Below are 60,234 nucleotides of genomic sequence, written 5' to 3'. Positions count from 1 at the left end.
TCAGATTTGTGTTTAATGTGCAAATACATTGTAGGGATCCTGGGTTTGTGCTGTTCAGGGCACTGAGGACTAGGTCTGCTTTATACAACCTTGTGGCTGCTTCAGAATGAGAAGCAGCAGTCCTGGAAAACTGCTTAGAATCACAGAATCCCAGAATGGCTTGGGTTGGAAGGGACCTTAAAGATCATCTTGTTCCAACCCCTGCTGTGGGCAGGGATCCCTTCCACTAGACCAGGCTGCTCCAAGCCCTGTTCAGCCTTGCCTTGGACACTTCCAAGGATAGGGCAGCCACAGCTTCTCTGGGCAATCTGTGCCAGGGCCTCACCATTCTCATGGGGAGAGTTTTTTTCCCAATAGCCAGTCTAACCATGCACTGTGTCAGGCAGATGGACACTCAGATTACCCCCTGCATGTAAAGGCTTGTTTATGCTGGGTGATTTGGCCCAAGGGGATGTATGAACTGGGACCAGTTCTGCTCTGGAGCAACAGAATTAATGGTATAATTAATTTCCCTAGAAGACAGGAGAGTAACTGGATCTCACACAGTATTCTCCAGATTGTAGATGTAATAATTGCATTATTATTAGTTTACTAGACTGCTTTATAGGAATGAGGATGCCATCATTTCTGCTGGTGAAGTATTAAAATCATTTAACTTCCCTGGTTGCACACTGATTTGACATGTTGTGTCATTCTCGGAAGAAGTTTGGGCTGTATCCCTGGAACACAGCAGTTGCATACTGGAACACAGAGCAAGCGTCTGCTGGAATCAGAAATCCAGTGTATTTTCCACAGCATTGTAAACAGGCAGGAAAGAAAGGTAATGCTGTAACATAAGTGTTCACTCTTACATTATTGTTGTTGGTTCTGTAGTAGTATTCTGCAATGGAACAGGTTCCCAGTGAAGTTATGCCCCATCTGTAGAAGTGTCCAAGGCCAGGCTGGACAGGGCTTGGAGCAACCTGGTCTAGTGAAAGTGTCCCTCTACATTATTTGGATGGAGCAAGATGATCTTTAAGGTCCCTTCTAACCTATTGCATCCCATGATTCTACGTTTCTGTTTAGTACCAGAACAGATATGTATTGCCATAAATCCATCAGTGAGTGTAAAAATGGTTGTTGAGGATTCTCATTACCCTTTTAAGGGGCTGTGAGAGTTGCTTGAAAGCAGTCAGGTCACAGCCAGTAAAACAGGTTCTTGTGGTACTTCACATGGAGCTTGGCTTCATTCCATGTTATTTTGTCAGAAATTAGAGTACCTGAGCTGAAATTCTACGTGGTGTATGTCTGCCTTTCTGGGCTGCAGGGCAAAGTAGGGAGGAGAAGGAAAACTAGAGTGTAATGAACCAAGGGAGAATGGGGAGCAGATGTGGAGTAGACCTGGGAAGAACATGCTCAGCTGAGAGGTGGTGTTGAGTGAATATGGCCACTCTAGCTCAGACACTAGAGTGGGGACACATCAGGGGTCAGATCGTGTGGAATGGCAGCATGCAGGGATGGGGGTAGCAGGCACAGGGCTAGTCCTTGGGCAGGGAGCAGCCTCAGGGGAGCCGGAGCAGAGCAGGGAGCTGAGGGAGGCTGGACCACAGGGAGGGATGGGAGGGTGAGCTGCCTGTCCCTGCACATCCACTGTGGAGCCATGTGCCTGTTCCTCCATAGCAAACCATTGGGATCTGAGGCATGGCAACCCTCCAGTGCTGCTACAGGACTGGTAAAGGTCTGGTGTCTCCCAGTCATTTTTCAGGCTGGGAAATTATATGTAATTCCTGGCACAGGTTAAACATGCACTGACCAGAGAGCTGTTCATTGACCCCGGAGCTGCTTGCTGAGGTGCACAAAGGTTGGGTTTCCTTTCATGTGCAGTAGCTCCTCGTCGCAGCAGCTTCTTAGCCTCAGGAGCTCTGAATTACTCCAGGATGGTTTTCCAAGGCTGTTGTATACTGTCTCCCAGTGCCCAGAAGATGGCACTCCTCTCTTGCTTCGGCAAGAACCCCTTGTGTGAGGACACGAGGCTTGACTCCATTTTCATCAGAAGGCTGATTTATTATGTTATATATTATACTAAAATACTACATTACAACTATACTAAAAAGAACAGAGAGAAGAGATCAGAAGGCTACAAAGACAAGAATAGAACAGGAATCAATAACAAAAATCCTGTGACTGCTCACAGCCTTGGCACAGGTGGCTGTGATTGGTCACTGATTGAAAACAATCCACATGGACCAATGGAAGATTCACCTGTGGCACTCCACAGCAGCAGACAGTTATTGTTTACATTTCTTTCCTGGGGCTCTCAGCTCCTCAGGACAGGAAAAATCCCAGCAGAGGATTTTTCACTAAAATATCATGGCAACACGCCTCCATTTGGACAGTGTGTGCAGCTGTTCTCCAGACACACCAGAGGTTACCTGAAGAGGAAAATCCCATCATGGGATGCCTGTTTGGCTCTGTTGAGGAGGGAAGTGGCCACATTTGCATGGTCTGGTGATCTGTCCTGTTCTGGGAGATACCAAAGCTGGGGGGGATGAGCTGTGAGAACAGTCTCTGCTGAGCAGGCAAGCATTCCTGGGTGTGTATTGATGGCACAAACCCCAGCAGTGGGTTGGTGTCACTGTCAAGTAGTTATCACCATAGAGGACCTGGACACGTAAGGTCCATGCAGCTGCAGCACTTCCAGGTGTGAAGGCTTTAATTCACAGCCAGATGAAAGCATCCTTGTGAGGATAGAGCCCACTGTCATGAAGCCTTAATACTGGCTGCCTCTTCTCAGCCAAGGCTGGTGCCTTTAGCATTCTGGCATGGAGCACATGATGGAAATCACCACTGGACTCCCTGCTCCTCATAGGCCTTAACTGCTCTTGCCCTTCCCCTCAGTCCCTATCTTCCCTTGCCTTCACCAGCAGTGGATGTAGAGGAAATAAAAGCATTTGGACTCACTTGAAATAACCTTCCACTCCTGTTAAATGCTGATGGAACCAAGTGGATGAGTTGAATACAGGTAGGAGGTGAAGCTGTGTCCCTCAGGATGTTCTCAGATTTTCTCTCTTCAGAAACAAAAGCAGATTTTCAAGTCTGGTACGTGTGTGTTCAGAGAGCGAGACTGAGCTGGTGACCCAGAGGAGTGAGGAGCTGGTGAGTGGTGGGAGAGGTGACACAGGGGTCAAGCAAGTCCTGGTAAGGGAAGGAGCCATGAGAAAGAGGAGCAGGACTCATCCATCACTGCTGTGCTGCTGACCGGTCCTGCTGCACCCAGGTCCATGCTGGGCCCTGTCCCTTCACTGCTAAGTCTGTCCCTGTATGCACCTCCTCTGTGTGAGCACATTATATCACAGCATGAATCATTGTGTGCCCATCACCAGTCTTGTCTTTGCTCAAGATGACGCAAAGAGGCCTCAAGATTTTATTCTTTAGGAAAATAAAGTAATCCAAATCTCCCAGCTGCAGAGCATTTATCACCTGTAATTCATTGGACCTGCCCAGGAATTAAAATCTTGGAGATGTACCAACTGCTGTAGGTCAGTAAAGCAGCTGAAGGAGGGGGGATAGGCAAACAAGGGCCAGAGCATGAACTGAAAGGAAGATTAGTGTCATCTGGAGATCAAAGAGAATAACATGTATGGAAGTGATTTGTCAAAAGTCCCCAACTCTCAGCATGACATGACACCTCTGTGACAGCTGGATCTGTCTCAGCCCCTTCCCTGCAGAGCTTCCCAGACCGGCTCCAGAGCTGGGCTGCAGACACAAGTGCCTTGTGCTGTCCATCAGCAAAGGCTGGGGCTGAGCTCGGCCATCTTTCCCAGGAGCTATCCCTGATGCCTAGGTGCTCTGTGGCAACTCTGAGCTTTCTGGCAGGATGTGTTATACAGTGCCCCTTCCACAACACTCATCCTGTATGTCCTGAGGATGAGTCCTCATTTTCATCCAGTGCTTGGGTGGCACTAGCAGGTTCTCCCCCCTGACCTGCCGTCTGACCTCCAGCTCCTGCTGTGGTCCTGGTGGAACAGTTTGTACCCCTGTGTGTCACCAGCACTGGGTGTCCATCTGGCTCCAGTACGCTCTTTGTGCTGGGAGGTGATGATTCCCTGGGCAGCAGGTCCTACAGTGAGGGCAGGGGAGGAGCAGGGGACAAGTGCAAGTCTCTGTCTGGGGGAGGCTCAGTCCCTTCTTCTCCCTCCTTCCGTAATTCAGCTTCCCTTGTGACCTCCAGATACCCTGGATGGGCTCACACTCCAAGGCCATCACTTCTACTAGGCCCTGACACTTCAAGAGTCCACAGTGCTGGAGGGGCTCACTATGGGGTCCCAGCTGCAGGGACCTCCCTTATAGCTGTAGGATGAGGATGTCACTGACAGCTAACAGCAGCCAGGGCTACTCCAGTGCCCACAGGTTGGGATGTCAGGCACAGCTTGTCTTTGGGGCTGCACTTGGTGCCCAGGTGGGTGCAGAGAGCCAGCCCTGCTCCTGTGTGGCATGGGCAGTGCTGCTGGAAGGGCTGGGGAGACTCTTCTCATCTGTTTTGACACTGGGCTGCCAGAAATGTGTCTAAGAAATGCTACAGTCCCTGGTTACATATGGCACTGGAAGCAAGGGTCAGGGCTGCAGATGAGGCCCTTTTGCTGCTCAGTGTGTGTGGAATCCCATGTGAAATGTTGGAGCACAGTATCCCCTCAAGTGATGCACCAGGTTAAGGTGAACAGACCTGGTGAATGTCTGTCTAACAAAGATTTCTGGCATGACCAGGTGACAGACTTTCTCTACAGGGCTTGGCTTCAAACCCCATAAGTATTAACAACCCTGGGGAAAATCCTTATCAGTAGCTTTTGTCGATTTTGTGGAATTCAGTGTGAACACCAGCAGCTGAGAACTCTTATCACTGAAGCACAGTAGCTGGCACATGAGAAGAGGTGTCTGTGGAAGGAGACAAGCAAACCATAAAGTTCCAGGAACGGGTGAGTTCTGCTGTTTGGATTGACTACTTCACCTTGCTGACAAACAGAGCTGGGCTGCAGGCAGAGATGCCTTGTTCCTGCCGTCAGCAAAGGCTGGGGACAAGGTCAACAATCTTTCCCAGGGGTGGTCCCTGACTCCTGGATGCTTTGTGGCAGCTCTGAGCAAAAACCTTATAGTCACACAGTGCTGCTTTCCCTACACTCCCCACCCTTATCCCATATGTCTTGAGGGGGAGAAACAAGCTCAGGAGGGCTCTGCTGACCTGCTCTCCCCCATTGTGTGTGGGTAGGCATCACCCCAGCCGGAGTGCTTTCTCAGAGAGCATCTCCATTCTCTCGTGGCCAGTGCATCAGGCAGCAGCTGCAACTGTTGGGTCTCAGCTGTGCAGGGTATTTTGGTAAATCCTCAGCACCAGGCTGGAATCTTTTCTTTCTTCCCTGCTGCTTTCTGTCCCCATTTTCGTCCAGTGCTTGGGCAGCACCAGCAGGTCCTCTGCACTGACCTGCTGGCTGGCCCTAGGAGCCATGGTGTGGTAGGCGTTATCAGAAGCTTTTCTTGGTTTTGTGGAATCCTGTTCCAGCAGCTGGGAGCCCTTACCACAGACACAACAGATGGTGTAGGAGCACAGGTACCTGCAGAGGACAAACAGACCATTAATTTCCAGGAATGGATGAGTACTGCTATTTGATCAGCCGCTTCACCTCACCAGTGAGCCCTATATAAAATCAGGGTTGGCCATGCTGCCACAAGACCAGACCTACTCAGCTTCCCACTCCACAGGGTCCTAACAGAGACAGCATGGGTGAGTGTGGGATGGGATGGGATGGGATGAGATGGGGTGGGGTGGGATGGGATTAATTCTGTGTGCAGCTGGGCATCCCAGCCTTCTTTTTCAAGGTCCTAGGTGCCTGTGCTTTGTTTATCCTTCCTGCAGTAGCTTCTGAGTATCTTTAGGTACCAGCAATGCCCGCAACCCAACACATCATTTCTCCTCCAGAGGATTCACATTCCCGGATTCACTGTGTATCTTCTTTCTCCAGCTGCTCATCACTGCAGTCCTCTGTTCTTCACCTTCTTGGTGGCCCTGCTCATCCAAATATCAGGATCCCTCTTCTCTGTACAGAAAGGGAGGTATGGAAAATAGTCTTGTAGAAATAAAATGATCCCGATCAAATCTTATTCTAATTTAATATCTTAACCAAACTTCACCAGATTTGGTAATTCAGCATTCTTTGTTACTGACCATGTTGTATGTGGCAGCTTTTTCTAGACAGATTGTTTCTCTTCCTTTATGTATTCTCTTTCCATATATATTTGTATAGTTCATTCACAGCCCTGAAACTTCAGAGAGACTTTGTATAAGTGACTAACCAAAATGCTTTCTGAAGCTTGCACGTGGCTAAACAGTCCCAAAACTTCATCACACCACTGATGGAGGTCACAATTCCAGAGGCTGTCAGGGAAACAGTCTTACTGAGATGGGTGCTGGGATTTCTCTGACGCAGAGCATCGTTCTCTCATAGTTGTAAGCTCCCTCACACTCTGAAGGTTTCTGGATCTCTTTATGGATTGAACAAACACACGAATCCTTCGTCACTGGAAAAGCAGGTTCACAGCAACACCTTCCATCTGTTTGATCTTAGTCTGAGAGCACCCATGGTCTGATTTCCTTCTCGATCCTTCTCTCTCTGTACATCCTTCTATTCATTACTACTACCCTAAGCAACTTGTTCAAGTGGAAAGTGTCCCTGCTTATAGCAGGGGGGTTGGGCTAGGTAGTCTTTTAAAGGTCCCTTCCAACTGAAACCATTCATTAGTCTGTGGTTCTACTTGAATATGCTGTCTGTGCCTTGCTGAGAGGAGCAAATAAGCAGCTGCTTAATGGCTGCAGCATTCCCATTCCTAATCTCTGATGTCTTTGAAGTCTTTACAACTAAAGCTACCGCACAGGAAGAAAATTGAGCCAAGTGGCATCATTGAAATGCCCTACAAAAACTCAGTGCTGGAAATAATATCCTGTGGGGGGTGGACTTACCTCTGTGCTGTGGCACAGGGTTGCTCCTCTCACTCCTTGTTTTCCTGATGCAGACGAAGCTGGAGGGATCATCTGGTGGAACCAGGCAGCTGACCTTCGGCAGGCACAGGACCACAGCAGTAAGGACCCACATCCCCCAGGGAACAGGAAGGGGTGTAGGGAATGAAGGCACAGTGGTGGTGGGTTGGCAATCAGCATGGGGATCAGCCAGCCCAGCACTTCCTCAGAACTCCAAGTACTCCTCCAAACTTGAAGGCCACTGAATGAGGGTTGGGTGAGGTTGGAAATGGGGAAGAAATGTCAGACAATGAGGGTGGTGAGGACCTGGCACAGGTTGCCCAAAGAAGCTGTGACTACCCCATCCCTGGAAGTGTCCAAGTCCAGGTTGGATGGGACTTGGAGCAACCTGGTTTAGTGGAAGGTGTCCCTGGCCATGGCAAGGGGGATGGAACAAGATGGGCTTTAAGGTCACTTCCAAGCCAACCTATTCTGGGATTCTATGATCTCAGAAGACTCTACTGCCATTATTTTGCTACCATTACTCTGCTGCCACAAGTCCACAGATGTCCCTTCTCAGTCACAGGATGTCCCTGGGCTTTCACAGCCATCCACAGGGTCTAATGCTAAGGGAATGAGGTTTCCTTCTTAACCCCAGGGATGCAGTGGAAGCCAGTGTTGCAGGGACAGCAGACTGGGATGTTTTGCATTGGTCCTCCAATGTTCTCTCATGCCCCAGGTTGGCCAAGGACTGCAGTGAGCTCCCTGCTAGCAGCCCCAGTGGCATCTACATCATCCAGCCCACAGGACAACAAACCACCATGGTCTACTGTGAGATGAACAGGGAGGATGGAGGCTGAACTGTCATCCAGAGGAACCACAGAGATACACTAGTCAGCTGGGACGAGTCCTGGAGCACCTACAAACATGGCTTTGGGAATGTGCACACCAAGTACTGGCTGGGCACTGAGCACATCCACCAGATCACCAGGCAGAAGATCTACCAGGTCAGGTTTGTCATCTGGGATGCTTCAAATAACATGAAGTTTGCAGACTACAACCTGTTCAGCCTGGATGATGAGTTCCAGGGCTACCAGCTGAGGCTGGGAGCACACTCGGGGACAGCGGAAGATGCCATGGCCTCCAAGGGCATGACCACCATGCACAACAACATGAAGTTCTCTGCTAAAGATCGGTATCAGGACACTTCTAGTGGGAACTGTGCCACCAGCTCTGGGGGTGGGTGGTGGTACTCGGCATGTTACTCTGTGCATCTGAACTTCAAAGGGGCCATGATATGGGGCAACTGGTGCCTGGGGAACTGCAGAGCCTCGGCCATCCTCATCAAACCCACCACTTACTGCTAGTTGTATTTTCCTTTCTGTCCAACCTGTGGCTAATTCTGACTCTCCAAAGAATTGGAACAAAGCAAAACCAAACTGGGTGTGCCATGGGGTCTTTGCAGAGGTTGGTCATATGTAGCTACTGAATAAAATAAGGCATTTTCAATTTTTTCTTCCTCCTGTAGATTTTCTCTACTTCTCATCTGTGCCTGTGTCCTCTAGTTCAGAGTCAGATAATTTTAATTACATTAATAACAAACAGTCTCTTGGAAACTAGAAGTTTCCAGATCGGTAGTGCGCTTTATACAGCATGTGAAATTGTCAACCTAGTAGACTTCTGTGGCTTTGTCAGTTAATTTACATCCTTAGTTTCAGGAAAACTACCTAATTTTTACTGAAGACCTTGCTCAAGATACTAAAGTGCACAGGCAACTTCCCACTCTGAACCTTCTGCATGTAAGGCTTAATATATGTTAATTAGTCAAATAAATTGGTATTCAAAGAACTGCCTGAATTGTGGAAGTCTATTTCAAACCTTTGAAGTTCTCAAAGAGGTAATGCATTAGAGGGTTTCTACTGCTGCAGCTCAACTTTTCCCTGAGCCAGGGCCATGACTTCCCAGAGTCCGTGCTGGTAGAACAGTGGACTTGATGTAGAGGGCTTTTCCAACCCTCATGATTCTATGATACATCCTCATCTTTGGGGGCAGAGCCCTTCAGCAGATGCCACCCTTTCCAGCTTCCAGCCTCCATGGTATTTATGTACTAAAATTGCCTCCAGTGGTGAGTCCTGGAGTGCCTTTGGCTCAGGGAGATGAGAACTTTTTCTAATCAATATAGACACATGAGCTAGAAAATAAAAATCACCAATAACAAATCTTCTATTATTTTGTCATGCTTGTGTGTGATTTTTTACTCTGTCGTTTTACTGCAAGTGTGCCTTGAAACATGGGATTTCTCTCCCTGCCTCCTGCTGCCTCCTGCTCCTCTGCAGTGAGTCATGAGGTGTGTGACAGGTGGGAGTAGGCATCTGCCAGCTCAGAATGGAGACTAAACCCAGTGTAGGAGACAATAACTTACATAAAATGTTCTTGGCTGTCAAACTTGGGAATTTCTTGTTGCATTTAGAAATTTTTTTTAATTTTTTTTTTACTAACTCTCTTTCCTTGAGATACACATGGAGATGTATGATTAAAGGAACCCTCTGCTATTGCCTCCTCCCGCTCCAGGCTGGACACCCACTATGCATCCAGGTAGGGTGAGTGTCACCCTGATTTTTTAAGACTTTCTAAAGCCTTCTGATGTTTGCATTCTTGTATGAAACTTTCTCACACACTTTTCTGTAAACAACTTATTGTTTGCATTCTTTTATGGAGGAGGAGAAATTTGATGGACTGTTGGTTTGTCCAGTGTCCCTGGAGAGGTGGCACTTTCACCTTCCAATCCTCTGTCACCTTTGGAAATCTATAAATGTAGGAGTCAGAAAATAAACTCTCTCTTTTCCCTGTCTGAGAGCAGCAGCGTGTCTGCGTCGTGTTGTCTTGTGTCCGGTAGCGACAGGTGAGAGGCAGCTCAGGGGCAGCGCCACCCACCTGTGTTGGTCTCCCAGCACCACATTCCCTTCCATGACAGGAAAGACAATTCCATTGGATATTCCATCCTCATGGTGAGTCTCCTCAGCAAGATGCAGAAAAGTCTCTTTTGCACCATGTCCTCTCGTTATCTTTAACCAGTGTGACATTTGTCAGGTGGAAGAGATTGTCCCCGTCTGCTCTTGTGCGACCCCACCTGCAGAGCTGCCTCCAGCTCTGGGGTCCTTAGCACAGTAAAGATGTGAAGCTGTTGAAGCAAGTCCAGAGGTGGCCACTGAGATGCTCCAAGGGCTGAAGCCCCTCTACTCTGGAGACAGACTGGGAGAGCTGGGGGTGTCCAGCCTGGGAAAGAGACCTTACAGCCCCTTCCAGTGCCTAAAGGGGCTCCAGGAGAGATGGAGAGGAATTTCGGACAAGACCCTGGAGTAACAGGACAAGGGAGAACGGCTTCCCACTGCCAGAGGGCAGGGTTAGATGGGATATTGAGAAGAAATTCTTTCCTGTGAACATGGTGAGGCCCTGGCACAGGGTGCCCAGAGAAGCTGCCTCATCCCTGGAAGTGTTCCAGGCCAGGCTGGACTGGGCTTGGAGCAACCTGGTCTAGTGGAAAGTTGTTCCTGGCTGTGGCAGTAAAGTTGGAATGGAATATGTTTAAGGTCCCTTCCAACCCAAACCATTCCATGATTTTTTTAAGTGATTCCTCACTTTTCCTAGAAGCTCCAAGATTGCTGTGTGTCCTCAGGCCTCTCTTGCTCTCTACAGGGAGGTTCAGCTTGTCCCACAGTAACAGAGATGGGGTGTAGTGAGCTAGTCCTCTCTAGCAGGCTCTGCTTTCTGGGCAAAAAACCTGGCATGCATCACTGCCCTGCTTTAGGGCAAATTTGGGAGAAAACCTCCAAAGGGGGCCCCTCCAGAAAGCCCACCCACATGGCCCCTCCCCCCAAGCGGTTTGGGAAGGATTCCTCAGAGAAAAGTAGAAAGAACCTGTTTATTTAAAAGGCAAAGCACTCCCCAGCACACAGAATGGACAATACTGAATGACAAAACTAATTCGCTGCTCTGAAGAGTTGACAATTTCAGAAAGTCTCTCTGGTGGGTGGTCGCTCTGTTATCATTCCCTCTGGCTCTGGGAAAGGCTGCAGATTGGGTCCCGGCAGGCTGCAAAGTGTTCTCAGTGTTTCCCCAGGTCGCAGTCTGGAGCAGGTTCAAATGGTTCCAAGAAGACGGAAAGAAAAACAGTCCAGGCAAAGCTCGGACTGCCTCAGCTAGCTAAACTAACTAACTAACTAAAAACCAAAAGGAGCGAGGTGTTCTGCCCCGTCCGTGCCCAGACAATGGAGACAGCAGACTGTGGAGGAGGACTCCAGTCCCTGATAACAAAACTCTGCACTTCTTCTCCCCATCTTTGCTCTCAGTCAGTCTTGAGGGCACAAAATATAATATCCAGCATAAACAGAACACACGATTTGGGATACAAGCATCATAACATCACCCTAGGACAATCACCATCATGAACTCACTTAAAATGCAACATCAATGTGAAAAGAAGGGATTTGAGAAGTATAATATCACCATAACATTTCTGCTGGTCCCCAGAGGGTGCTCTTGCCCAGGGTTTTCCAGGAAGCTTCCTGTGTGAAGGAGGTCTGGCAGATAAGGAGAGCCCAGAAATATTCTACAAGGAGTCTAGCTGCAAGCTGCAATTTTCTTTTCTATGTTCCTTATTCTGTCCTGCTGCTGCATGGAGTGTTAAGATCCTGTAAGCACCAGCTGTTCACACAGGGAAGGTGAGAGAGGGCATCTAAGGAAAAAAGAGCAAAGAACCTCATTGCATAGATATCGAATCATGGACTCAGAGAATGGTTTGTGATCTTACAGCTCATCTGGTTCTATCCCTCTGCCATGGGCAGGGACACCTCCCACTAGACCAGGTTGCTACTGAGTTCCTGTCAGTCAGCTTTGCTTTGGATCCACAAATAATTTTAATGGTTCCAGTCTTCCATCAGTTTATCCAATTCCTGATTGAACTTTTGGTTTCACAACATCCTGAGATGAACATGCCGCCCTTCCTTTGTCTGGTGCCCCCAGAAACACAGAATCACAGAATAGTCAGCATTGAGAGGGACCTCTGGAGATCATCCACTTCAACTCCCATCTCTGAAAAGTGCTGAATAACCACGTCTAACCATTCCCTGTTCCTACTGCATCCATGTCTACACTGTCAGTGCCTGTCACCTCATTCAGCTCTTCCCTAAGAGTCCTGATCCCTTTTCTTGCAAGGATGCCATTCCCGCTTCTGACCACCCATTTTCTTCATCTCTGTGACCTTTTCCAGTGTTTCTACATCTTTTCTGAGCCAGGCACCAAAGCCACACACACTTGTGAGCTTGCTTTATATGGGGGCAAGCAATATTTTTCTTTCAATATCTGGAGTCTTTTTTATTTTTTAATTACTCATGAACCTTCAGCTGATGTTTTCAGGGAACTGCTTAGAGTTACCTTTAGCTCTTGACTAGCATTAATCTAGAGTCCCCCCAGTGTACAGTGAGAGATGTGCTTCACTTTACCCTTATCAACACTGACTCTCATCTCCAATGGCATCACATGTTTTAGGATCCAAACAGCCTTTTACAAAGGCTCTGCAGCCTACCTGCCCCTGTGTAGGACTCCTGCTCTGCTCCCTGGTTGACTAAGGATCTGTCACCCCCTCTCCCAGGCTGCATGCCCTTTGCCCGTGGGATTTCCCTTCTCTGCTGCATGAGAGCTGCTGGACCAGGAATGAGGGAGTTGTGATGTTCATAAAAGCCTCACGGATGTACTTCTCTGTTTCCCTCAAATAGATGTTATCCCAGAGGACTGAAGTCTGCCTGGGACTGGTGAACAGATGGCAAATGGTTTTGGTTAAAATTCTGGGAAGTCTCTTTTGCACAGCATGAGTGGAGTGTGCCCAGAAAGCCTCTGTATCTCTGACATGTTTGTTTCTTTGTGCCTTGCCTAATTCTTAGTTTCCCAGGACACTCACATGCCCATTACTGCTTTAAAATATATACAGACAATACTTTTAAAATTTCTTCTCTCTTCAACATCTTGACAGGCAGCTTGGGACAGGCTGAGGTTATAATGGATCACAGAGGGAAAAATAGCTGCAGACCCACAGAAATCTGGCTAGAAAATGAAGACATGTTTCTTAAGTGAAGAAATGGTCTGAAAAGGAGGTTTACACCAACCAGTGTAGAAGCTGTCCAAACCAGCTTTCTGTGCATATTCTTCTTCCAGCTCTGGAAAATACCCTGGATAGCTGCTGACCCTTCTTGGATTCACCTGGGTGGTATGGAAAGTATTCAGCTCCAACTACAAACTGGATTAGGGTTCCAATGCCTGCAGCTGTCTATTCTGAGTTTATCCCACCCATTTATATTGTATCTCCATCTGAGGTACCTAAGATCTTTGCTTGGGTGCTTTCCAGGCATGTGTGCTCCTTCCAGGATGTGGGGCTGGGAAAGAAGTTGCCAGAAACTAGAGAGAAAAGAAGTGTTTTAAGTCTGAAATTATATGTGCTGTGTCCTTCTGTGGCTCAGGTCAGTGAGCAGATGCTTGCGACACAGGTCTGGCTGGAATGGCACATTCCACATACTGTATTTATCCAAGATCCACTGTCAGGGAGCAGGGGTTGGTGCATCAAGCCCTGCCTGCCCACCTCTCTCAGGAAACCTCAGACGTGCAGGCAATCCAGGGTGGATTTAGAGTGGATATTAGGAAAAAAATATTTCCTGTGAGGGTGGTGAAGTCTGAGCACAAATTGCCCAGAAAAGCTGTGGCTGCCTCATCCCTGAAATACTCCGGGCCAGGCTGGACAGAGCTTTGAGCAACTTGCTCTTGTGGAAGGTGTCTGTGGTATAGTGGAAGGGGAGTGGAATGAAGTGAGTTTTAAGGTCTCTACCAACACAGATCATTCTAGGATTTGATGATTCTTTGATTTTTAAGGACTACATGACAAGAAGGTGTGTAAATCCCACCATACCCAAACTCATATCTGTTCTCTCTCATATTTGTTGTTTGTATGTCCTCTCCTGCTGGATCACAGCTTGGAGCAGGCTTTCCTGGGGCTGTTTCTCAGCTCGGCACTTGGCTCAGTGCCTTGGCTTGCATTGTGCTGAGCTGAGTGCCTGTTGCTATAATTTTACCTGTTTGTGTCCCTTAATCTGTGTTTGTTCCCTTGAAAGTGCAGGGAGATCCATTAAAGCAGAGGCACTGGGTAAATACTGCCTGCTCCTCACTCCACCAGCACCTGGGATCAGTGATTAACTCCAGGTAAACAGAGCCGACTGCCAGCCAACCCTTGGCCACAGCAAGGGGGGACAGGGGACCCACAGTGCTCCTCCCCAGGTGTGTGGGGGATGTAAAAGCTGGGGTTGTCAGGACACTGCTAGAGCAGGATGGTGGCATAGAGCTGAAGCTCTGGTGCCTGGTGGCCATTGGCCGTGTCTTGCTGATGGTCTGCCATGGGCGGGATCAGTCACCAGCACTATAAATAGGGCTGGCAGTGAATCCGCCCTGGGGAATCAACCACTGAACCCTGGAGCAAGAAACAGACGGTGGCGTAGGCTGGGTGGAGGAGGTGCCTAGGAGGAGGCGTGGTGCCAGTGTTCTGTACTCGGGAGCCCAGCATGTGCTCGATGCCAATGCAGTGTCTGTAGGGCTTCAGCTCAACCGGGACACAGATCACAGTGTGGGGTCAGATCCATAAGGATTCCCCAGTAGGTAGCAGGAATGGCAGGAACTCAGGTGGGACTACCGGGACCTTTCCTGGAGCCTCCGGTTGGGCCCTGCCCCGTCTCCGACTCTGACTCTGACTCAGAGGACGCAGCTGTGGGTGGCACAGGACCCAATGCTGCAGCACAGAACTACTCCCAGGTCATCCACAGTGGCCACTTCATGGTGTCGTGCCCGCACAGCGACTCACTGCCCCGGCGACGGCACCACCGTGCTGAGCCCGAGCTGGCTGATCCCCGGAGTATTGACCCGACCCTCACCCGGCTCTTTGAGTGCATGAGCCTGGAGTACAGGTGAGTCCCAGAGCCTTTGTGTGTCTTACGGACCCCCAGCTAGCTGGAAGCAGGAGGCTAGCTGAGCCCCGTTCCCCAGCCAGCAATGTGTTTCCATCTGACCTTCTCCTCCTCTTCTCCATGGGCTGTGAGGTGTCATATGCTCAGAAATTGCCATCCTGGAAAGTTTCAGGGAGAAAGAGCTGGTACCAGGCTGTTGGCTGTGGAGCCAAGTGAGAAGCTTCTCTGTTCCACGTGTAGCTTGACTCTCCTCCATTTTCCCATGAGATCTGGTGTCACTGTGCCCAGCTGTATTTCCTCCGTGGCCAGACCTAGCACACTCTGTGGAGCAGCAGTGACCCTGTGGACAGCTAAGACTCAGTTCTTTGGCAATCCAGCTCAGAGCAGGAGTCCTGCCTTCTGTCCTTGACTCTGTCCCCATGTCCTGAGGTTACTCCATGACATGCAGTAGCACTTGGGACTGGATGGCTGCATGGGTTTTGTCCAAGGTCTCCTGAAAGCTTTCCTCCTTCTCTCCTGAAAAATCAGATGGGTGCTTGCATTGTTCCCCTGCCACACAAATTGCCAAAGCCCAGTGACAGCTCTTTGGTGACAACAGGACAGACTGCAATGTGTCTGTTATGGCCACAGTCCACATTCTTGGAGGCAGCTCCCCTCCTTTGCCAAGCCCCAAGGTTTTGAGTTCTCTCCAGCATGGCATCAGCGTGACTTGCTCTGCTGGAGTCAATGCCAAACTGCTTGTATAGCTCTCCCAAAATGTCCAAATGTGAAAACCTAGATGATGATATTCTACCACGTGAAAGCAAAACCTCAGCAAAGCAGCCTTGAAGAGGTGTCCATTACCTCATCCAGTGGCTGAGCTCTCAGGTTTGCCTTGGAGTCCTTGAATGCTCAATGCAATAGGGAATGTGATCACTGCCAGGACATCCTTGGGGATGCTGGGCACAGAGACAGCACTTCAAGGGCAGCAGTTCCCACATAGCTGTGTACATCTGACCCATCACCATATCCCAGGATCATCCCAGTGTGCCAGCAGCCAGCACAGCACAGCTCTGCTCCAAGGGGCTGGGGAAGGCAGTGCTCTCTGGGAGCACAGGGAGCCTCAGCATGGGGTGACCCAGGTGAAGGATCATGCTTCCTGGTTGGGCAGGCCACCCCTGAGTGGCACAAACAGGGGTCATACAGACACTGGTGACCTTGCTGTCTTTTCCCTCCCAGCCCCATTCTTTCCCTACCTGAGCCCTGCAGCTTTGAGGCTGGAGAAACCGATACTGTCACATCAGGGTGCTCAAACCATAGACTCATGAGGTGCAAGGCAGATTCAGTGTGCCTCTGGGCTCTGGAGCACCCATGCAGAGTGGAAATGAACAGGGTACAAGAGCTTTGACAGTTGGAGTACTGTGTGTGACTGGGGGCTGGCCATTCCATTGCAGTCAAGGTTCCATTGTTCCAGTTCTCCTTACTCTCTGGGCTCTCAGTGCTTCATTTCCTCCCTGCACTGAGCATGGCAGTGCAAATACTGGCTCCTATGTAATGGGACACTCACCTAAGCCTTGTCCAGCCTGGCTTTGGACACTTCCAGGGATGGGGCAGCCACAGCTTCTCTGGGCAACTTGTGCTGGGATCTTACCACCCTCACACGAAATATTTTTTTCCTAATATCCCATCTAGTCCTGTCCTCTGACATTGTGAAATCATTCCCCCTTTTCCTGTCAGTCTAGGCCCTTGACCAAAATCCCTCTCCAGATCTCTTGGATCCTCTTTAAGCACTGGGGGGGCTCTAAGGTCTCCCCGGAACCTCCTCTTCAGGCTGGACAACCCTAGCTCTCTTTGCCTTTCTTTTGCTAATACATTTTTGACACTTGTAGGCAGCACCTGGAGAAGGGTATCGGGGTGGGAAAATGGAGTTAAGTGTTTTTGGTGAGTTTCTACATTTAGTGTTGTCTCATTTGATACTTCTCTGCATCACTTGTCATTTCACACCTCCCCTCCCAGCCAGGTTCCCAGGTGCAGCACAGCCTCAGTTGGGGTCACCAGCCCAATATCTTCCAGCCCTCAGGAGAGTACCCACAGTTAAGCTCAGACTAACTTCCAAGTTATTCTAGTTAGTTAACTAACCAAGGAGAAACCATTGTAAGCTGGCACCTGGGAGGCACCTGTGGAGTTCCTCATACAACCCTCATGCAGGGCAGGGCTAGATCCAAAGCCAGGTCAGGTTGCTCAGGGCCATCACTTTGACAGATGGATCCCTAGGATGTGACCCCACCAATTGTCTAGCCTGCTCAGGGCTGCCCTTCTCCCACAGGGAATTGCTGTCTGTGGCTCTAGTTTGGAGTTTACCTGTTCCAATTCTTATGTCTGTTTCCCCCTGGCCTTTCTTAGTGCATGTTTGAGAACTGTCTGGCTCTGTCTCCTCCTTAGGACAGCTGATGGCAGTAATTCTCTCTTCACCTTCTTGAGGCTGAACAAACCCATCCCTCACAGTCCTCTTCTATCACATATATTAGTCCCCAGCCACCTTGATATCCTTCTCCAGGATCACTCCAGTTTGTAAACCTCCTTCTCTGTCCATTGGACACAATGTCCAGACTAGGCCATAGCAGTGTGGAGCAGAGGGGAAAACTATGCTGTCCCCTAGTGAGCTGCGACTGCTGCAGCCACCCATCCTTTGCTGTCTGGGCTCACACCATTTCAAAGGTAACTCACTAAACTTTCCCTAAATATTTTTAAATGGCTACAGCTGGAATTCTTCCCCTCTCCAGCATTCCTCCTCTGCATTTCACAGACATTATAGCAGTCCTGTCTCAGCCTAAGCAATCATTCTGGGGATATGACTTATCTTCCTTCCATGGGCAGGGCTGTGCATCACCCCTCACTGGTAAAGAAGTGCTCTCTCCACATCAAGGTTTGCTTTCTGCAGTAATTTGTTTCCTCAGATCCCCCAAAGAGAGGCAACTCCCCTCTATGAGGTCTTCCTCCTAAGGCTAGGATGAAGCAGTTCCTTCTTACCTATATTCCAGGAGCAGTTTCCTGCTTAATGATCCTTTCTCACTCCTTCTCCTGCAACATCCTGCATTCCTTGAATCCTTCCCTAGAATGTTGTTTCTCCCTACAGCCCACCTGGCTGCATATCATTACCCAAAAAGCTGAGGGTAGAGCTTAGCTCCTACAGGAGCTGCTGACATTTTGGCCTTAGCACAAGAAAGCTCATCCTCTCCATCACCACAGTGCGGCCTGCACAGTGTTGTGGCTGGGCTCACACCCCCTGCTGTGACTTACTGTTGGGAATCCCTGACCTGGGGAACATCCTCCTGAAGGAAGGAAAACTGGGACTGGGAGACATGAACTGCAGTCACTCGTGGTCTTACCTGGCAACATTTGTCTTGTGCTCCAGAGAGGAGATTTGACAGGCAGGGACATCAGACTGGGAAGTAACTTGGAGTATACACTCAGCCTCTTTTGTGATTTAAAACAAGGTATCTTGTGTGCCAATTCCCTACTAATTCATCCTCTTTTCAGCCTGTGTCTCCCCTGGGAGAAGTGGAACTGCTGCTATTGATTCTGTAATTCACAGTGCCTTAAATGTTCACACAGGGGTAGTGAACACCAGGCAGAGACTCCAGGGATGTGCTCACTAGGGTTCATAATTCAACCCTATTTTTTTCTTGCAGAAGATCTCCATTCTTAGGGGGGTCTGATGAGCGGGAAAGGCTTGTGCTTGGGCTAAACACACCCATGCTGCACTGTGGCTCTCCTATAATTTGTGTCAGGGATTTGCACTTCTTTCTTCTGTCATTTCCTAAGGTTTTGAGGTTGATCCTGTTCAAGGGTTGTGCAGAGGGGCTGGACTGGTGTGCAGGTGCAGCCCTGCATCTCTCCAGATCACTCCTCTCTTCATACAGCAGCTCCTCTTGCTGCTGATAAAGAGGAAAGTACCCATGTTGCCATGAAATCAGGGACTGCAACACCTGAAACTGCTGGATAGGTAAATGAGTCACAGACCAAACAGGGTACTGCTGGACCCATGCCAGTGTTGGACCCAGGCTGAGCCCTGTTGCCACCTCACCCTATCCCACAAACACCCTGTAGCCAGTGGCAGAATCTGTGTCCCCCTCCTTCTGATAGCATAGGGCAGTAGGACCCCCAACCTGTTTGGGGCACCCTATAACCTTCCCACGGTTCAATGTGAAGTTTGCATCCATCTCCCCAAGGGAGATAATTGCAGGGAAGGGCGGGGCCCTTTCCGAGGCATAGCAGGGAGCAAAGATCAGCCTGTTAAGCCCCAAAACTGAAAGGATCATGAAGGGGGAAAAAAGCATTTGGTAGTAAAACTCAAAGGTATCTTCTACCTCCAGGCCCACAGCAACTCCTAGCCATGGCCCACTGGCCTCACACGAGGCCAAGGTGTGTCCGACAGGCTCAGGCTGCTCTTTTCAGCTGGCTCTGATTGAGGAACATGGCCTTGACCAGCATGATCTGGCCATGTGCCCAGGAATCCTGTCTCTTCCATTGGCTCCTCCACTTGGCACCATCTTGCTGTTTGCCATGTGCTCCTGGGGAAAGTTCAAAATCCTAGTGATAGCAGAGTGGTCAGTGTCAGCCTTAACTCTCTGCAGGCTGGAGTCACAGGTCCTTCTCCAGCCCCTGGGGCCATATGTCAGTCTGGGTCTCTCTTGGGGAGACCATCCTCATCCACTCCTGCACCTGCTCCTAGACACATCCCTACATTAGGTTCTGGAATTGTGGGGGTCCCCAGTCTTCTCCCTCTGCCAGAGGCAGATTTCAAGGCAGGTCAAAACAGAACTCACCAAAATCATTATTTGAGAACACTTAGAGGTTTCACCAGCTTTAATGAACAAGTCATGCACCATTCATTCCTAGCACCTGCCTGGGGACATGGCCGGGCAGCACCTGGAGGGGCTGGGAACAGGGGATACAGCACCCTGACACCAGCACAGCTTCCACCTTTCCTGCTGCACGCATGTACCAAGGAAAAGTGGGAGTCAAAGCAGCACTAAGATATTTAGGGTACAAACTATCTGCTGGAGAGGGACATGGCTTCCTAGGCAGGAATGCCATGCAGCCTGCAGCCAGCTCTCAAAGGACCCCTCGAGAACATGGGATTGCTCCAAGGCCACGCCATGTTGTTGGGAGAGCTGGAGATGTGAAATGGACCCCAAAGTAAGACGGAGGGACCCTGGCCTCCCCCGCAGAGCTCCTTGGGCAGCCGGACCCTCAGGACCTCCTCGGGGGTTACACATGAGGGGCTGTGTTCCTTGGCTGGATGGAAACAAGACAAGGAGTGAAAGGAGGCTTCCTGCAATGCAGGTTCCATCAGGGACATCACCACCATCACCATCACTACGATGAGCTGCAGAACAAACACAGCTGCCTCTGGGAACCAGGAAATGGCAAGCAGGGAGCCCAGCTTGGGCCTGTTTGCAGGGATTGGTGTGGAGAAAAGGCCAGGGCAGCTCTGACTGAGGGCAGGGCTGGTGTCACTATGTGTCTGTCTTGGAGCACAGGCAAGTGTCCCTTAACATCCTGAACATCCTTCAGTGTTGTCCTGCCTTCCCAGACCCTCCACAAGGGCTGCCCTTGACTGCCCCAGCTGAAGGCAGCATTTCCAAGCCTTGCCTGGTGTTAAAGGAAGGGTCAGAATTACCTGCCCAAACAATGTGATGAGGCAAGAGGCACTACAGTACATGTCACCACACATCTCACCTGGGCAGGAAACTGACCTTCCTGTTCCCCAGGGCCAGGACACAGTCAGCTTGGTCAGGAGCAGCAGGATCCCACCTTGAAGCTGGGGTTCAAATATTAAGGAATCAATGCCTCCATGCATTGTACTTTAATCCAAGGGTTTGAGAAGCCTTCTGTGGGAGTGTGAAGCTCAGGGTTTAGGTCTGTGCTGCTCCCAGGGTGTGCAGGAGCTTGGAATGCTCCAGTGGGTGCTCCCACAGGTGCCTAGCAAGCACTTGCAGCAGAGTCACATGGCTATACCTGCTCCTGACCTGCCACCAGGTAGGTGGCCCCTGGACATCTTTCAAGGTGGTACCCCTCAGCCTCCCCTTTGCTTGGTGTTTCAGTGGGAAGCTAGTATCTCCAAAGTGGAAGAATTTCAAGGGGCTGCGGCTGCTTTGCTGGGATAAAATTCGACTCAACAATGTGATCTGGAGAGCATGGTACATCCAATGTGAGTATGGGTGCCAGACCCCACTCTGTCTGCCAGATGCCAGGCTGTGCCAGTGAGATGGGGCTGGCACTGGAAAGACTGTGTACAAGTGCAGAGATAGGGATGGGGCATGGATACAGCCAGCTGTATTCTCCCCTGTGCAGATGTGGAACGGAGGAAAAATCCTGTGTGCGGCTTCATCACCCCTCTGGAGGGCATGGAGGCTGATGAGCACCGAAAACCAGAGGTAGGGCAGGGTCCCTTGCAGCTCTCTGGGGCAGCACCAAGGTTTGTGTGGCACAGTGGGGATCTGGGGATACATTGCATTTCATTGGTTTGCTGGAAAAGGTGTTTCTGATATGACACAAGGAAAGCAGCCCTGACTGTGGAGTGCTGGGGCCAGAGAGCTCAGCCATGACCCTCTGTCCTGCCCCCCAGGCTGTCGTGCTGGAGGGCAACTACTGGAAACGCCGCATTGAGGTGGTGATGAGGGAGTACCACAAATGGAGGATCTACTATAAGAAGCGGGTGAGTGGCTCTGCCCATGCTGCTCCCTGTCCTGTGGCAGTGCCAGCAGTAGGATGGAATAGTGTGACCAGCCTGGAGGCATGGCTGACAGGGCAGGACATGACAGGCTTTTGCCAGCATGGGAGGGGGACGCTGGCTGGCCCCCTGAGCTCTCCCTGCCTGGGGGATGACCTAGGCTGTCTTCTCCTTCCAGCTTCGAAAATCCACACGGGAGGGAGGAATCTCCAGTCCAAAGCGGGTGAGTCTGCTGAGAAAGGGTGGGAAGAGGGAGAAAGGGGAGCATAGTTTGGACACCTGCACTGGGCAGAAGGGCAAAGAAAAGCCCCAGGGCATGATAAGCCCATTGGAATGAGATGATAAGCATCTAGGATGCTGGATTCACCCTCTGGAAGTAGCAATGTGCCAGGCATTAATGTTTGGAGGGACCAAACACTGCAGGAGGATGGAAGCTGCTGTGGGAGCAGCCAGGGAGCCAGAGATGGACCCGACCCATGAAAGGCGTCCACTCAGCTCCGTTGCTCTACCTCATGTAGGCCGAGGATGTCTGGAAGCCAACGGAGAAATGGTGCAACCAGCTCTTCTGCAACGTAGTGCCCATGCTGCTTGGGGATGAGGAGGAGGACCGCGGGAGCAGGCAGCATTTTGATTTGGACACCTTCCTTTCGGACATATCTGACACCCTCTTCACCATGACACAGATGCCTAGCACCCACCAGGTGCTCCCTGAAGATGGTAGGTGCTGCAGACCATGCTTCAGCAGGATGTGGAGGAGGAATCCAGATGTTGTGTCTTGGCTTACCCCCCGAGAGCTGCCAGCCATGTCCCTTTGGGCAGGCAGGGTCCCCTGGCATGTGCCCTGATGGGGCAGGGGGAAGGGATATTCCTGTTCTGCCCAAACAGGAGCCACCAGGGGAGAGGGTGCTTGAGGAGTGTTTGGACAGGGTGGGATCATCCCGTTCTCCTGTGGTTCCCTATGCACAAGCATGCTGAGGGCTGAGCTCCCCAGGGACCACCAGCACCATGAAGGACTTTGCACCAGCCCCGAGGGCAGGTCCTGCTTCCATGGCCACTCTTTGCTGTCCCTACCTGGCCATGGCTCTTTGGCATCTGCAGCTCTAGCCAGGTCCTGTGCCAAGAATCAGCCTTTCACTGGGGTTCCTAGGAACTTGATGAGGCCCTAGAGATGCTGATGGACAGTAGTGGGATGGGATGGGATGGGATGGGATGGGATGGGATGGGATGGGATGGGATGGGATGGGATGGCCCTGGCTCTCCTCAGGGTAGGCACTTATCTCCCTGCCCAGGGCAGAGAGCAGTGATACAGGGTGATTCTGGAGTGACACAGAGGTGTGGCAGCCAGGTAGGTGTCAGGGCAGTGGTGGGAGCAGCCCTCCAGGTGGGTCACAGGGATGCAGTGGCTGGGCTTTGATGTTCCAGCTCTGCCCTCTTCCAGCGTATGTTGGGAATGCTGACATGATACAGCCGGATTTGGCACCCCTGCAGCCCAGCCTGGATGACATGGACATATCAGGTAAGAGGCAGCCTGGATGCAGTACCACATCCCACCCAGCCCTGCACACTGTGACTTCCTAAAACAGGGGGTCACAGATTTGGCCTGGCAGTAGTAGGAATTTCTGAGACAAGCTAAGAGCACTGAACATCTAATAGCATGGGAAAAGCAGCATGGATGGGCAGGGGCTGAAGGCAGAGCCTTGTTGTGCCTGCCTGCCCCTGGAAAGAGCCACAGAAGGTCAGGAAGGGCTTGGCCAGGAAGTGTGGGAGGGGATTTCTACAAAAAGAGGTTATTTCCAGGAGTGTTAAAGGCCCTCATTTTGGCGGCAGACAGAGGAAGGACAATCGTCCCCCAGAGGAAGAGGAAACCTCAAGAGAGTAGGTTCTTCTGAGTCCCCTCCTCACCCCACTGCCCAGCCAGCCTGGGTGGTTGGCTTGGAGCTGGGACCCTGCCCAGGGCTGTGCTACATCCCCTGCGGACAAGTCACTGTCCCTACCAGGCTGCCCAAAGACAAATCTGGCCCTGGTTTCCAGCTGTGGGAATACCAGCAAGTGGGCAGTAGCAAACTGCTCCATGCTGCCATGCAGGCCCTGAGCTGTGAATGTCCATGCAGTCAGATGGGACATGTCCTGGTCGCAGCAGTGTCCCCAAATGCCAGGGCAAGGCACTGTTGGGGACCAGCTTTGCCCTCTAACATGTCAGAGCTGGTAGCCTGTGTACATTGTGCAGGGTGGAAGCCTGCTGGCTACACAGCTATAGTTAGTGGCCTTGGGCAGCACCAGCATCTCCCTGTGTGAGTAGCCTGGATCTCCATGGCCCGTCTCAACTTCCTCCAGGAGGAGGAAAAAAGGGTACTTGCACCATATGGCTGTGGGGTGTTGCAAGACCAGATGCTGGCACGGAGCAGTCTGGGCACTTTATGTGCCAGGGCAGATGGTGGCATGGGTGCCCTTGGGATGGATGCTTTTGCAATAGATGAGGTGGGAAGACTCCTGCCAGCACCCTCTCAACTCATTCCAACCAGAGATCCCATCAGAGTGAGGCATCCTGGGAAGAAAGTCTGTTGCCATGTCTGATGCTTCACCTTCTGTCCCCTGGTGCCCAAGTGGGCATCAGTTCCTAGAAGGTGTGACAGCTCCAAGTGGGTCAAATTGTCACTTGGTAAGTGTTCCCTATCCTGAGAGTTGCTGTCTGCTGTCACAGCAGCAGCTCCAGCAGCTCTCTGAGGGCCCAGCATGGCCTCATGCTCAGCAGGAGACGGCAGGAGCACGGTGGTTCCTTTCTGAACCAATATATCAGCTAGGTTGGCTTTTTTCCTGGGAAAAGGCCTTTTGCTTCAGGGTGCTTCTTGGCAATGGGATGGGTCTTACTACAGACCACAACATCACAAGGAAACATCCCTTCCTGCTCTGACCATGTGCAGTGCCTCAGCCCAGTGACACTGCTGAGGCTGGGGAGGGTCCCCAGTCTAGCTGGGGCTGCTGGTCTGCCAGGCTGGTGTGCCCTGAGACAGAGCAGCATCCCATGGGGTGCTTGGAGACCTGATGGTGGGAGTTTTGTCCTGGATGGAACAGCTCCCTGGGTGATAAGGTGTTACATTTGAGCACTGTGTGTGCCATGTACCTCTGGGACTGTGGGGAGAGTAGGGAGAGGAGATTGGGGTGCTGGGTGCCAGCCAACCCAATTATGTCCCAAAAGGTCACTTATTCAGCAGGGCACGCAACTTTGGAGCAAGGATCACCCAGCAGCCTCATGCAGAGCTATAGAGAGCAGGCATGTGGGGTAGGCACCATGGGGTCACAGAGCTGTTTTTGTGTGGGGTGGTGTGGCAGAGCTCAGTGCCTGTCAGTCAGTGCCTGCAAACCAATCCCCAAATGAGGAAGCATCTTGTGTGTGCAGCGGGTGCTGGAGTGCGGTGTGAGACAGATGGACAAGTCCTGATGGCAGAGGCGAGGGACCAGTGCAGCCCTGTGCCCTGCTGGCACTGTGCTCCAGGTAGGATTGGTGCTGGGCACTGGGGCTGGGCTGTCTGTCCCAAGGGGTGGCAATGCCCTGCTGCACTGCAGGGCTCTCCCGAAAGCCTGGGACAAGTGCTGAAGGGGCTTTGGGTTGGGAAGGCCCAATCACATTGGAGACCATCCCCAAATTTGAGCAGGATACCAAAGGTGTGGTTTGCTGACCATGCAGGCTCTTCTCCCTTGAGCAGGCTGTGCCCTGGCCATGCCGCACTGCCTCGAATGTAACAGGGCGATGCAACACTGAGGAGAAGCGTGGGCAAGCGCTATGGGGTGAGGAAGGGGCAGGAGAAAGGGAGAACAAGGCTCCCAGGGACTGCCAGCCACCTTCCATCCCTGTAGCACAGTGAGAGGCACAAGAGGGTCTAACAGGCATGGTGAGAGGCACAATCAGATCTGGCAGGCTGGGTACCACAAATTCCTTTAAATACCTGCAGAGCTTCAGCGCTGGTGGCAGGGACATGCTGGTGTGAGCATGGCTGAAGTGGGGGCAATGTGGGGCTGGACTGCATCCCAGGAAGGTCAAGCTCCTGCCTGGCAGCACTGTGGCACACACAAAATGCTGGCCTTTGGAGGGGCAGGGATGGCCCTGACATTCTGTCAGGGATTCACCATGGCTGTGGCAGGGGTAAGGGGCACTCTGAGAGCTGACTGGGACATCTCAGCAGTGGCTCTGTCCTGTCTCACATCAGTGTTCCCCTCAGATGGCAGCGCATGGTGTGCTGCAACCATCACCATGCCCAGTCCTCTGGTATCCCACAGTGGCATGTTTGCTCCTCTGGTGTAGATTCTGCAAGGTCTTAGGCTTCTGTGGGTCCCAGGCAGGGCACCCCAGCTGCTGGAGCCTGGACCACAGATGGTGCCCAGAGCATGGCTGTGTACACAAGGTGGGCAGAACTAGCAGCAGGGCCTGGAGCTGGCACTGCCAGTGCCAGCCAAGGGCTGGAGAGCACAGCTGGGTGCTTCCCAGAAGAGGTGCAAGTGCCTGTCCCCAGTGGCTGCTCAGGCACTGCACCTGTGCCAGGGGCTGCTAGGCAGCAAACGTAGTGAACCTTCCTACTGCATCCTACAGGGAAGCATCCAGCACTGCCATCCATGCCCCACAGTCATCCTCTCCATGAAAAACCCTCCCTGTGGTGATGCCAGAACCAGCATTGACACAGGCACTGAGCCAATTCATGGGGCATTCATGGGGCTGAAGTGCCCAGGGAGACAGCTGCTGAAAATGTGGGGCCCGCCCTTTGTGCTGTGGTGTCTGGGCCTGCGGAAGGACCAGGGTTGTGGGAAGGAGAGAGGAAGGGAGTGGGAGTCGCGGCAGGGTCACGCGGCTCGGCTTCAGGAAGGCCATGGGATGTGGTTAGCCACAGGCTGCACGCACAGCAGCACTGGAGTGGGCAGCACAGAACTTGTTGGCCATGGGTGAAAATGTGCTGGAGCTGCCCTGGCCCCAAAAAGTGCAGATTGCCAGTAGCAGGGTATGGTTCCACCCCTCATGCCCCAGGGTGTCCCCCTCCTCTCCGGGCAGGTCACTTATGCCACTGTGTCTCTACTTGGCTCTGTAGAAATCTTCACCAGCCACCGGCCACCCCCATCTCAGACACAACCGGGCTACCAGGATCCATCCTGCTTCTCGCCCATGGCTGAGCCCCTGTTCAGCAGTGGGGGGTCCCTGATGGGTGCTCGAGGTCTGCCTGTGAGTCCTGAGGCCCCACTCCTACCTGGCACCCTCCCCCAGGTGAGTGGAATCCCAACCTTCAGCCTTTGGCTTACTGGTGGTGTACCAGTCACCTACCCTGACCCTGCCATGTCTTCTGCAGCCCAGTGGTGCCTCCCAGCTCAGCCTCCACACCGCCTTCCTGGGGTCTGAGCTGCCCCTGGCCCCCCTGCCCCCCGAGCCCCCCGACATGGCACCCAGCAGCCTCAGCCCCCAGCTCCGACGCAAGCCCACACTGCAGTACGACTTCCCTGGCAAGTGCCTCAGCCTGGAGCCACCAGCACCCCACTATGTCCCCCCCATCCCATCTCCCCGGGCACCACTACTGAGCCTGGAACCCCCCTTCTCCCCCACCTCAGCCCCCCACTCTAAGTTCCCCTACAGCAGTTCACCTGACCCCTCGCTTGCCACCCACCCTCCCTCCCCTCTCTCAAGCCCTTGCTTTGCCCCCTATGTCCCAGGGCTGGGCTATGCCACAGGCATGGGGCCCCAGGGGTACTCCAGCCCTGCTGTCTCCCAGCTCCTGCCCCCTTCCCTGCCGGGCAACCCCAGGTTTACCCCCACCAAGGGGCCACCCCAGGGTGAGGGTGGGCGGCCCAAGGTGAAGCCCAGTGGCACCAAGGCAAGGAGGCTGCCAGGACATCCCCTGTCCCACCTGCCTGAGTCCAACCCCTGCCCCAGCCAGCTCCTGACCACAGGTAACAGGGTTGGGGGGCTGTTGGGGTACACAGGAGTGAGGTGGGGAGCATGCTGTTGTGGGGATCAGAGTGGGAACCCCATTTTTCCCTGGGGTTGGGACACAGGGAATACTGGGCAGGGCACATGGCAGTCCCTATAGTGGGGTAGTTCCAAACCCAGGGGTGAAGCCATGCCTGAGGGATCAGCCCTGGATTCAGTGGCCTCAGAGGGAAATGCAGCCCAGCCCCAGGATTTGGTAACAGGCACTGCTGGGAAGTTTCTGTGTCCCTAGTCTGGTCTCTATGGCCCTGTTGGTACAAGAGGCTGGGGGGGGGGGGGTTACTGGTGTCCTGCCTGATATGCTGCCTGTGGGTGTGATGGGACAGGTCCCTTGGGCACAGTTATGGCCCTCTGCTTGCTTGAGGGCGGCTGGGGCTCCCTGCCTGCCTGAAGCTCCTGAGAACTCCCCTGTGAGGAGAACAGACTCCTCCTCCAGCGGTGCATCCCTGTTCTCTGGGGCAATCCAGTAGAGAAGGGGCTGCAGCAGTTCTGGTGCAGGGAGGGGCTAGCTGTCTCCTGGAGCAGGGAAGGAGAGCAAGGATCAAAGCCCCAAGAGCCCCACAGCAGTGCCCATCTGCTCCCTGCCCCCTCAGCTAAGCAGGACCTGGCGCTGGATACCCCTTGCCCGATAGGTGCAGGACTCATGCCCACGACCCCTGTCTCTGTGGTAAGCACTCAACAAACCCCCAGGTTGGGAATTGCTTCTCCTGGCCTCTGGGGAAGGGGTGGAGATGGGCTCTGGGCATCATATTTTGGTGTGGGCTGGACAGAAATGGAGGGAAGGAGGGGGCATGTGGCTGGGTGGCTGGGGACGGCAGGAGTTGCCTGGGTTTCTTCTCCTGTGAAACAACCAAGGCAGAGGTAAGAGACATCCTGCTTGCAGGGCCCCTTTTCTGGTGCACTGTGGCTGCCCCTGCAGATGGTGGCAGGGGCTGCACATCCTGTGCAACCTGGTGTGTGTGGGGTGCTGATCTCCCAACTCCCCTTCCTCTGTCTTTTCCCAGCAGCAGAGCACTGTCTCCAAAGTCCCTGCCACCTTCCTCTCCAGAACGGCCCAGATGAGCCCAGGTCTGGCTCCTGGCTCCAGCCCTTCGCAAATGTTGCTGCACACAGTGGGCAGGCAGCTGGGCCCCCTGCAAGTCCCCAAGGCAGAGCAGCTTTCCCCCACCTCAGCTTGTGGTGAGTCTGGAGCACCCCAAGGAGCTCCACAGGGCACTGGGGCTCCTGCAGAGAGCTCGGACCAAGCACTGGAACTTTTATTTTGGCTACAATCCTGGCTCTTTCTATTTATCCTGCTGAGCATGGAGGGTTCCTTCTGTGCCCCTTCACCTGCTTCTTTCTCCAGCAGCAAAAGCAGAAATAGGGAAAGACAAAAATGGAGCAAAATGTCGGACTGTGGTTTTGAAACCCTGGAGCTTGGTTTTGGAGCAAGAAGCATCCGCTTTCACCCACAGTAACCAGCGCAGCTGCTGGAAACCAGGCTCTGGTGTTGTCCCCAGTTCATTTTGGTGCTGCATACCACAACTTTGCTGCCCTCGCAACTCTTTCCATGCAATTTCCACCCCAAGAAATGCTGGGAATTTAAAATCTCAAATCCCAGATGTTATCATTTCTGAACAGCTGTAAAATGAGAGGGACTTGGGATAATGTGTGCTTGGAGGCTGAAGTGGAGCATCCCCATCAGCTGAGTGGGGTGGCTTGTCCTGGGCTGGGGACAGCACTGTGGGATGCCCCTCTCTGCCCGTCCCAGGTGCTGAGATGTCACCTTGTCATGAGTGCTGTTGCTATCCCTCTCTTCATAGCAGCACCTTCCCTTTTTCAGGCAGTGAATGGCCCAAGCCCAGCCAGGCTTCCCCAGGATCCACTGCAAGGCAGGGCACTAGCATCTCCCTGCACCAGCCCCTGTCCCGTCCAGGAAGGCCTGAGTCCACCAAGGTATGGCAGGAGCTGCCAACTTCATATGCACCCCCCTTTCCTCCTCCCCGCAAGACACCATCCACCCTCACTTCAAGCTTTGGGCCAGCCTGTTCCCAGTAGGGCTGGTAGCCCACGGCTGTCCCTGCTGCTGGGAGGTGCCTGATGGCGCTGACCTGCAGCTGGAGAGCCGCCGCATCACACACATCTCCGCTGAGCAGAAGAGACGCTTCAACATCAAGCTTGGCTTCACCACACTGCATAGCTTGGTGAGCACACTGAGTGCTCAGCCCAGCATCAAGGTGAGCACCCAGGGCCAGCCCTGGGCATGGAGGGACACGGCACATCACCCAGAGACACTGCATCCCTGCTGTGACCCACAGCACAGAGCTCCTCTCCTGCGCCCCAGCCTGTGGTGCAGGAGGCTGGAGCACACAGCAGGCACACAGTGCGGCTGTGCAAGGGTGGTCTGGGCCCCCTTCCTCTCTCACCCCATGGCTCCTCAGGTCAGCAAGGCCACCACCCTGCAGAAGACAGCCGAGTATATCTGCAAGCTGCAGCAGGAGCGGGCAGCTCTGCAGGATGAGGCACAGCGTCTGCGGGAGCAGATCGAGGAGCTCAATGGCTCCATCAAGTAAGGAGGCTGTGGCTGGGGGAGATGGGGGAGCACTGCCTGCTTTGGGGTAGCCAGGCAGGGCAAGAAGCAATGCCAGGATAGCAGCAGGACATGACAGGTCTCCCTGGAGCACCTCCCATCTGCCAATCCCTCCTCAAACCCTCTCTGTGGGAGGGGTGATGCTCAAGAGGCAGGACAAAGTAGGGCCAGGTCCCACACCTGCCCTGGGGAGGGGGTCATTGGCTGGCAACTCCTGCTGAGCTTCCATAGCTCCCAGCCTCCCGAACATGGCCCCACAATACTGGCTTGTACCCCACAGCCTGTGCCAGGAGCAGCTGCCAGCCACAGGGGTGCCCATCACACGGCAGCGCTTCGACCACATGCGCAGAATGTTTGATGAGTATGTTCGCTCCTCCACACTGCAAAACTGGAAGTTCTGGATCGTATCCTTTGGGGCCACTGCCTGCTGCTCCATCTCACCCTCCACCAGGCACCAGGTGCTCTGGTTCATCTGCTGCTCTGGGTCTTTGAGGTCCCTCAAGCTCGGGAGGTTTTGGGGAGATGTTTCCCAGCCACAGTCACATGATGGGAACATGCTGATATTCTGTGGTTAGGAGGGATATTCTGCTCCAAGGGATCAAAACCAGTTGGATAAATGGTCCTCAGGGAGAAGGGAAGTGGAGCTAAGCTTATGGAGGGAATTGCTCCTGATTACATGGGAACTTGCTCTGAGAGGCAGCAGCCATGGATTAGGAAAGGTCCAGACACAAAGCTGTGGACATGATGGCTTGGTCTTGGTGGCTGCATGCCATACCCTGGAAACACAGGGATGGCGAGGATCAAGGGCCAAGAAACCTATGGGCAAAGGGCTGGATCTGCTCCTCTGTGAGCATGGATTAGACACACTGGGACTCACTGGCAGAGCCTGTGAGGTCTGTGAAATCCCAAGTGGCAGAGTGATGAAAGGCACTGCTGCCCATGGTCCTATCCAGCACAGGGCATCCGGACAAGGCAGAGGTGACTTCTGATGCAGAGCTGGGGAGCTTCTTCCTCAGGACAGGGGGTATTGTAAAGCCAACATGGGCTCTAGCACATGCTTGTGGTGGAGGGATATCTGTGGGTTACTGCCTGCACAAAATCTGCAGGCTGGAAGTAATAGGAGAGCTTATGGGACACACTGGTGTCCTGCCTTGTCCATGAGCACTTTGCTAGCTGGCTCCCTGACCTGCTCTGGAGGACGTGTTGTGTCTCAGCAACCTTTTCTGGCAGCCCCAGCCATGAAAAACCCCAGGGGTTTTGAATCTCTCCCACTGCCTACCCAGGTGACACTTAGACCATCACCCCAGCAGTCTAGGCTAGTGTCAGGTGTGGTGCTGTGCTGGGAAGGAAGTCAGCAGGTCTGTTCCATGGCCTGTCCTGCTGTTCCAGCAGTTCTGCTCCATGTCCAGACAAGAAAGTCTGTCCTGCTGCCATAGGAAGGTCATGCCCACACCTGGGAGGAGTGAGACCATTGTCATAGCCAAGCTGGTCCTTAACTCCTCTGATCCCACCAGTTCAGTATCATCATTCGGCCCCTCTTCGAGTCTTTCAATGGAATGGTGTCCACAGCCAGCATGGAGAGCCTCACTCAAACATCCCTCGCTTGGCTGGACCAGCATTGCTCCCTCCCAGCACTTCGGCCAAGTAGGTGGACCTGTGCCTGGCTGTGGCACCCTGAGCAAGTTGGGTAGGCATGGACTCCTCAGTCCATGAAAGGCACCCTCGAAAGGCAGAGGGGAAAAGGACAGGGGTGTCCTGGGGGACGGAAAGGCTGATCTGTGGGAAGTCCTGCGGCTCCTGCTCAGTGATTTCCCGTGCTCCTGTCACACCCACGCCCCGGCTGAGCCGGAAGTGCCCCAACCCCGTGTCCTGGCAGGGCAGGCTCAGCCCTCCCCAAAGCCCCTCGGGGTGGGTTTCCTTCCACCGCGTCTGCTGGGGCTGTGGAAGCAACCAGTCCCACCATTCCGGGGACTGGAGCAGGGCCGTGCAGCGCCGTCTTCCCCAGGATGGGTCACGCCTTCCAGCCCCCTGTCCGCTATCCCCGCAGCCGTCTTGAGTTCCCTGCGGCAGCTGAGCATCTCCACCTCCATCCTCAGCGACCCGGCCCGTGTCCCCGAGCAGGCGGCGCGGGCAGTGGCGGCGCTGGGACGCCCCGGCGGCGCTGGGACGCCCTCCATCTGACTGCTCCAGGGACTCCGGGGTGTCCCACGGGCACCGGCGTGGGGAGTCGGGACTGCATGCGGGCTGTCCCGCGCCTGTTCCCCTGCAATAAAGGTCTTGCTGTGCCACGGCCTCCGCGTGGTTCTTCAGCCCCGGCACCGCTTTGGCACGGCCGGGAAGGGCCGGGACCTGAGGGGGGTGACACCGAAAGGCGTGAAAGCCGGGACTGGGACGGGAGCCAGGGGCTGGGGGGAATGGGGGAAACCGAGGTTGGGGGCAAGTGAAGGAAGAGGCTGTGGGGGAGTGAAGGGAGGTGCGGACAGAGGCTGGCGAGGGCGGGGGGTGGGTTAAGGTAAGAGCTGGCGGGAGGTGATGCCCGGGGTTTGCGGGAGCAGGGGCTGTAGGGGAGCCGGGGTTGGGGAGCATGAGGGCAGGGGGATGGGGTTGGGACGGGGACCTAGAAGCTGTACGATAGGGCACGGGCTGGGGTGCTCAGGTGCTGGGGGAGTGCGTTAGAAGAGGGTCTGGGGGGGGTTACGGGGCTCGTGGGAGGCAGGGGCTGAGAACAGGGGCTAGGAAGGGGTCAGGAGTGTCCGTTGCCGAAGCGGGGGACGGCCGGGGCGGGGGGTGCAGTACCACCGCCAGAGGCCGCCCTGCGCGTGTTACCGGGGTCGCGTATGCGCACACGGAAATTCCCCCGCTCCTGGTACCGGCCGCTGACGCGGCGGCGGGAACATGGAGGCGGCAGCAGTGCTGGGTGGGTCGGTGCTGCCGGGCGCTCTCATCGTCCTCATCCTCGTCCTGCTGCTGGCGGTCGCGCTGCTCCGCTCTGCTCCGCGGGAGATCCCCACCGCCCCGCAGGACGGTGAGTACCGTGCGGACACTGGGGCACCGGGCAGCGCGGAGCGTAGCTGAACCGTACCCACCGACCCCTCTGCTCCCGCAGAACCCAGGGCGAACGGGCACGCCAGGCCGGAGGAGCCACGGAAGGCGAAGCAGGCGGCGAGAGCTCGCAGGGAGAAGCGGCACCAGCACAGCTTCGCACACCAGCTGCTGGTGGCTGCCCTCAAGGTACCGCGTTTGCACGGGGCCGGTGCCTTCCCGGTGCTGATGCCAGTGTGCTCCTCGGTATCGGTGTCCCCCCTCGATATTGGTGCCCCGCCGGTGCCCCGTCCGCCCCCGGTGCCGTTGTCCTGCCGGGGTCGGTGCAGGTGTCCCTCTCGATGCTCGTGCCCTGCCTGTGCCGGTGTCCTTCTTCCCCCCCCCGCCCGGTGCTGGTGTTCTACTGCTCCTCCCCATCCCCTCCCCTCATCCTCCGGGGGCTCTCTGTGACCACTCTCTCTCTGCAGGGCCACAGCAGCCCAGTCACCTGCCTGGACTTCAGCAGCAACGGCAAGTACCTGGCATCATGCTCCGAGGACCGCACAGTGCGGTTGTGGAGCACCCGGGACCTGGCAGGACGGGAGCACCGCTGCCTGCGCGCCAACATGGGGCTGGACCATGCCGAGCTCGTCCGCCTCAGCCCCGACTCACGGTATGGCCAGACCTTGTACTGGCACCAGGATGTCATGCAGAGCTGCCAGTCTCATGGCCAAGCTGTGGTGGGATCAGTGGTGTTGCTCTGGGATGGGTGGAGGCAGCATCTCTCACTGGAGCATCATGATATCACTGATCCATGGCTTTTCCTGAGAGCAGCTGGAACTTAATCACAGAATCACAGTAGTTCGAGTTGGAGGGGACCTCTGGAGATCATTTAGTTCAGCTCCTGGTGGGTTAATGTGGTTTTCAGGGTAAATATCCCTGCACCCAGGTTGCTGCCCCTATGGAAGGTACCTGTTGAGGTCAATGCCAGCTGACTCTGTAGCTAGAATGTGCTGCTGAGTCTCTCCAGTGGTCAGGGGAGCTCTTGCTGGCTGGGAGATTTGGTGGAAGAATGTGTTTTGGCTTTTTGAAGTGGTCTCTTTTAGAAAGAGAGGAAGGGATCTTATTTCCTGGTGTGGATAATAAATTTCAATCTTTTTCATTCAGTGTTGCAGTTGAGCCAACACAGGGAGAGAACTTGGCCCTTGTAAATATTGTTACCTGGCACCATATCCCTCTTCCCAGGTGCCTCTGAGTGACCTGGGCTGAGCTGGGGCTCAGAGCCTGTCCCTCCACAGGGCTTTCATTGTCTGGCTGGCCAGTGCTGAGACCATTCGTGTCTATAAGATGACCAAGAAGGATGATGGCAGCTTCACCTTCACTGCGACTTCTGGGGACTTCCCAAAAAAGCACAAGGCTCCTGTCATTAACATAGGGATTGCAGAGACAGGTATGGAAATGAGCTGCTCACCTCTCCAGATCAGCTTTGATTTCCTTGTGAAGCTGCTGGATTCAAAGTGTTGGAGTTTTTGGCATTCTCAGGGTTGTGTACAGCACCAGTACTGAACTCTGTAGTCTATTAGTTTTTGGGGTTTTTTTGACTTAATTTGCTACCAACTGAATCAAAAGGTGTTGTTTTCACACTAATAATATCCCTGTAACCAGCTCCCCGATATGCACAGTTTCTTAATTTACATTTTCAGCGATGCTGTTGCAAAGAGGTCTGGTCTCAATATTGAGAGGATTGCTGTTCTCTGGGCTGCCAGTCCCTCTTTAATCAGTCAGAAATCTCTCTAGTGAGTTAATATAGTCTGTCTTGAACTTCTGGGATCATCTAGAACAGAGGTGGAGGTGGGTGGGTGGAAATTACATTTTAGTAACGACGGCTTGATGGATTAATGTGTCAGGTATGTGCCAGTGGCAGTTGGAAGCAGGTGGATGTGAGTTCAACTCTGTAATAGGAGAGCAGGGAAAATGTTAACTGAGACTGGAGCTGTGAAAGCGAAAACTTAAACCTGCAACAAGTAGCTGGAAGGTAAACAGGCAACTCCCTGCCTGGGCTGAGGTGGAAAAGGGGAAGTGGGAACAGGCAGGAGTCCAGCACGGGCACAACCAGCGATCATGGATCATGGTGTTGTGGCTGGGATTCAGTTGCCAGCCTGCAATCCACAGCTTGAAAGGTGCTTATCCTTAAGCTGATTTTGGGCATGCAGGTCAGGTGGAGTGTTTGTTCCTGTTTGTGGTACAGCCCAGTGGGCCTGCACATGGGGCTCCCAGCTCTGCTTGTGGTGCTGAAGGTCCCGAGTACAGGGCACACATGGGCTCAGTGTCTGCTGCCTGCACAGGACCCAGGGGAATACTGAGGCATAACCAGGAGCTGAGTCTTCTGATATTGATCTTTACTCTGTTCTAGGAGACTGATACTCCTTGGATTTTGGTGCTGCTGCTGGTTTTCTCCAGCTGCAGGGAGAGGTTATCCTGGGGCTTCATTGAGTTGGTGGTAATGTTAGATCTGGAGGCCCTCCTGATCTTTGCCTTTTTTTCCCCAGGGAAGTTTATCATGACAGCTTCCAGTGACACCACCATCCTGATCTGGAGCCCAAAGGGTGAAGTCCTGGCCAGCATTAACACCAACCAGATGAACAATGCCTATGCCACAGTGTCACCCTGTGGGAGGTGAGTGACAGGCAGGATTCCTGGCTGCTCCTTTGCACAGGATAGCATCAGTTTCAGACCATTGGGAGTTAGTTGTTATTGTAATGCAATTTTCTGAGGGTTCCACAGTTTAAAAAGGTATTTTGGCCTCCCCGGAGATGGAGCTGATGTGGGGTCAGGCACTCTTGTGTTGCCATCCTGCCTCAGCACTGCTGTTCTGGTAACCTGAGAACAGCTTTGGCCTCAGGTAGCTGGGGTGGGATAGAGCAAATGCCCTATGCAAATAAAACAGCATTTTGAACTTGTCTGTGACCTCTTAAAGGTTAATTATAAAAATAAAGGTTTTATTTCTGGGAGATCTGTTTTTCGGGAAGATCACTTGCTGGTGTAGGTTGATTTGCCTTGCTCCTGGTGTCAGGAGGTTGGGGATCAAAAGCATTTAGCTCTTCTGCTTTGACTGGAGAGTTTCTCATTCCTGAGTTGTTCTGGTGCCCTTCCTTAGTGTTCATTTTACCAGCCAGGTTTCAGGGAAAAGTGGAAATTCAGCTGACCAGACTTGAGTGCAGGAGTCAGGACAGGTTTGCAGAGCTGTGGCCCTGCCTTGCTCAGGTTCTCTGTAAGAGGCAACCTGTGTCTCTCCTTATTCCTTCACACAGGTTTGTGGCATCCTGTGGCTTTACCCCCGATGTGAAGGTGTGGGAGGTGTGTTTTAGCAAGAATGGAGACTTCAGGGAGGTGACCAGAGCTTTTGAGTTGAAAGACCACACTGCTGGTGTACAATCATTTTCCTTCTCCAACGACTCAAGGAGGTATGTGTGTGTTACCTGCTCTGAGTTACCCTAATAGCATGTGAGTTCATTTCTTCCAGGGTTCACCAGCTGCACCACTGAGCTGCAGGGGGTAAAATACTGCTCTGGGGAGCCAAATCTGGCTCGTGCCACCTGTGTATTCCCTGCTCATAGGAATCTCATGTGGTTTAACGAGACCAAGTGCTGATGCTGCACCTGGATCAGTGTGGAGGCAGATAGGCATGCCAAACCTCCCCCTTGGAGAGGTACCCCTTGAATGGGCTGTGACAAGATCTTCTCAAACCCTCCTGGTTTGAGAAATCCTCCTTGGTCATGGTGGGTTCCCAGCATGCTTTGGAACCCCGTGTAGATTTGTTGGGACCGATTGGTTTTTCCCTTTTGTACCACCTCCACTTTTCCCCATAAAACCCCTGCTTCTGCCCTGTTCAGGGGGGAGCTGTTGTCCCTGGCCTCCTTTGCAGGGTGCTGGAATAAAGGAACTCTGTGGAATAACTACACAGCGCTCCTGTCTCTTTGTCCCTGTGTTGGCCAGGGTACACCTCGCAAGGCAGAGCTGAAATCACTGCTCGGAGCTGAGCTGCCTGCCCCTTGCTGAGGTTACTGCAGGACTGCCTGAGACCCCTAGAAAGTTTTCTCTTGTGGGACCTCTCTCTGGGAAGGTTGTGGCATCCAGGTCAAGCCATCAGACTCCCGACTTGGCCACCCAAACAGATCAGGGCAACCCCTGGTATCAATCCAAGCGTGGGATGAACAGACTGAAAGCAGCCTGCGGGTGCTGGTGAGTGAGAGGTGGACATGACCCAGCCCAGAAATTCCCCTGGGTTGATCCCACAGTGTGTGGGTAACAAGGGAGAGTGGAATTCTGCCCCTCTTCCCCACTCAGGTGAGACCCCACTGGCAGAGCTGCCTCCAGCTCCCCAGCACAGGAAGGACTTGGAGCTGCTGGAGTGAGTCTAGAGGAGACACCAGCATGAGGGATGGAGCAGCTCTGGTATGAGGAAAGGCTGAGAGAATTGGAATTGCTCAGCCTGAAAAATAGAAGGCTTCAGGTTATGTAATTGTGGCTTTCTAGGAGCTGAAAGGAACTGACAAGAAAGATGGGAGAGAGATTTACAGGGGCCTGGAGTGACAAGATAAAGGGGAAGGGTTTCAGACTGATAGAGAGTGGGTTATGTGGGATATTACGAATACAGACTTGGTTGTGAGGGTGGTGAGGCCCTGGCACAAGTTGTCCAGAGAAGATGTGGCTGCCCCATCCCTTGAAGCATTCAAGTCTGTGTTGGAAGGAGCAGCCTGGTCTAGTGGTAGGCTTTTTTGCTTTGGAAAGAGAACACAGGCTGTATCACCCTTCCCAAGAAATCTCTCTCCACAGAGGATTCCTGGTTCATGGGCAGGGCAGGGTAAGAAGTGCCACCCTTTTTCTATGCTCTCTTGGCTGCAGGATGGCAACTGTGTCAAAGGACGGCACATGGAAGTTCTGGGACACAGATGTGGAGTACAAGAAGCAGCAGGACCCATACCTGCTTCTGACAGGGCAGTGTGCAGTGCTGGAACCGTGCCGCATTGCCCTGTCCCCTGACAGCCGCACGGTCGCTGTGGCAGGCAGCACAGACATTGTGGTGTACAACACACGGCGCGGCGAGGAGGAGGAGCGTTTTCTGGGCGTGCACAGCCACTGCATCACAGACCTTGCGTTTGACACCACTGGCCGCTATGTCGTGTCCTGTGGGGACCGTGTTATCCGTGTCTTCCACAACACTGCTGGGCACCGTGCTGTGGTGGAGGAGATGGAAGCCATGCTGAAAAAAACTGGGAACAAAGCCACGCAGGAGAGGCTGGAGCAGCAGATCTCCAGCGCTCGCAAAGCGTTGGCTGCCATCTACGGCAAGAAGCACTAAGCTACCTGTACAGCAGGAGGCAACTGTGCTCTGGTTTGGGGATGGTTTTCTTTTTCTTTTTTTTAAACTAAACTGTGAGCAACAGTAATAAAAGAGTGCCTGGGTCCTTCCTTGTGTGCTCTGTGATGGGTGGGACAGGGCTGGCGACAGTGGCATCTCCCAGCGTCACACTCTTGTGTTGTTTTCCCCCCGGGCTTAGATCATCAGTATCCTATGAAACTGATTGCTAAGGCATGCCTACGAGTTCTCCTGAGCTTAGAAATGGGAGTTGTGTGGATTTGGGGTAGGTTTTTTGTTTGTTTGTTTGTTTGTTTTTTCCCCAAGAGAGCTGCCAAAGCTCAATGTTGATGCTAAACGGTGGGGATTCTGCTGCATGGAACGGGGCAGTGCTGTAACGATGCAGCACTCCCCCTGCCCTGGGTCTCGGGGTGATCTCACGGTGGTGCGCAGCGGGCCCTGCCCCGAAGGAAGATGGCGGTGCACCGTCGCCTCCTCCGCGCGTCGTTTCCGTGCCCACTGTGGGGCGTGTAAGTCTGCGCAGGCGCAGCAGCCGGGGCGTGTCGGGCGTGGTGACGCAAGAAACGCAGCGCGCGGGCGGGCCACGCAGGGCGCGTGCGCGGGGCCGGGTGCGCCGGCGGGTGCGGCGGGGCCGGTGCTGCGGGGCTGCACGCGCCATGTCGGGGCGCTCGGTGCGGGCCGAGACCCGCAGCCGCGCCAAGGATGACATCAAGAAGGTGATGGCAGCCATCGAGCGCGTCCGCAGATGGTGAGGGCGGGCCCGCGGGGGGGTGGGCCCCGCCGCCTGCGCGCAGCCAATCACCGTACCGCGGGATGCGACTCGGGAGTGCGCGCCCAACCAGCGGGTGCGGGCGGGGGGGCGGCGACCAATGGGAGCGGGGCGGGGGTGGGAAGCGCCTGTGATGGGCGGTTGGTCCAGCCAATCACAGTGCGGGGGGCGGGAGTGCTGCGCGGTGCTGAGCTGACGCTCCCCTGCGCCAACCGGAGCGTGGCGGGATGGCGGGGTTTGTTGCCATGGTGCCCCAGGCCCGGTCCGGCCCGTCACCGCTGTGTCCCGCAGGGAGAAGAAGTGGGTTACGGTGGGCGACACGTCCCTGCGGATATTCAAGTGGGTGCCAGTGGCGGACAGTAAGGAGGTGGGTACCGCGCGTGGAGATGAGCCGGGAGCCACCGCCCACAGCCAGCCTAGCTCCCTTAACAACCCCCGTTAAGTTGAGCTCCGAGCCTCTCCCAGCCCTACCGACCACCGAAGCCCCCGGAGCCACCTCCGAGCCCTCCAGTTCCGCCGAACGCCACCAAACCCCTGAGCCCTCGCCAAGCCAGCACTCGGGCCCCCGCTGAGCCCTCCCAGCCCGGCTGAGCACCCCCCTGATCCTTCCCCAAGCTGAGCCCCGAACCCCACCAAGTCCCTTCTGAAGCCCCATGAGCCCCTGTCAAGCCTTCTTGGGCACCCCCCAGCCCCAAAGAGCCCCTTCAGCCAACCTGAGCCTCCCCTGAATTAACGAGACCCCTAAGCTCCCTTGAGCCCCCTCGTGCTTCCCTTAAGACTCTCTGCTTGACTCCTCCAAGGATTTGCTTTACTCCGTGGCATTCCTAGATGGGCGTCAGCTCCTTCTCTCCTGGTTCCCAGTCTCTTCATAGACGGAGTTTTGCCTCTCACTTAGGAATGTGCCTCCAAAGCCAAGGGAAAAGGCCAGCTTGAGCACATCTCTCTGGGCTTCTGGAGACAGAAAAGGGAATGGTTCTTCTGAAGCAGCATGTGTTTCTCTGTCATTGTGTTTGTAATTTTCTTTCTCTCCTCTAGAAAGAGAAATCCAAATCTAGTAGCAGCACGACCCGAGAACCCAATGGCTTCCCAGCTGACACCTCTGCCAACTCCTCCCTCCTTCTGGAGTTCCAAGGTGGGTCTGGGCTGAGCTCCCTTCAACATGGGGAAAGACTCCAAGGCTGTACAGTAGTTGTGACATTGCTGGTTTTGTGTGCTGCTGGTACGGGGAAGAGCAGTGCTTACCCCTGAGCACTGGCATGGAATGGAGAGCTGTGAAGTTGAGCTGTGGAGTTGGGCTGATCCCCTTCTGGATTGTCCCTGTCCAAACTGTTCATTTTTGCTGTTAGAGAGTCTTAATGGGCTGTTTCTGGTATCTTCTGTGGGAAGCTTCACAGCTGTCTGGAGGACTGGGGTTTCCTGATCCCCGCTTTCCCTGCTCTGCTGGGGAGAGGCCAAGAGCCACCTGCAGCCCAGCTTGATTTTCCAACAGTTACTTTCATGGACCTTAGGGTGAGGGGGAAAAGGCTGTCCCTGGCCTTGCTCTTGGTTTAGGCACTGTGGTGGAGCCAGGAGAAGCTCCAGCAGTGCCAGACTCACTGCTGAAGTAGTGTGCATATCTGCCCAGCCTGCCTCTTTGTGTGGCTGAGGAAAGTCAGGAGTTTGCTGGCAGTCCCAGGAGATGCAGTGGGGTTATGTTGCAGGTCTGCAGTTTGGCAAGGTGTGTGCCAGGCCTGCTTCCTCACTGGGAGACAGGTGCTGAGCATTAATCCTTGTGTTGCTTCACAGAGGAGGAACAAAACCATGGTACACAGCAGGAGATTCCTGCCCTTGGATGCACAGGGCCATCCCAAGCTGCAGATGTGGGATTTGACAGTGCTCATTCTCAGGGCAGGAATATTCCCTCTCCCATGGCCAGTTGTGTATATGATTCCCACTGTGTTCTGAAGAACTCGGCCCTGTGCCTGACAGCCCTTAGGCTGATGTGGAACAGTGAATCCCCTGTTTAACTCTGACCATGCTCTGCCTTCTCAGCAAGACCCCAGCTTGCAGTGACACCCTGGGGTGCCTGTGCCCCTGCATTAAGGTGCTCTTTTTCACCAGGTGCTGTTTCTGCAGATGAGAATAGCAACCAGAGCTCCCTGTCTGATGTATACCAGCTCAAGGTGGACAGCAGCCCCAACTCCAGCCCCAGTCCTCAGCAGAGTGAGTCCATGAGTCCTGCCCACACGTCTGACTTCCGCACAGACGACTCGCAGCCTCCTACCTTGGGGCAGGAGACCCTGGAAGGTGGGTGCTGGGCTGAAAAGGGAGGAGGCAGATGGGTGGGCTCAGGGAAGGCCCCTCCAGGGCTGTTGGTGGCCCGGTGGGTGGCCTTGGCACTGCTGGAAGTTGACAGGGCATCGGGGACTTATTTAGTTAGGTGTTCTGTCCTGGGTGCTGGGTCTGCATTTTTGTTGACCCACCTGTTCTCTCCAGAGCCCTCCCTGCCTTCCTCAGAAGTGGCAGATGAGCCTCCCACTCTCACAAAGGAAGAGCCAGTCCCCCTTGAGACTCAGGTAAGGGAAGGGGGATTTAAACCATCTCTAAATGTGCATGGACCCAGATTGGCCCTTTGACCATTGTTGCTGCTTCTTGTAGCAGAAGCATCTTGGTAGACGGACTTGCTCTGCAGTCCTGAAGTGCCCCCTGGGAGCTCCCAGAACCTCCTGGTTTTGTGAGCTTTGGTCTTTATCCCTTGGTTCAGATCAAATGTTGAAGTGTGAGAGAACAATATGGGGGTGTGGGAAAACAACAATTCTGGCATGCTCCAGGGCTGGAGTAGGTTCCCATTCCTGGTGCCCTGGGATCTGTGCATAGGTGACAGCCCGGGCTGTCCCCATGGTGTGACACAGCCTTGTCTAGGCATGTGTAACTCAGTGTCACTGCCTGTGACCTCTGACTCTTGCAGGTAACTGAAGAGGAGGAGGACTCCGGTGCGCCACCTCTGAAGAGATTTTGTGCTGACCAGAACTCTGTGTGCCACACAGCCTCGGAGAGCTAACCTGCCTGGCCCGGCACCTTCGCCAGCCCCTTGCAGAGCTGCCTGGCCTCCCCAGGACCAGCCCTTCCCTCCAGCCTGCCCCTTCCCCAGTGTCGGGGCTCCCACCACTCGCATCAAGTGCGCCCTGCCCTACCCTCCCCTCCCCTGCCCTGCCCTGCCCTGCCCGATGGATGGGGCTGCTGCCAGTACCTGCAATTTTGCCTCTATTTATTGGCTCCCTCTCTCTCTGCTCCCTGCCCTAGAGCTGCGGGTCTCTGCTGGGTGGGCTGCATGTGCGGGGGGGTTCTCCATGGGTCTCCCTGCTCTCCATGGTCCCCAGGACACTGGCAGATTCTGTTTGCCTGCCTGCCCTTTCCCTGGTGCTGGGAACAGGAGAGCCACCTTCCACCTGCTCCAGGTGATGTGTTCATTCGGCTGTGGGAGCAGGTGGTGGTGGGTGTGGGGGGCAGTGAGGGGGGGGCCGGCAGGGACCCACTGGGACGCTGTGCAATAAGCTGCTAAGTTTAAGCCATTCATGCTGGGAGAGAGGGGAGCCCTTTCCTGTCCCGGAGGGCAGGTACTGACCGGCCTCGGCTCTGCCTCGGGGCACAACTCCAGCCGAATGGAATTTGGAATCCCCCGGGAGCCGGCAGAGCAGGGGAAGCCACTGCCCTGTGCTGGAGGGCCTTGTCCCGGCCTAGGTAGCCACTGTCCCCGAGGTGGGAGAGGAAGCGGCAGGGTGCTGGAGCTCCCCGGAAGCGCTCCCGCCATGGGTCTCTGGCGCTCCCCAACACCCGCTGCCCCCCAGCCTCACTCTCCTCCCGCTGCCACTGCATGTCCCGCCGAGTCCGTGATCGAGCCTGGTGAAGCTGGAGGCGCGACCGCGCGTGGAAGTGGAAAGTTATTTTAGCACTGAATAGAATATTTTTAAAATTAAATTGTTTGAAATACAGATGCAGAGCACGATGTCGGCCGGGTGGGGAGGGGCCGTGCGGGAAGGGAAGGGGAAGGGGAAGGGAAGTTTCCGCTAAACGGGGCCATGTGCCGGCACTCGCCGCCTACGGCGCCCACGGAACCGGCCCGGAGCCCGGTTCCCCGGGAAGTTCGGTCAGCGCCCGGTCCCCGTTCTCCACACTCTCCTCCCTGGCGGTCGCCGGCGCTGTCTAGAGCGGGCGGGGGACGACCCCGAGCCCGAGACGAGGCGGCATCGCCCGGCGGGGCCGGCTCGGGGCGGGTGGGAGGGAAGAGGAGCCCGGGACGGCCCCTCCGCCCTAGGCAGCGGCTCCGATGGGGCCCCGGCCCAGGGCTCTGCCCGCTCCGCAGCCGCCCCCGCTCACCCAAGGGACTGCCCGCGGGGCGGGGCTCTTCGCCCTCAGGGTCCGCGGGGCGCGGGAAAAATCGGCCGCGGCTAAGGGAGGCGGGGGTGTGCTTTGGACGTGACTTCAGGGCAGTGCCAGAGCGCCCAAGCAATTCCCATCATTAACCCGCGGCCTCCGCACCAAGCCCGCTCCGACCTGACTGCCCTTGCAATAAATTATTTTAATTTTCACTTTCATTTTCCAATTATTCCTTTTCCCAAGTTTTCTTGGTCCCGATACCGTGTGTATGCCCTTCTTTGCATGTCCAGTGAAGGGTAGCGGAGCTGGGGAATGGTCTGGAGCATGTTTGATACGGAGCAGCTGAGGAAGCTGCGGGGACTCAGCCTGGATAAAAGGAGGCTCAAGGGAGACCTGCTTGCTCTGCACAACTCCCTGACAGGAGGCTGCAAGCAAGGTGAGGGTTGGGCTCTACTCCCACAGAACAAGGAGTGGCATGAGGGGAAACAGTCTCGAGTTTTCTCAGGGGAGATTTAGGTTGAACATCGGGGAAAAGTTTCTTCAGTGAAAGGGTTCTCCAGCTCTGGCAAAGGCTGCCCTGGCCAGTGGTGGAATCACCATCTGTGGAGGGATTTAACAGATGTGTAGATGTGGCACATGGGGAGGGACATGGGTTAGTGGTGGCCTTGGCTATGGGACCAGTTGGACTCCATAGTCTCAGAGCTTTCCTAACCCTAACAATTCTGTGATAATAATGGAGTGTTTTTAATAATATATCATTTCAGGATCAGAATGCCCAGACAGGAGAGGCAGCTGCTGATTGATTTGAACACAAACTATCCTGATGTGTTGGTAGTTATTGGGAAAACACTTTTGGGAAAGAGTTCCACAAAGAAGTCTAGCAATCAGAAAACAGAAAAAGTCTTTTCCATAGCAGTGTGTGCATTGCTAAATTCAGGAGGAGGAATATTAAGAATGGAGAATGAGGAAGGAATTACTTTTTCTGGGAGATTGCGCTGGCAGAAGCAAGGCCTCTGAATACTTTGCATGGATGCAGCAGGGGAGTAACCTACTGCTTTTTGTTAAAACATGGAGCTGTGGAAGTCCGGAGCTGGGAGGTGCAGCCACAAAGTTGCACCTCTGCAGCTTAACCGCTGGTTTGTTTTATAGGGCCAGCATATCGGTTTATCCTGTGACTTCCAGAGAAGTTCCTGAATTCCTGAGGAAGAAAAACTGTGCCAAGTGCCACAATGAGAATGGACTGACCCCCAAGACAGCTCAGTTGAGTTTTGATGGGGGAGCAAAAGAGACTCTTCTGAACATCCAAGAGCACAACATCCAAAATGCTGTGGTGAGATTTGTAAAGAAAGATGAAGTGCTGGTTGGGAAGGTCCTGGGTTTCACAGAGGCAACACATATTGAATTTAAGGAATGCAGTACAAAGAGTAGCTTGTAATATATCAGAAAAAAACCTTCCTAAATGCGTCTCTGCCTTTGCAAACACTGAGGGTGGATATTTATTTTTTGGTGTGGATGAAAACGGCAAAGTCACCGGGACCGACAGTAACATAGAGAAAGTAGCCTTAGAACAAACAGTAGCTGATGCCATCGGCTCAATGTGAACCCATCGCTTCTGTGGCTCTGGGGCTGGTGTACAGATCCAAATGCACATCTTGCGTGTTTATGACCAAGCAGGCTGTTCACAGGGCTATGCCTGTGCCATGCACCTTGAGCCGTCCTGCTGCCCTGTGTTCGATGATGACCCTCAATCCTGGATGGTGCTGGGCACTGTCAGGAAGGAGAGTGTGGGGGACTGGGCACTGACCAAAAGACTGAGCATCAGGAAATGGAGGGAGTTCATGACAGCTGCAGACCCAGATAAGTAAAACCTGCATTTATTTAGTGTCGCTTCATTTCCATGTTCTGTTGCAAATGTTCAGGAGGAAAGATCAACTTGTTTTCAGGGTGTTCTCACCAAATCTAGAAAGGGGCATTTGACTCAGGCCCAGCCACAGACACTGGGATGATGGTGCAGTTACTGGCCTGCAGCAGCACACCTATCCCTGAACTCATTCAACAGGACTTCTTGAAGCACTACCAGTCACAGAATCATGGGGTGGTTTTGGTAGGAACACAACTGCCCACAAGACAGTGGGTTGCCAGGCTTTCCTTCATATGGAAAAGGGCCATCAATTCATGGTCAGGCACTATAATCCAAAAATGGGATTCTGCCTCCTAAACTTGTGAATATCAGAGGATTCCTTCCAGATGAAATCTGCCAGGCTCTGGCTGGCCTTGGACTCCTCAGGGCTGTATCTCAACTGCCTCTGAGACAGTAGGTTGCAAGGCTTTCCTTCCTATGGAAAAGAGCTAACATTCACAGTCACACTCCGGGGGCTAAAAGTGGGATCCTGCCTCCTAAAATTGTGAACATTGGAGGATTGTTACAAGATGAAAGCTGCCAGGAGTTATGGCTCTGGCTGGCTTTGGGCTCCCGGGAGCTGCCTCTGAACTGCTCCTGAGACACTGAGTTGCTGGGTTAGGTGCAGTTGTAAGGGGTAACGGTTAGGGTAGTTAAAAATGGTAACTTTTCTTATATTTTATACATATATATATAAAATAATTTTTATAAAAATTGATTTCCAAATACAAGCCTTTATTTACTGTTTTATGTGCAGGATCTTGAGAGTATAAGGAATTCTAAATACAGATATATAGGGTTTTTGAAAATACAAATGTACCTTTTGTATATATATTTTAAACAAGAAAGGGCTTGAAAAATGGGAGAAAATATGATCTCTACGAGGGCAATAGAAATAGCTCTGCGTATTCAAACAAAAAGCATTTTTGTGTGTCACTCAAAGGCCGGGATCTTGGTTGGTACTTAAATCGCTGCTGCCACCTGGTGACAAGTACGAGGTACTGCGCATATATGCTATTTAATGACTCAGTAGTGTCACCTGCAGGTAAAAAGCGGTACTGCAACTAAGAAATGCACACACGGACCGCGAGTGACTTGTCGAAGTGTCACTGTGGCGCTTTCCGTGCCTGCCGTTGCCTCCTGCTGGCCCTGGAGCACGCGTGGTGCTGGGAGCACCAGGCCCAAGACCCAGCTGCAGCGGCAGTGGCTGAGGAAGGTTGTAGTGAGCCAAGTGAGGAGGGAGGGCTCTTGCCATGTGGTGTTGGGCTTTGGCTGCAGGAACTCGCATGACTTGAAGGGTTTGGAACACAAGCCCTGTGACGAACCACTGAGGGAGCTGGGGTTGTTTAGGCTGGAGGAAAGGAGACTCAGAGGTGACTTTATTACTCTCTACAATTACCTGTGTTATGAATGAGGTCCTATTTGTCCAATTCAAGAAACTACAAACTTAAAATTTAGCAGCAGTTTTAATTGAGGTCAGCAATTTTAATTAAGATGAAATAATACAATCAGATACAATTCAGTATTGAGATGAAATAATACAATCAGATATAATTCAATAGTTACAGAAATTTGGGAGTGGTTCGGAGAAAGCATAAACAAAACCGATTGGGGTACGGGAAGGGCTTCCCACCCCGCCTCATGTACGAAGGCAAAAGGATCCAAACACAACTTATATACTGTGTGCTAATACATATTCATTATTAGTTTCCCATAAATCTCCTCCTATTTTTGATTCTTGAAATCTGCGTCACTCTACTGCACAGTGCATGCTCCCATTGTTTCCAAGGGGTCTTCTGGCTCTTCGGTGGTCTTCTTGGAGGAAGGCTGATGTCTTCTTCACATGCCCTCTGGATAACCTGGCAGGTGGCGCATGCGCATTAAGCTTAGTATTATATAAGTAAGCACTCTGTTCCAATTAAACCTTATTTATTTCATTGATAAGACCACTATTTTAGACTCCTTGTCTGGAATTGTCCCAGCTTTATTAATATTCAAGGCCACTTTTTGCTCTGGAATTTGTCTTAACATCAGTTGATGCCAATTTTGGTTTGGGAGTTTTCCTCCTCAAGGCCGTTTCTGCTTTTGAATATTCTGCTTATTCCAACATGACATTCTATATCTGGTTTCTCACAAGAAACATCTGTAAGGGAGCCCTCCTGCTCTTTGATACTGATCACATGTACTTCTTATTATTATTTTCCCAAATTATTGATATAATTACAATTGTATTAGCACGAATCACACCCTTTTATCACACCTGGAAGGTGGTTGTAGTCGGGGGCGGGGGTAGTCTCTTTTTCCAGGCAACAACTGACAGAACAAGAGGACACATTCTTAAGCTGTGCCAAGGGAAACTTAGGTGGGATGTTAGGAAAAAGTTTTTTACTGAAAGACTGATAAAGAACTGAAATTGTCTGCCCAGGGAGGTGGTGGAGTCACCATCCCTGGATGTGTTTAAAAAAGAGTGGATGTGGCACTAAACCACATCCACTAAACCAGTGCCATGGTTTAGTTCAGGTGGTGTTAGGGCATGGGTTGGACTAGATGATTTAAAGGTCTCTTCCAACCTAGTGATTCTGTGATTCTGTGATGACAATGTGCTCAAGATGGTAGAGGAGCCAGGAATTGGCATCAGTCCATTCTCAAGATGGCAAGCATGACAGGAAGTCACATGCCATAACAGTCAAGATGGTGGATCCAGAACAAACTCGTAGTGCTACTTTCAGGATGGGTAGGATTTACCAGAACTTGCATCACACCACACCCAAGATGGCAGTAATGGCCAGAAGTCACTACAGGTACACTCAAGATGGTGGCATGGGCATGTGAGTCAAGATTGCCGAGCTGCTGTCTGAGTTTTTCTCTACTCCCCCGAGCAGGGGAGGAGTCCGCACCGGCTGAGCTGTGGCACAGCAGTTGACAGCTGGGGGGCACTGCCCAGATGTGCCGGGGGCGTCCGGGGAGCGCCTCGGCAGGAGGCAGCGGTGGGCAGCAGGAAGGCGAAGTAAGAAAAGAGGGACTCTTCTCGGGGGCAAAGTCCAGAAGTTTATTGTCTCCAGGAGATCCAGCTGAGAAAAGACGATGGCGTGGGAAAACAGCAGATTATAAAGGGGGCGGAACATAAAACACTTCAACCAATGAGGGAGAACTTGGGAGGGAACAAACTCGTGAGAAACATGCCGGCTAGCCAACAGGGAATGTGACAGGGAGGGACTCTTGTTCCCGATCCAATCACCCACTGAGGAGGGGAGAACTTTCTGGAAAGAGGGAAGGAGACAGTGGGTGATAGACAGGAACCCGGGGAGGGATTGACAGAGGGAAACAGGGGAGGAGACAACAAATTGACACTCTCAAAAGGAGGGGTTGCCAGGGGAGGAGGGGGAGGGGAACCCCAGGACCGAACCATTATAACTTCAGGGGGAAACAGGACAAACCAAATGAACCATGCACCATAACAAAGATGTCCTTCCCAAGATGGTGGCAGGCTAAAAATGAACTTTGGGAAAGAATGCAAAATTGCATTTTGGGAAGACATCTCTTTTCAGAATGGGGTTTTCCAGCATGCTTGAGCACAACCTACACCTTGGCCTCCAGCTTGCAGTGCAGTGCTTCCTGGTGTGAGGACAAGGGTGGTGGGACAGTGGTGATGGAGAAGGGCAGAGGGTTAGGGTAAGGGGTTAGGGGTAGGGGTTAGAGTTTGCAGTTGCCACTTGGTTCCCAGAGATTGCATTGTGTCACTGTGGTCTCCTGGGTGCCATGAGGTATTCCCGTGTTGCAATGGACACTTGCTTCCATCATATTCCTTTACAACACAGCGGCCTTCTAGGTGCCCTGAGGGCATGCTTTGAAAAATGGAGCCTTGTTCCTACTAGGCCTGGCAATGTCCCAGGGACACCTGTTGCCCATGATGTCCCACTTAATCAAAGTAGATCCTTGAGATTCCATTGCATCATAATGATCTTCTGACTTCCATGAGTCTGTGCTGTGTTACAATGGACACCTAGTCCCACATAAGTGGAACCTGTGTTCCATAAAGCCCCGTGTTGTTCAAAATTTCAATTTTTTCCCCCAAGACTCGATTACATCACAGTGATCTCCTGGGTTCCATGAGTCCCTGCTGTGAAAGAGTTGGTACTTGTTTCTATGAGATTTCATAGTCTAACAATGTTCTTCTGTGTTCCATTAGGCCTGACTGTGTCACAATGGACACTTGCACAAACCTTGGAAACTTCACATTGGCACCTGGGATCCATGAGGCCCTGCTGTGCTGACAACTTTTTGTTCCATGAGACTCTGTTGCCTCACAGTGGTTACCTTGGTTCCATGATAGCCCTCTGTGTCACAATGGAGCCTTGGTGTCTTGAGATTTTCTTTCATCACAGTGGTCTCCTATGTTCCATTAGGCCTGTCTGTGTCGTAAAGGACACTTGTGTCCATGGGCAATGGGGATATCCCAGTGGCACCTGTGTTCCATGAGGCCCTGCCATGTTTGCAGTTGACTGCATTCCCCAAGATTGCATGGCATCACAGTGGTCTCCTGTGTGCCATGAGGTCGTTTAGCTTTGCCATGAAAATTTACTTCTATCATATGCCATTGCGACACAGCAGCCACCCAGATGCCACGAGGCCTTTTTGTGCAATAATAGAACCTTGTTTCTATTAGGCCTTGCAGTGTCCCAGTGTCACCTGTGTGCCATGAGTACCATCTTGCTCAAAGCAGAGCCGTGGTTCCTTTATATTCCAGTGCATCACAGTGGTCTCCTGGCTTCCATAAGGTCTGACAGTGTTCACAATTAATACTTGCCTCCTGAAGATTCGATGGTGTCACTGTGCACCATGAGGCTGTGCTGTGTCACAATAGACACTGACAAGATCCAATAGCACCTCGCTTCAAGGATGTGCTATTTGTGTTTGCAGTTGCTGCTTGGTTCGCAGATGTTGCACTGTGTCACATTTGTCTCCTGGATTCCATGAGGCCTTGCTGTGCAATAATGGAGTCCTGTTTTCACTAGGCCTGGCAATGTCCCCGTGGCACCTGTGTTCCATGAGGCCACTCTTGCTCAAAGTAGAGACTTGAATACATGAAATTCCACTACATCACAATGTTCCATTTAGTTTCATGAGGGGCTGATGTGTTTATAGCTGATCCCTGGTTCCTTAAGATTTTATTGCATCCCAGGGTCTTCTTGGATCCATGGGGCCTGGCTGTGTTTAAAAGAGACACGAGGTTCCCCAAGATTCCATGGTGTCACTGTACTCTGCTATTATTAATGAACTTGTGTTGAGTCACAATGGACACTGAGTTCCACCTGCCCTAAAAATATCCAATTTGCAGCTATATCCCATGAGGGGCAAGTGCTGCAAATGGAGGCCATTTTCCATGGGAAAAAGAAGTCATTTCCCCCCGGTCTGGGCATCAGATGAAGGGTGGCTTTTGGGGCACTAAGGACGAGAAGGGTCCTAGTTGGTGGCAGATACAGTTTTGGTGAAAGCCAGCAAAGTTTGGAAATTTCTAGCTTGGCAATCCACACTTGGATGTTGCAAGTGGCTGCAAACGGAGGCAATTTTCCATGGGAAAAAGAATAATTTTCCCAGGGTATGAGTATCAGATGAAAGGTGGATTTAAGGCTGTGTGTATGAGCAGTGTCAACTGCGCAGCCACAATGGTTGGCCGGGGTGAGTGGACGCAAACAAAGGCCATTTTCCAGGGGAAAAAAAAGTCATTTCCCCAGGGTCTGAGTATCAGATAAAAGCTGGCATTTAGGGCTCTAAGGAGGTGCAGGTCGCCGTTACTGGCAGCTTTAGTTTTGGGGAAATCCAGCAAAGTTTGCAAATTTCCATCTTGGCAACCCACGGTCGTCCAAGGCAAGTGGCAGCCAACAGTGGCCATTTTGCAGGGGAAAAAGAAGTCACAAACCCAGGCTCTGGGCATCAGATGAAAGCTGGTGTTTGGGACTCTAAGGACTTGCTGGGACTTAGATTCTGACCACTGCAGTTTTGGAGAAATCCAGCAAAATTTGGAAATTTGGGAGGGACTGGTGGGCACTGGGACAAAGGGTCTTTGTGCTGGGAGACACTGGGGGTCATTGGACAGAGCCGCTTTGTTACTGGGCGGGAGTGGGTGGGATTGGGAAGGACTGGGATGGAACAGCTTTGTACTGGGAGCACTGGGAGGGACTGAGACAAAGGGGCTTTCTACTGGGAGGGAACTGGGGGTCACTGGGGATTACTGGGATAGAGCCACTTTGTTACTGGGAGGGACCAGGACAGAACGGCTTTGTTACTGGGAGCACTGGGAGGGACTGGGACGTCACTCGGATGGACTGGGAGCACTGGGAAGGACTGGGAGCACTGGGGTGGACTGGAAGCACTGGGAGGGACTGCCAGTTACTGGGATGAACTGGGAGCAGGGGTCGCCCCCTGCCGGTGTCCCTCGACAGGGATGGGGGTGGGGCCACTCCAGGGACACCTCGGGGACATCTTGGGGTGACCCTGGGGACATCCCACTGACACCTTGGGGACACGCAGAGGACACTGCAGGGCCACCCTCGGGGGACATCGTGGGGACACCTCAGGAACTCCCTGGGGACATTTCAGGGCCACCTTGGGGACACTTTGGGGCCATCGTGGCCTCCCTGGGGACACTTTGAGACACTTTGTAACACTTTATGAGTCTTTGTGACACTTTATGATGCTTTGTGACATTTTGTGAAGTTTTGTGACATTTTGTGACACTTTGGGAACACTTTGGGGCCCCCCATTGAGCTCAGACCGAGGCCACGCCCATTTCCCTGCCCCTTTTTATTCCCAACCAATCAGGTCTTCTAGCGTGCCTGGGGGCAGTCCCCACCTGCTCCTGCAGGGGGCGCAGTGCTGCCTGGGCAGGGAAACAGCAAAAATCACCAAAATTCACCCAAATTCACCCCAAAACCAGCCAAAATCACCCAAATTCACCCCCAAAACAGATCAGGGACTGCGAAAATGGACACGGGGAGCCCTGAAAATCCCAAAAATGAACAAAATAAACCCCAAAATCCACCCCAAAAATGAACTCAGGAAGCCCAAAAACCCCAAAATTCACCCACAAACTCACCCCAAAAATAGATCAGGGACCCCAAAAATGGACCCGGGGAGACCAAACACTCCAAAAATGAACTCCAAAACTCCAAAAGTGAACTCAAAAACTCCAAAAATGAACTCAAGAACGCCAAAATCCACCCCAAAAATGGATCACAGACCCCAGAAACAGACTCAGGGAGCCCTAAAACCCCCAAATCCACCCCAGAAGCCACAAAATACACCCCAAAACCAAATCAAGGACCCCAAAATTGAACTCAGGGAGCCCAATTATTCCCCTCAGGATTACACGCCTCTTTAAGCCCCACCCTCCTCCTTAAGCCCCACCCACCTCTTCAGGCCACACCCAGATCTCTCAGCCCCACCCACCTCCTGCTCTGATTGGCCAAGACCTCCAACGCCCACAGCACTGCCTCCGGGCTCTGGCCAATCAGCGCGGCCTGATCTCTCAGCCCCACCCACCTCCTGCTCTGATTGGCCAAGACCTCCAACGCCCACAGCACTGCCTCCGGGCTCTGGCCAATCAGCACGGCCTGCAGGGGCCGCCAAGAGTCAGGGGAGGGGGTGTGGCCTCGTTGGAGCCACGCCCCCTCCCCCAGAAAGCCACGCCCACCTGAGCAGAATTTCGGGGGGGCTGAAGGATTTTGGTGTCCCTGAGGGGATTTGGGGGGCCCCACCGGCCCCAGCCATTAACACAGGCCCCGCCCACTCCCACAGGCCCCGCCCACTCAGCAGCACATCTGGCTCCGCCCCCGAGGCCAAGATGGCCAAAAGCTCCGCCCAGGACGGGCCAGGCCTGAAAGGAGCAAGACAAAATCCGTCAGGTACCCCAAAATCCCCTCAAAATACCACAAAAATCCCTCAGGGAGCGCAAATCCCCTCAAAAGCTCCTCCAAAAGCCCAAAAATTCCTCAGGGAGCCAAAAATCACCTCAAAATACCCCCAGAATCCCTCAAAATACCTCAAAAAACCCTCAGGGAGTCCAAAATCACCTCAAATTAACCCCAAAATCTATCAGGGAGACCAATTCCCCCCAAAAGTTCCCTCAAAATACCCGAAAAATCCCTCAGGGAGCCCAAAATCTCCTCAAAATACCCCAAAAACCCCTCAGGGAGCCCAAAATCTCCTCAAAATACCCCCAAAATCCCTCAGAGAGCCCAAAATCCCCTCAAAATTGCCCAAAAACCCATCAGGGAGCCCCAAATCCCCTCAAAATACCCCAAAAACCACTCAGGGAGTCCAAAAGCCACTCAAAACCTCCCAAAAATCCACCAGGGGGCCTAAAATCCCCTGAAAATACCCCCAGAATCCCTCAGGGAGCGCAAAATCCCCTAAAAATTGCCCCAAAACCCCTCAGGGAGCACAAAATCCCTTCAAAATTCCCCAAAATCCCACAAAATTACCCTCAGAAAGTACAAAATCCGCTCAAAATCTCCCAAAAATCCACCAGGGAGCCCAAAATCCCATCAAAATACCCCAAAATCCTACAAACATCTCTCGGGGACCCCAAACTCCCATCAAAATACCCCAAAAACCTCTCAGGGAGCCCAAAATCCCCTCAAAATCCCTCAAAATCCCACAAAAATCCCCTCAGAGACTCCAAAAGCTCCTCATAATCTCCCAAAAATCCACCATCGAACACAAAATCCCCTCAAAATAGACCAAAAATCCATCTGTGAGCCCAAAATCCCCTCAAAAGTGCCCAAAATCCCTCAGGGACCCCAAAATCCCCTCAAAATAGACCAAAAATCCATCTGTGAGCGCAAAATCCCCTCAAAATAACCCAAAATCCCACAAAATTTCCCTCAGAGAGTAAAAAATCGGCTCAAAATCTCCCAAAAATCCACCAGGGAGCCCAAAATCCCCTCAAAATACCCTAAATACCCCTCAGAGAGCCCAAAATTCCATCAAAAGCTTCTCAAAATACCCCAAAAACCCATCAGGGAGTACAAAATCCCCTCAAAATACCCCCAAAATCCCTCAGGGAGCCCAAAATCCCCTCAAAAGCCCCTAAATACCCCTCAGAGAGCCCAAAATTCCATCAAAAGCTTCTCAAAATCCCCCAAAAACCCATCAGGGACCCCAAAATCCCAATAAAATACCCCAAAAATCCCTCAGAGAGCAGAAAATCCCCTTCAAAATACCCCAAAAACCCATCAGGGAGTACAAAATCCCCTCAAAATACCCAAAAAACCCCTCAGGCAGCAGAAAATCCCCTCAAAAGTGCCCAAAAAACCCTCAGGGAGCCCAAAATCCCCTCAAAAGCTTCTCAAAATAGCCCAAAAATCCCTCAGGGAGCACAAAATCCCATCAAAATACCCCCAAAATCCCTCAGGGAGCACAAAATCCCCTCAAAATACCCCCAAAACCCCTCAGGCAGCCCAAAATCCCCTCAAAATCTCGCAAAAATCCACCATGGAGCCCAAAATCCCCTCAAAATACCTCAAAATCCCACAAAAATCCCCTCAGAGACTCCAAAATCCCCTCAAAATTCCCCAAAAAACCCATCAGGGAGCACAAAATCCCCTCAAAATTCCCCCAAATCCCACAAAAATCTCTCAGGGAGCCCAAAATCCCCTCAAAATACCACCAGAATCCCTCACCCCCAAAATCCCTCAGGGAGCTCAAAATCCCCTCAAAAGCTTCTGAAAATAGCCCAAAAACCCCTCAGGCAGCGCCAACATCCCCTCAAAATAACCCAAAATCCCACAAAAATCCCCTAAGAGAGTCCAAAATCCCCTCAAAATACCACCAGAATCCCTCAGGGAGCACAAAATCCCCTCAAAATCTCCCAAAAATCCACCATGGAGTCCAAAATCCCCTCAAAATACCACAAGATCATACAAAAATCCATCAGGGTGCCCAAAGAAAACAAAATCCCAAATTTGGAGTCCAAAGTGCCCAAAGTCCCAAATTTGGAGCCCAAATTGCCCAAATCTGCCCAGCCCCACCAGGCTCCTCTGCCCAGCCCAGGTGAAGAGCCCTCCTTGCTGTGGCAGGGCTGCGGTGCACCCCAGGAGCCACAGATGTGTCCTCAGGTGTTGTATTGTGTTTATACGGTTTTGTTGAGCTGTACATTTGGTTTGCTCCATGTACCCCTACAGTTACTATGGTTCTGCCCTGATCCCTCTCTCTCCTTTTGATCACCCCGTCTATCTAGTATCTCTCCTCCCCATCTCCCCTGGCAACCTATGTATCCATCCCTTGTTCCCTCCCTGGTGCCCTGTCCGTCACTCGATGGCCCAGCCTTCCCATCTAGAATCTTCCACCCAGGGCATCGAGTGATTGGTTCACGGACCAAGGCCCCTCCCTATGCTCTCTCCTATTGGTTTTCCCATTGTGTCCGTCACCCACACCTGACATCAGGTGAAGAGCCCTCCTTGCTGTGGCAGGGCTGCGGTGCACCCCAGGAGCCACAGATGTGTCCTCAGGTGTTGTATTGTGTTTATACGGTTTTGTTGAGCTGTACATTTGGTTTGCTCCATGTACCCCTACAGTTACTATGGTTCTGCCCTGATCCCTCTCTCTCCTTTTGATCACCCCGTCTATCTAGTATCTCTCCTCCCCATCTCCCCTGGCAACCTATGTATCCATCCCTTGTTCCCTCCCTGGTGCCCTGTCCGTCACTCGATGGCCCAGCCTTCCCATCTAGAATCTTCCACCCAGGGCATCGAGTGATTGGTTCACGGACCAAGGCCCCTCCCTATGCTCTCTCCTATTGGTTTTCCCATTGTGTCCGTCACCCACACCTGACATCCCTCTGTTTCCCCATTGGTTGTTCACCCATCTTTAAAAACCATTGTCAAGCCCCAGTTTGGAGTCTTTAGTTGGTAGAATTCCCTGGTGACAATAAACCGGAGTGAGCTACCTCTGAAGTCCGTCTCTTTACTCCTGCGGGTTGCAGCTCTCTTTCGCTACTGCGGGTCCTCGTCATCCCAAGGCTGAAAGCCTGAGGCGCTCTCCAAACCCGACCCGGGAACAGGAGAGTGCCCCAGTGCTGCAGGCAGTGCTGGCCGCAGCCTGCCGGGATTTGGCTTGAGGCCAGCCGCCGCTGCACTCAGGGCCCTTACCTTTGGCTGTGCTGTGGCTCCTTGCTGGGGGGCATTGGCTGCAAATACGGGAGAGTCTCGGAGGACCTGGGGAGGGCAGGAGTCACAGGGGTGTGACAGAGGACAAACAACCTGTTCCTGTTAGAGGCGGCACTACTCACTTCTTTATCCCAGCGGCATTTTCTCGCCTCAGCCTATTCTCGAGAGCCTCCATGTTCCTGTTCCAGGAGCCAGCTGGAAAGGATTCGACCAGCCTCTCCAGCCACGCCGGACATCAACAGCCCCCAGCCCGATGGACAGGACTCAGCACCCAGGGCTCGACCTGACACTTCTCGTCAGAAGCAAGAAACGCCGGAGACAGCAGTCATCAGAATGATGACTTTTTAGTTTTATTAAGTTAGTTAATAATTAGTGTTCAGTTATTTAGTTAATAAAAACCCTTAAAATTCCAGGCTGGGCCTTGTCTCACCAGCCTCTCTCCTCCCTGCTCTTCCTGGTGCTCCTTCAGCTCCTTGCCCCTGCTGTGGCTCTGCCTCCGGGCTGAGCAGGTCGAGCCCGGGCCAGCCCTGAGGCTGCTGCTGCTCCCGTGGCGGCTGCGGGGCAGCTCCGAGGCTGCGGGCCCGCTGCGGCAGCAGGAGCAGCGCTGCAGAGCCCGCGGCCCTGAGGGGCTGGCAAGCCACGGGCAGATGGCCATGGGGCCCGGCGGGCACTGCTGGCGCTGCTGCTCTCGGCTGCTGTCTGAAATCCTTACAGGCAGCCCTGACGGCGACTCAGGAGCCGCCTGGAGCCGTGCCTGAGGGCTGGCCCCGGCCCCCAAGTGCGCACTCGTCCCCTCATCTCTGCACTGGCACATCCCGAGCTCGTGTGGCAGCTTCCTCCTCCTCCTCCTCCTTTCTGAGGGGCAGCGTCAGGGGCTGGCCCAGCGGCTTTCCTCCCGCACTGCGGCAGCCCCTTGCCCACAGCTCCTGTCAGCAGCCCTCTGCTTGCCAGAGGGGTCGACAACCTGCCCTTTCCCCCAGGATCTGCTGGGGACAAGTCAAACTCGGGGTAGTTTTGGGTAGGGCAGAGCAGCCAACGACTGCGTGAGCCAAGTTTCACTCCTGGTCCCTGGGGCAGGGGCCTGGCTGGGCTGAGCCAGACGACAGGGCATGAGCAGCTGGTGCTCAGAGGTGGCAAGTGCCCCTGAAGGGCACCGGTGCCACTGCTCCCCATCAGCGTGCAAGAACCAGAGCATGGAGCCTCTCCCTCTTGCCGAGCTGCTCCCCCTTTGCTCTCCCCGTTGCTGGCAAGGAGCGCCCACTCCCTGCCCTGTACTCACCCACTGCTCCCTGTGGAAATGCCCTCTGGAGCGCAGAGCTCTGCCCTGGCTGGTCACACCGAGGGATTTGTAGTGCCCTCTGTGCTGGGCGGGCTGAGTGGGTTCTCTGAATTAACTCCATCCTGTCCTTCTTTCACCCATACAGAAGACAACATCCACAGCCAAGGTCTCCAGCTGGAATGGAGTCTCCAAAGAAAAAAGTGAAGAAGGCAGACAAGCCAGCTTAATTCATGTTCTCCATTCTTAATTTATGTTCTGTATTAATGTTCTAAATTATTGGTTCTTCTTTTTTAGTCTAACTTCCTATTCCTATTTCATTGTTCTTTATTCATTGTTCTTCTTTCATGTTCATGATTCATTGTTCACTTCTTGTTCTTGTTGTTCTTCACTGCTCTTATTTCATCTTCCTAAGTCTCTTACAAGACATATTTGAGCAATAAACAACACAGCACTGACACAAACTTACTTTGCTCTACTTTTCCCTAGATGTGCTGCTTATTACAAGCCTTGTCATGTCCCTGGAAATTAACTTCATTGGTCACTACTGCAGACAGTGCCTTTGATGCTGGTTTTCTTTCTCATACTGTATGCAATAAACAGCTCAAGAAATTAGGGACAAGAAAAAATCATGAAGGGTGAAAAAAACAAACCAAGGCAGTGACAGGGGACAAACAACCTGTTCCTGTTGGAGGCAGCACCCACGAACCCATGGGATTGTACCCCATGGCATCCCGCTGGCTGTAGCCCTTGGGATGAGTGCCCACAGCCCCTGCTGATGGGCAGGGCTGCAGAGGGGGCTCCCCACATCAGCCCCTCCCCAGCAGACACTGGCACCCCTGTGCCCAGCAGGGTCACTGCTGGCACCCATCTCCCCCATGCCAGCCCCGCTGCCCCCATGCCCTGGTGCTACTCACTGGCCAGGAACCTGCACGGTGAGCATGCGGTCACAGGACAGGCACGTGAAAGGCACTGGCAGCTGCCTGAGGAGGGTGAGGGAAGAGGGCTGGCTGAGCTCCTGGGGCCACAGCCCTGCGGCACACAGGCAGCAGCAGGCGGGCAGCAGCCAGGCGCTGGCAGCTCACGGCACAGGGTCACGGCGTTTGCAGGCTGAACCCTGGGCTCTTGAGCCTGTTTCTCCCCATCCCCAAGGTGCTGGCTGAGGCCTGGGGAAGGCCACAGGCACCCATGTCACCATCCCAAGCAGCCCCTGCAGCGCTTGCAGCCCCTCTCGGGCACCAAAGTGCCCTGTGTGCATGGCAGGAGGGCGGGTATGATCCAGCTCTGGGACACGGCGTGTCACAGCCCTGCCTGGGAGGAGCAGTTGCCCTCTCCCAGCCTGGCTTCTGGGAGCCTTTGCACCCACAGCCCCATTTTGCTTTGGGAGGGCTCTGTCCTGCAGGTGCCCTCTCCTTGTTCTTCCTTGCCTGTGTGGAACCTGCTGCTGGTGGAAGGAGAAGGTGCAGCTGCTTCATCAGCTTCCCTGAGGTTCATTTAGCAGTGGAATTGGTGCCGTGGCAGGGGACCAGAGGGGCAGTGTGTGGGAGAGCTGGAGGGAATGGGATCATCACTGTCCCCAAAAAGCCATCAGTGTCTCCATCACACTCACTTCTTTATCCCAGCGGCATTTTCTCGCCTCAGCCTATTCTCGAGAGCCTCCATGTTCCTGTTCCAGGAGCCAGCTGGAAAGGATTCGACCAGCCTCTCCAGCCACGCCGGACATCAACAGCCCCCGGCCCAATGGACAGGACTCAGCACCCAGTGCTCGACCTGGCACATCTCGTCAGAAGCAAGAAACGCCGGAGACAGCAGTCATCAGAATGATGACTTTTTAGTTTTATTAAGTTAGTTAATAATTAATGTTCAGTTATTTAGTTAATAAAAACCCTTAAAATTCCAGGCCGGGCCTTGTCTCACCAGCCTCTCTCCTCCCCGCTCTCCCTGGTGCTCCTTCAGCTCCTTGCCCCTGCTGTGGCTCTGCCTCCGGGCTGAGCAGGTCGAGCCCGGGCCAGCCCTGAGGCTGCTGCTGCTCCCGTGGCGGCTGCGGGGCAGCTCCGAGGCTGCGGGCCCGCTGCGGCAGCAGGAGCAGCGCTGCAGAGCCCGCGGCCCTGAGGGGCTGGCAAGCCA

At 53.2% G+C, this 60,234-nt stretch overlaps 4 protein-coding genes across 12 annotated transcripts; all 4 read left to right on the top strand.

Annotated features, from left to right (window-relative positions):
* The first annotated feature begins 14,489 nt into the window (after window positions 1-14,489).
* Window positions 14,490-32,523, top strand: MLXIPL (MLX interacting protein like). 7 transcript variants are annotated; one of them, XM_039732979.1, is made up of 18 exons: window positions 14,490-14,985; window positions 21,075-21,181; window positions 21,325-21,407; window positions 21,599-21,688; window positions 21,882-21,926; window positions 22,222-22,420; window positions 23,142-23,219; window positions 25,101-25,196; window positions 26,779-26,951; window positions 27,034-27,628; window positions 28,262-28,335; window positions 28,676-28,847; window positions 29,491-29,603; window positions 29,681-29,884; window positions 30,089-30,216; window positions 30,518-30,641; window positions 31,752-31,881; window positions 32,285-32,523. In XM_039732979.1, the coding sequence occupies exons 1-18, from the start codon at window positions 14,690-14,692 to the stop codon at window positions 32,416-32,418; spliced, it is 2,841 nt and encodes a 946-aa protein (XP_039588913.1). In that variant the 5' UTR covers window positions 14,490-14,689; the 3' UTR covers window positions 32,419-32,523. The 7 variants fall into 7 exon arrangements, with proteins under 7 accessions (XP_039588913.1, XP_039588916.1, XP_039588914.1 ...); XM_039732982.1 differs by having other exon boundaries at window positions 28,673-28,847; window positions 29,804-29,884; XM_039732980.1 differs by having other exon boundaries at window positions 28,673-28,847; window positions 29,765-29,884.
* Window positions 32,524-33,009: 486 nt separating this feature from the next.
* On the top strand, window positions 33,010-38,726 carry TBL2 (transducin beta like 2). The gene is made up of 7 exons (XM_039732957.1): window positions 33,010-33,262; window positions 33,344-33,468; window positions 33,747-33,931; window positions 34,557-34,708; window positions 35,808-35,934; window positions 36,570-36,722; window positions 38,164-38,726. Exons 1-7 carry the CDS (start codon window positions 33,133-33,135, stop codon window positions 38,618-38,620), a joined length of 1,329 nt encoding a protein of 442 aa, XP_039588891.1. The 5' UTR covers window positions 33,010-33,132; the 3' UTR covers window positions 38,621-38,726.
* A 467-nt stretch (window positions 38,727-39,193) lies between these two features.
* On the top strand, window positions 39,194-43,378 carry BCL7B (BAF chromatin remodeling complex subunit BCL7B). Of its 3 annotated transcripts, none has more exons than XM_039732935.1 (6): window positions 39,194-39,386; window positions 39,699-39,774; window positions 40,443-40,539; window positions 41,523-41,693; window positions 41,883-41,962; window positions 42,355-43,378. In XM_039732935.1, the coding sequence occupies exons 1-6, from the start codon at window positions 39,295-39,297 to the stop codon at window positions 42,445-42,447; spliced, it is 609 nt and encodes a 202-aa protein (XP_039588869.1). In that variant the 5' UTR covers window positions 39,194-39,294; the 3' UTR covers window positions 42,448-43,378. The 3 variants fall into 3 exon arrangements, with proteins under 3 accessions (XP_039588869.1, XP_039588868.1, XP_039588870.1); XM_039732934.1 differs by having other exon boundaries at window positions 39,195-39,386; window positions 41,508-41,693; XM_039732936.1 differs by having other exon boundaries at window positions 39,198-39,354; window positions 41,508-41,693.
* Window positions 43,379-43,517: 139 nt separating this feature from the next.
* On the top strand, window positions 43,518-45,628 carry LOC120513440 (schlafen family member 12-like). The gene is given in 4 exon segments (XM_039732902.1): window positions 43,518-44,199; window positions 44,528-44,767; window positions 44,913-45,194; window positions 45,196-45,628. Coding segments are annotated over 3 exon segments (948 nt in total). The 5' UTR covers window positions 43,518-44,199; window positions 44,528-44,534.
* The last annotated feature ends 14,606 nt before the right edge of the window (window positions 45,629-60,234 follow it).

This window comes from Passer montanus, unplaced genomic scaffold (genome assembly GCF_014805655.1).
Source record: "Passer montanus isolate IOZ18808 unplaced genomic scaffold, ASM1480565v1 scaffold81, whole genome shotgun sequence".
Lineage (NCBI taxonomy): Eukaryota > Metazoa > Chordata > Aves > Passeriformes > Passeridae > Passer > Passer montanus.
The sequence above is the reverse complement of the archived record's forward strand: the minus strand, read 5'-3'. Positions and strand labels throughout refer to the sequence as shown.

Bases quoted from the DNA above. Each gene is read 5' to 3' on its own strand.
- TBL2 (XM_039732957.1), top strand. From the start codon at position 33,133: ATGGAGGCGGCAGCAGTGCTGGGTGGGTCGGTGCTGCCGGGCGCTCTC. The intron at 33,469-33,746 runs GTACCGCGTTTG...CTCTCTCTGCAG, and splicing joins TGCTGGTGGCTGCCCTCAAG to GGCCACAGCAGCCCAGTCAC. The intron at 35,935-36,569 runs GTGAGTGACAGG...TCCTTCACACAG, and splicing joins ACAGTGTCACCCTGTGGGAG to GTTTGTGGCATCCTGTGGCT.
- BCL7B (XM_039732934.1), top strand. From the start codon at position 39,295: ATGTCGGGGCGCTCGGTGCGGGCCGAGACCCGCAGCCGCGCCAAGGAT. The intron at 39,387-39,698 runs GTGAGGGCGGGC...TGTGTCCCGCAG, and splicing joins ATCGAGCGCGTCCGCAGATG to GGAGAAGAAGTGGGTTACGG. The intron at 40,540-41,507 runs GTGGGTCTGGGC...CTTTTTCACCAG, and splicing joins CCTCCTTCTGGAGTTCCAAG to GTGCTGTTTCTGCAGATGAG.
- MLXIPL (XM_039732978.1), top strand. From the start codon at position 14,690: ATGGCAGGAACTCAGGTGGGACTACCGGGACCTTTCCTGGAGCCTCCG. The intron at 28,336-28,672 runs GTAAGCACTCAA...GTCTTTTCCCAG, and splicing joins CCACGACCCCTGTCTCTGTG to CAGCAGAGCACTGTCTCCAA. The intron at 29,604-29,680 runs GTATGGCAGGAG...CCTCACTTCAAG, and splicing joins GAAGGCCTGAGTCCACCAAG to CTTTGGGCCAGCCTGTTCCC.